Genomic DNA, 71530 nt, shown 5'->3' with positions numbered 1-71530 from the left:
GCACTGCACTAGTAATAACAATAACAGCAACAAAGATAAACGTTATGGCACTTTTGCAGAGAAGTCACAAAAATCAACAAAAGCGCCACACACACACACACACACACACTGTGAATGAATTACTCACTTTAATGTATTTTTCTTGAGCTGGTAAAAATGGCAAAATATTAATGTAGAAACAGAGCAGGAAAACAGGATGTATAACCTATATATTCAAATAATATCTTTTTAACTTTGAACACAGACTATTGAAATATGTTTTCTTTGCAACAAGGAAATTTGTGCGTTTTTCTGGTCAGCCAGTATGGATTTTATTTTTAATTGATCAAACAGATTAAGGATTTACACAGGTATGGTGTAACATTGCTGATAGGCTACCTTTAATGTTCTGTGTAGGTTTTACACAATCAGGATTTCTGTCTTTATGTTTTTGTGGCGTTTATCATTTGAGACCTGTCACTATGTGACGGACAATAAAGTTTTATGAATCTTGAAACATTAGCTAGCAACATCATCACTAGGTTAGCAAACAGACATGTCGGTGCTGTGGAACTTCTTCGGAGTAAATGAGACAGATAAAACACACCATCTGTAATCTATGCAACAGGAGCATCTGCAAACAGTTTCAACACGGCAATGACGTCATTGATCGGATCGGTGAATTAAGACATTACGGCCGATCTCACAAATTGCACAAATTGCAAAATATCGGCTGATCCGATCCGATCGGCGGACAGCCTAGTTCTGTGTGCCTTGAACACATCCAAAAACACAAACTAGAGTTCTCAACGGGCCTGAAATTACAACCCGACCCATCGCAGCCCGACATATCGGCACTGGGTCTGCTGCTGGATCCCGTTTCTTCATGTTGTGACTGTAGCCGCGCTGACCTTCACCCCTCCACCACTAAAAGCTCTGTTAATATGGAGCATTTGGCTGCATCCGGTATTAACCGTTTTTTTTTTTTTGCCCTTAATTTTTCTGACTCCACCTTTATCATCTCTCTCTCTCTCTCTCTCTCTCTCTCTCTCTCTCTCTCATTCTCTCTCTCTCAATCACCATAGCCTATACCAAACACTTAATGTATACAGTTACAGATCATCTTGGTTGTAGTTTTTGGTGAGGCAGCAACACCACACACACACACACAAATACTTCAGTTACAGTTTTATATATATTAATTTTACGATTACAGCAACACACTGATACAAAGACACACACTGAACAGTTTTACCTATGTTTATGTTGTGTGTGTGTGAGAGAGAGAAGGAGAGCCGTCTAATTGCAAAGATATATGGCTCAAGCATTTGCAACTTGGGTCTATCCGTGTGACCTAATTTTTTTTTGTAGAGTTCCCCCAGTGATAAAATCCCCACTACACCACTGGTGTTGTGACATTTCCTGTCTGGCCTTTTATTACACACCTCGGCTTACTGACAAAGCCAGATGTCTTCTGTGAAGTGTTTTGTTATCATAAAGTATTATGAAGTAACATTATATTGTGGCATGTATTGTTAGATAGTGTATGTTCAAGGACAAAACATAATTTACACATGCAAAGAATAACTCACTTTGGGGACTTCTTCTTTATGGTCTGTGAAGATGTAGTAAGTGACCCTGAAGCCAACCATAAAGTACTTTTCACCCGTCTGCAGGAAGGCCTCCAGGAAGCGTGTGTATCTGTTCAGGTAGGAAAAAGCAAGCCAGAAGGATAAGACATTAATTTAGGACAAGAAAAGACAAAACAAGAGAAAAATACAGTGCAAGAAGATAAGACGCATTTATGTGAAGTAGATTTACGGTTGTGGGATGAAGATTTTAGCTTGGAGCAGTGGATCAGGTCGAACCTCACTCCCCATAATATCATGTGAGAAAAATCCTGTGCACCTACTTGCCAACAGCAAACACCACCACAGCAATTCTTGGGTCCATTTTCTTATAGATTGCATCAATAACCACTGGATCAAAGGTTCCCTCCCAAACCAGAGGAACGTTCCAGTTTGTCACTGAGTTCACATCAGTGCGTCTGCATAGAACAAAGACATCGTGGATAAAAACATACATTTTGAAGGATTAAATCTTTTCTTTACTCTACTTTGGCTCCGTATGTGCAATATTCAGTTAGCTGTGGCACCTAGCCACAGTTCACTCAGATTTGCTTATTTGTGCTCACAAGCTACATCAGCATCGAAGATTACAGTTTCTAGGTTGCATACGGTGTAAGTGGAGCCATTTGTTTGACAAACAAAAAAAAATTGTCTTTACACGATGAATCAAAAAGTTATTGAGGCATTGTCTTCGCTATTGTAATGTGACAGTTATTACACATGATGAAACTTATCTGTTTCATCTGTCCTTTTTAATACCCACACAATATTTGCACCTGGGCTTCAGGGGCAAAAAAAATCCATGCAAAAATGCCTATAAAAGCTATAAAGGTTTCACCAAAAGTGACTTCACAGTTGTACATGGACACAAACTTATTACAGAAGATGGTTTGAACATTATTGTTTCTTTAAAACATGTGATAGGAGTGCCAAAATGACACGTTCAACGTCTGATATTCTAATTAAGGGTTGTCACAGGGATTATTCCCAACAGAATAATGCAATATATGGTTTAATAACTTACCCTTGCTGTGTGCTTGGCTGAGCATATTTCACCCTGGAAAAAAAGAGAAATCAAACTTTACTTAGTTAAACGAAAGAGGAAATACATGGGGTAAAGTACAAGACATACAGAAAATGAATGGGCTGAAGTAAAACGCTTAACATAGATGATCCATAAAATGAAACCATACGACCAGACACCAGAGGAAAGCATCGTCACCCCATGGAGCTGTGCTTGTAGTGAATTACACAGAGTGGTGCAGGGAAGACACCGGTTTTTAGGCCTACCTGGAAGCATCGCCCTCGTTCCTTGACTATCAGTGTGTTGGAATTTTTTAATTGGACTTTCGATTATTTTGATCAAAAATAATCTCTGTGACAAACACATGTGTATGATATTCACACATCACACACGTTCAGCAAGATAATCTTCACAGGTTAAGACCACTTTTGTGATTTTTAAAAATAAAAATAAAATCGCAGTACAAAAGCTGATGTAAGGCTATAAACAGATAACATCTCATGATTTAAACACCACCACCACTAAACATCTTACCACACAATTTCATACACGTTTTTTACAGACTGATCAGAATAAACTGATTGTTAGAATTAGAATAGCTTGCAACTAAAGTCCGCCTGTAAAGACCGACTAGTGAGAAGATGAGTCTCCCTGTTCGGTGTTTGATGTCTCTGACAGCTTGTGTCTTCTAATTTAGCCTCTTGTTACCAACCGCCTCTTTCTAAGACACATTTAAATTGTGGGACATCAAATTATGTATTTTATGTTGTAGAACAAAACATATTAATATCTTAAGCCTGTGGTAACCACAGACCTCATTTCAGACATTTAACCAAAGACACATTCAAAAAACCAAAACTCTTTGAGACGAAGGAACCATAAGTGTGAAAATGCTAAATGTAATAGGACTAATAATTGCACCTCTCTATTCCACCAGTGGTTACTGATTAATTATTCCATAAATATTATTTGTTTATGCCAGGTTCTCTTCTATATAGATCTGCTTGTTTTTTCATCAGATGGAACATACTGTTCTAAAGGAGGGAGGATTGTATTGGAAGCACTATGGGTGTCACTTGTGACTGTGAGGGCCCCAGGGAGATCAGGACCGGCGCTGCTGAAAAGTCATTTGCTTGTATTGTCCATTTATCCATCCCTCCACTTACTGTTCATGGGCAGGGCAGCCGCAGGCTAGAAGGTTGTGTTTTTCTTCTGTGTGACAGAAGCGCTACCTGCACTGAACATGTGCTTCCCTTGTACAACAATATCCAATATCTCCTGAGTGCACTGCAGAAAGGTTTTTAGGTAGGTAACATCCAGGGAAATTAAGCTTAAATTGTGTAGCCAGCATCTGGGGGCAGCAGCAGGGTTGCAGTAAAGTCTGTCGACTGTAACAATAGAAACAAACAAGGCTCCCAAAACAAATGCTTTCTCCTCTTCATACTGTATTTGTGATCTTCTACTTTCATGACCCTGTAGATCAGCGGTCCTCCGGCCCGCCGGCCTCCTGTTTGTGGCCCCCGTACTGTTATTCCTTCACCATGTGTTTTGTTTGGGTCAGCACGTGTACACCGGGACTTGTCTCCATGCCAACGTTACAAAGACAGCTGGGTCACTCACCGCTGCGATCGCAACTTTTAACGTTCACTTTCGTTTTCGGAGCAGTTCGCGTATTCACATTTTGCCAGTGGCAAGAGATTGAAATGGCGTGTTCCAAGTGAACTGCTATAATAAAGTGGACAGTGAGAATCGGCAACTCATAGAAGTAGGAACTTAAAATTTCTATTCATTCTCCCTCCGACCAGGACAGAACCCACGGATCTGACAGTGCAGCAGTGACACACACTTATGTTGTTTAACATGTTTTAGCAAGTCTCATCATACATTATCACCTGTAGCGTAACGGACGGGGAGTTCGTCCCGGCAAACACCCTTTCACTCACGGTGCCAAAATTTGTATCATCCTTGTTAAAACTCAACATCATTTAATCACAGAACAAATTACATGAATTAACCCACAACCATCTTACATATCATCTTATTCACAAACACATTCACGAATCATAATTACACCAACATCAACAGAATACCCAAGAGTCAGTGCGCCACAATCCACAAGGGGCGTTACAATATGCCAGGAGAAGCTGTGATGAAGATTTCCAGTTCGAAACGGCATTATGAGATGAAGCATAGGAATTTTGAAGAGACATTTCCTCAAAATTCAGAGATAAGCACAACACAAATAAATGCACTGAAATCGTCATATCAAGCTGCAAGCAGGATTCTTGTCACATCTATGTCACAATGAAATAAAATAATGCATGATGAACTGATGGACACAATGTCTGAAGGCAAACAAAAAGAGGAAATATTCAACTATGTATTTTGATTTATGTTAAAATGGAAATTACATTTTATTTTAGTTCGTATTTTGTTGTTTAGAATGAAAAGGACATTTTGTTTTGAATATTACAGTATTATTGCATGTGGCCTGGCCGACCTCAATACATGGACCTTTGAGTCATTGAAAAAAATCTTTTTGGCCCTTTAAGATTTGTATTTGAGTACCCCTGCTGTAGATGATCCATTTTCAGGGCAAAGGTGTGAACCCGAGTCATGGCAATTGTAAATTGGAGCTGTGTTTGACCCAGCTGTTCCTCTCTGTTAGCACTCTCACCCATTTTGCATTGTGAGGTCACCAATCTTCCAGCTGCCCTTCTCCTGGCACTCTGTTGGCCCCACTATGTCTTCCATAACCTTTGCCATTATAGCCTTCACATCTGGCTCAGAGCCTTCATCACTTGGCTGGCACAAGCTTAAAAAGGAAACACAACAATTATTAATAATATGACAGGATGTACATGTTAAAATGGAAAATAAAAAAAGGTGTGTGGTTTGACAAAATTTCTGCTGTATGAATTCTTCGGGAGTGACAGGCTTAATGAGTAACTTCAAAGAGTGCATTTTATTTGAAAAAGTAGCTTTACATTTACTCCAGTCAGCAGCTTTGTTATTGTGTGACAAGTGGGTGGGTATTTGTTTTGCTGGAATCTGTGCATACTCTCTTTGAGTTGTTGGTTTAAAGATTTCAACTCCTTTAGTGTGTTGGTTAGTTTGATGTTCTATTGCGTGTATTTAAATTGATATGTACTTACTTTTACAGAAGACTTACCTGAAGGTGGAGGAGTCATACCCTGAGTAAATATAGATCCCCCTGTGAAGACATACATGTATAAGTTAACCAGAGAATGGCCAGTAAAAGTGTATACAGCAGTAGTAGCCACCCCAGAAAACATAAATATGTGATAAAGATATGTAAACGTCTTTAAAAAGATTTAAGACCAATACGTAAAAATGTCACACAAATGATGAATTCAGTTACTTGTTACTACGTTAACCACCTTTACTTATATATTCATTTCATGTAACATTTTTTAGGAACAAGTATGTAGCATATTACATTTTACATGGCCTGGCTGTTATTTACTGTTCTCACAAGACTCTGTACAATTAAGCCTTGTGCCTCACCCATGGTTTACTAGTTACAATACAGGTGGATCCTGTGGACAGGAGTTAAACATTGCTATGTCAATGTGGCTTCTCTGTCTACAGTTTTAAGGTTCTACCAGACACTTTACCCCCTCTGATGATGGTATTTTATAACCAGACTGACACTATTGTGATCTGCTGAGCCCAGCAGGAGGAGTGGAATCAATTTAAAGGTGTTTTTAAGAGAGCCATCACAATGGGCGGACAAGTCTTGTTTTCCCTGGTGGGACATGACATACAATAATTAAAGCTCCTGAGGGTTCTCTCTGAGGAGGTATTTGTCCAAAATTAGATTAAGATTATCATGTTTTATCTTGAATGTAGTTCTTGTCCTACTTGTTTTTAATATACTGTATGTCATTTTTATGTCCCCTCAAAGCACTTTGAGTTGACTTGTGTCTGAATTGTGGTATACAAATAAACTTGCCTTGCCTAGCTGTAAAATAACTTTTAAAAGACTTGAAGAACTACAGACATTCACATTTTGTTGTTTAATCTTATTAAATTTATAATCTGCCACCCCCTTTAAAATAAGATGTAGTAGTGAATTACAACGAGTGAAAAGGCTTACCCCAAAAAGACAAGAAGAAAGGCAAAAAAGACAAAAATGTAGGTCCTTGAGTTGGAGCGAAGCATATTAAGGCTAACGTTGAGTCAAACCGTATCTGTAACCGAAACACTGCTGCACATCAAAGTGTTATATCGTAGGCAACTGGACTTGTTTTTCAGTTTTTTGATGATGTTTCACCTCCTATCCAAAAAGGTCCCTCACTTCTAACTGACTGGTAGGGAGTTTCAGGCTTTAAACTCCGTGTGGGAGTGTCTTTACAGCAGGTAGGTGGGTCCAAGCCCATCTCAGGTCCAGTATTCAGTATGTGTTATGGACGCATATGCTGAGAATGGTGGAAGGTGAAGTAGGAAACATCTTGTGTCCAACAGATAAACATGTGAATTTTAAAACATCTGCATGATGTACATATATTCTGGAAAAAAGGGCCATTTTAAATTGTATTTAAAATGTGGTAGTCACTGAACCAAGGCGAGTTCAATCTCAATAACACACTGAGTACAGTCAGTCACTCCAGACTAACTTTTCTTACTAGGTGCACAGTGGCTCCTAACTGAAAATTTTAGGAGCACAATCACAATATTTAGGGTTGCATATTGACTATGTATATATATATATATATATATATACATAGTCAATATGCAACCCTAAATATTGTGATTGTGCTCCTAAAATTTTCAGTGTTGTGTGTGTATGTGTATATATATATGTATATATATATATAGTATATATATATATATATATATATATATATATATATATATATATATATAGGTATATATTATTATATAATATAATAATTAAGAAATTATCATAGGTTGAATTCAGTTTCATGCCTTTCTGTCTTTGCAGGTCGATTTAGCCTTTATGGGTAGTTCTTTCTTGGCAATGAAAAAGGCAGTGTTAAACTTCAATAATATAACTTCAACTGACATTGATTGGACGTCATTGGAGTACAGGTCACAGCATATTTTATGCCTTAGACTATTCTATTTTTTTATATACTAATATACTATTATAATCCCAAATTAGGGATTAAAAATTATTTTTTTCATTCACAATCGCAGTGTAAAGGAGATGAGTGAAAGGGCTGCCAAAGCGGTAGGGGGTTGGTGCCTTGCTCAAAGGCATCCCAGCAATGCCCAGGATGTGAACTAGCATTCTCCAACTGCCACTGCACATGGTACTCGTGGTCCAAGGGGGAGTTGAACCAGCGATCTACTTGTCCCCAAGCCAAATCCCTACGGACTGAGGTATTGCCGCTCTTTAGCACTGTGTTTGACCAATGACTTATGTTTAACTATGTAGTGTCGGCATTACCTACCCTAAATTTCGTGTTCCCCCACAAAATTCGCAGTTCATGGAATTTGTCTCTCTGAGATACTCTAACCAGTCAAATTCACACAGCCATCCTTCACGAAAACATAATTTTCTGCCCTTTCTCGCCACACTTGTCTCTTCAGACTCGGACTCATCCTCTGATTTAGGAAATGACTCTGGCACAGTACTAGGTTTATCGGGGAGAGAATAAGCGTCAACAGTTCGTTTCGCCATTGTTTGCTGAAGTGGAACCTTCTTCTTCCACACTCAGAACAACTTTAGGACCCTCCCCCTCCACACATTAGCCACCTACAGTGCCATTCCCTATTCCCTCCCCCTCTCACACACATTGGCCTGCCTACTATAATTCCAGATTGCACTGTCTCAAATTTTGGTCGCATTTGGTTTCAGCCCTGAGTTGGATGAGAGAGATTTGAGGAGGGAACATCTGAGCGAAATGAACAACGGGCAAACAAGTTCAAACTGTTTTTCAACAGGTTTGACTCCAGCTCCCCCACCCCAAGCAGCCCCCCCGCTGCTCTTCTGAGCAATTACTTCAGAATTCACCTTTAAACTGTAGACAATAGTGACACTGTGGGAGTCATTAATTATTAGGAGATACCACAATACTACCGTATATACTGTAGTTGAAACTTACCACAAATGTATTCCTTTATAACATACAGACAGATTAGATGGGACAGATAAGACCTCCATGTTGGTGCTTCATATCCTCACAACAGTGAGCCTGAGGCCATGTCCACATGTACCAAAACAATCTTTTTTTCCTTGGCATCGTTTCAAGAATATTTGCGTCCAAGTGGATCCATTGTAAACGACTCAACTCGCTTTAGTTCATATTCCAGGCCTATAGGTGGCGCTTGAAATTTACCAAAAAAGGAGAAGAAGAGATAGAGCATGCACATAAAGCTTGCATGCTGAATAAAAACAGACAGTAGAAGGAGAAATCAAATCTAAAATGATGTACCCTATGCAATTGTCCATAATCCTTTTTTGCTCAGCGTAGTAACAGCGGAGCATAATATTTTGCCCTAGTAACCCTAATAGGCCCAATATCTTCTGCAGCACGAACACAAGCATGCAGTCCACCATTGTTGTTGTTGTTGTTATGAGACGTCACGGGGTTAAGAGGTCAAAGGCTAGAAGTTAAGGGGTGGGGTGATGGCTTCATTGAAATGCTAAGTATGCAGATTAGCTGCCCAAACGCGAATGCAAGGGCGCCGTTTTTAAATGTTTTCATCCTGAGACCAGGTTTCAAAAAAGTGCGTTTAAAGGATCCATTTGGACGATCGGCCAAAACGGTGCAAAATGTGCGTTTGCACAAAAAAGCATTTCCATGTGGATGGCCCCTAAGACAAAGCAGACTCCCCTGGGTCAAGTCAGGGTGTCACCCTTTGGACTCAGAAGAAAAGACTCAAACTCATAGCAATTAAATTTAAAAGGGTGTTTACTTTGTGTTACATGGTTCCTTCTGATAGTGAGGCACTAATGGCAGTCACATGTCTGTCAGCGAAGTTAATGTTTCCTAGATTGTAAATACTCAACTGAAAGTTTATTGTTGAGGAAAAACCTGCTTGGATTAGATATTGGTGGCAAATAACTGTTGAAACCAACGTTACTGAATGACCACTTGCCAGGACTTAACTTGCATTCTCTCAGAGGACCATGTTTCTGTATAACATTACCTTTTGTTTTAAGATGCAGGTTAACAGATTGAGATAAATGGCTGCATTAGTTTGTGTTTTACCTATCATCAAGTTTTCTTTACAGCAATCTGCCATTTTTTTTACATCAAACTTTTGACTTGTAGGCAAACCACAGTGTTTTCAAGCAGTCTCACAGGGCCCCTCTGATTATGGAAGGATAGCATAGCACACATCAGCTAGCTAGCCTTCCATAATTTTCCTAATCTTCATCTTTGTGTTGGCACTGACATGATTTTCAAAGTGATTATTGTTACTCTGAAAATGCAATAAACTGCTTAAATGACAAGCTTAAAAAGGTTTGTAAAAACAAGTTAAGTTGCCAACTATAACATCAAATTACATGGGGAGTTTTCTTATTTGAAGAATGCATAAAATGTGATCTATACAGCAGTTTGCAAACATGCACGCTAACCCGTGATTTAAAGATGGACTTGAAGTGTAAAGACTAACAGACTTAGCAACCCAGTGGTTCTACTGAGTGGAGTACATCATCAGAAGGCCTCCCACATGCAAACAGAAAGCATATTTCAAGTGTATAGAAAGAGTGCGCCATCTGCTGGGCAGTTACAGTCATTACTGTTTTGATGTTCACTGCATTCTTCTTGTAAAAGAGGCAGTGTGTGTTCTGCTGTGATTCTATGAGGTTATCAGCTGAAAAGATAAAACATTTTTAACCATGTTCAGCTGAGCTCTCAGTGTCTCTGACACACATTCCTTACTGCTCACCTTGAGTTTAGTTATCATGCACCACATATCTGGAGCAAACTCCCAGAAAACGGCAGGTCCGCTCCAACTCTCTCCTCTTTGAAATCAAGGATGAAGACCTTTGTGTTTGCCAGCTACCTTTCATTGAAGTACTTTTTAAGGCTTTGATCAATATCTTGAACTGTTCTGTTACCTTTTTTTTTGTCTTGTCTTCTTTGAATCTATTCTATTTTAGCTTGTTTTTCTTTTTTAACTTGTTTCATTGTTTTGCTTTTTTAAGTCTTCCTATTTGTTGTAATGTATTGTAACCCTCATGCAACTGTTTTTATGTTTTGTTTTGTTTTTTAAAAAATCATTTTTGGATCATTTTGGCTGTATTAATGCATATTGCACACAGTTTGGTGTGTGTTATTCTCTATTGAATTTCAACCTTGGTTGTTGTAATTATATAACTATAATACACTGTGTATATTATAAACTAGAAATTACTCCAGCTGAAAGGACACAAACTTGAGACACTGCACAGTATTTGTTCTAACTGGAACCTATTTGACGTTATTATTTAATAGAGGTCAACAACAAGGAGGCCAAGAAGCTGAAGAAGAAGCAGCAGCTGGAGGACCAAGAACAGCAGGAGGACCCAGACTGTGAACCACCAACACCGAAGAAGAAAAAGAAAAAAAGACAAGCTGGCAACGGACCAAGTGAACGGCCACACAGATGAGGCAGACATGAATGGCAACAGTAACGGTGTTGAAACACCAAAGAAGAAGAGTAAAAAGGAAAAGACTGAAGGAGACTCAGAGGTAAATAGCTAAGAAGATAATCTAAATTCATTGCCTGTCAAGTGGTTTTGTTGGTGTTGAAAAATCTGTCCCTGTTAAAATAATTCTGCGATAATTTAGAACTGGAGGAAGGAGATCGGAGTCAGCTCAAGATTCAAACAAGGTTTTAATCTTGTACAAGAGGAGCATTCACAGAGCAACATGCAGGTCTGTTACAAAGTGAAGACTCAATATCTCAAGAGAAAAGCATAGTATATATCCCTCTTTGTGGGTGTGTTTTCACTCAATTAGTTCCTAATTTATGACCTGCACTTAAAGGAATACTCCACAGAGAAGGAAGTGATAAGGAAGAGTTAAGCTTCAGTGGTCACTCAATACCAGACATAGGTAATAAAATGGCCTAAAACAAGATCACAGGTTACAGGTCATATTAAACAGTTACATTGAACATTCCTGTGTAAGACTTCAGTACACATCTCTCTTTGAACTACAAAATTTCTATCACAGTCCCCATAGTGGTGGAAATGTTATAGAGACAGTTGAAAACAAATGCATGATTTCAGTCCATGCCCTTGTGTAGACAGGGTCATACTGTTAGCTCAGAGGACGACTGGTCAAATTTCCAACCATAACACTGGCGCTTTACGACACAGTCGTAATCATGCAGCGCAACGTTTGATAGTCATCTGGGCTGGAAAAAAAAGGTAAGAACAAGTCATATCTTGACAGTATTTGTCGTTTTTTCCCTGATGCAAACAACAGATGCTCGTTTTGTGAATATGAAGGAGAAAGTATGTGGAGAGGGTCTCTGACTTCAGGTTCCTGGGCATCCAGAATGAGGAGGACCTGTCGTAGAGTGCGAACAACTCAGTGACCAACAAGAAGGCACAGCAGAGACTTTACTTTCTGAGACTCCTCAGAAAGAACCATCTGTCACCAAAACTGCTTGTATCATTCTACCAGCGCTCAATAGAGAGTGTGTTGACATACTGCATGTGTGTGCAGTATGTCAGAAAAAGAAAGCACTCCAGAGGGTCATCAACATTGCCAAAATACCACTGGCTGCTCTCTCCCCTCATGGATGAACTGTACAGTGCAAGGTGCCTTAAAAAAGCTCAAAACATCATCAGGGACCCATCACACCCCAGACATAAACTCTTTGAACTGCTGCCCTCTGGCAGAAGATACAGGACAATAAAGTGCCGGACAAGCAGGTTCAAGAACAGTGTTGCAATAAGCTGGTGACTGTGCAATAATGGGTATAACATGGTGTATGTGAGATGTATGCTTTGTATTTATGTTTTTTATTTATCTATTTTTATCCTAGTATTAATGCTTTTATGTTTTTATCTATAATTTGCACTAAGAAGGAGTTGCATCTCAATTTTGTTGTACAATGTACAATGACAATAAAAATCTATCTAACTATCTATTGAACATGTTTTTACAGATTGTTTCCGTTCTACTGCCTTTTAGTTCTATTTATAGAAATATCATTAAAAAATACTTGAAAAAAGATGTCACTCTAACACAGATTGATATTTTACTCATCTCTACCACATCCAACTTCTCCCCAGATGGAAAGTATATTGTTAATTTAATTATTATTTTAGTATATTATTATTTTTAATTAATATTACATTCACAAAATGAAATGGCTTGAAAGATTGCCCTCTTGTCACACTTTTCAAGTTACAGATTTGAGATCATACATTTTAAATCCAAAAAGACAGGAATTTGCAAAAAAAAAAAAAGACTATTTATATATTTCAAGTATACTCTTTTAATTAGCAGACATCTACTTCTAAATTGTGTTTTGTTTTGTTTGTTGATGTTTAGTTGTGCTGAGGGTGGACTGGAATGGGTTCACATGTTGGTCAATGCTTTGATCACCTTGGCTAAATTCTTTACTCCTTAGGATAAATTTGAGAATATGTAAAAACGAACACACACCCATCTTCACATAATATTATAGTGATATTCTTAAATTGATAAAATCATATATAAAATTTAAATATACTGGACTGGAATTTTGAACTTGCATAACATGTTCAAACGTATTTCAATTTCTTGAATAAAAAGTTTATGTGTTGACATGTTGGTCAATGTTTTAATCACTTTGGCTAAATTCTTTACTCCTGAAGGCTAAATTATATGTATATTAAAAAACTAACAAACCCATCTTCACATGATATTATAGTGATATTCTTAAATTGATAAAATCCAAATGTGCCAAAGCCAGAAAATGATATCAATGTAGGCCTATTTTTTTCTGTTATTTTATCTTAATCTTTTCTTTCTGATGCCAAATTATATTGTCTCTGTGTTGTATTGTTTCCTATCTGTTATATAGTCCCTTTCCATCATGGAAATGTTTTATAAATGTTTATTATTGCCTTACAGTAAGTAAATTGGAATTTTTAACAACATTTGTTTTTAAGTTAGACATATCAATACTGTTGATAACGTTGATCTTCAAGAATCATCTATTTAAAAGTTCCCATAAAACTAAAGGCACACACAGATAAATGCATATTTGCAGTAAAGTAATTATTCATGATTATGGTCAAAGTAAACTTTATTATTCAACAACTTTTTTGTAAACAATTTCTTTATAAAAACAAGAATTTAAATTCAGTTCAGTTAAACTCAATGGGATTACAATGGGATTACGTTTTTGGTCATTAACAGATAACACACCAGTGGTGTCATTAGGCCTATTTTAGGGGCCTAATGACACTCTAGTTATTTTAGTGTTTTTATAATTATTTTTAATTTATTTTTTTATTTAAAAAAGTGCCAACAAAATCAATATAAAGTGGTCAGAATATTAGTTTAAATAAACTAGTGCAGTGCCCGTAAGAAAAGTGTATTCCTATAAAAAAGTGGGAGGTTAAGTAGCTTTTTCATGGATGGCCAAATGAGGCTGTGTTTGAAGGTGGGGCGTCAGGGATATTTGGGTTTGTTGTGAAATCTGATATTCCAGGGTATAATTGGCTGTTTTTGACTATTTTTGATTTTGCCATTATATTTCATCTTAAAAGCTATTTACTTGGTGTCGTTATTTTCAGCACAACCTCACATGCGTGACTGTACAGTTATTTTTTTAATTTTTACATACTGTATTAACACAATGGACCTAAAATCCCCCAAAAAACATGAAATCCGAGTAGAAAAAGCTAGATTTTTTTAACCACAAATATGTTTAACAATCCTTTTTTTTTTTTTTTTTTTTTTTTACTTATAATGCAAATATAAATTGTTGTTTATCTGAATGTGTGCATACATTTAAAAAATGTACAAAGTTATATGTAACTATTTACATTTAAATGCAGGCAATGCTCAGGTCTGCCTGAGCTCCTTCCAGCTGAATGAAGAGCTGCACTGCCTGCTCCACATTCAGCTTCTCCTCATTAAACAAAAAAACGACTCCACTACTCACTAAACACACTACACCAAACACTACATAACACACTAACTACACACTCCAAACACGCTAAATGTCACAAATCTCTCAACTCTCACACACACCGACCGTCGTTGCATGTCAATCATCCGCCTAGGTCCCTCCCACAACTTCCTGTTCCTCAACAACCAAACTTGCTGCTTGGACACTTTCGTGACAAAAGCCCGTTTTTACCGTTTCTTCCTGCACCAGAAACAAAGCAAACGTGACGGCGCTGTTCGCGAAAAAGCGTGGCGGACATTATTTACCCTAGGTCCGGTTTTGGACGTGCTGATGCTTCCGGTCCGTCGCCTCAGGAGGTGGGCCGTGTAGCTAGCGGCTAGCGGCTAGCTGCTAGCTAGCGGCTAGCTACACACTAACATCCACAGATTCCGATTCCACTTTGTTGTCCGCGCGTCTCCGGATCTTCTCAGACCAGAACAGACTCGGTCGGACTCGTTTAATCTCATTAATCCACAACAGTCAGTTTAGATGCACAGAACAGAACAGAACGGGACCGAACCGCCGGCAAAATCCCGGTCCAGCTCACGCCGCTGCAGGTATAAATCTGCTTGTTTCTTAAGGTGGGGGGGTCGCGGTGGTCTCTGCAGTGATTGGCCCTGGTGCGCGCATGGCCACGGTGTGCAGTGATTGGCTCTGGTGCGCACGTGACTGTAGTGGCTCCGGTGGACAATGCTCGTGGAATTTGTAAAGCATTTATGAAATAATTTATTAACGGTATCATTGCAGTCCAAACAAATGCGAAATATCACACCATTGAACCACGCAGCAGCCATGTTGAAACTCTCAGGTCAGTCTGATCCTGATCCGCAGAGATATTTGAGGAACACACACACACACACACACACACACACACACACACACACAGAGGTTCCGTGTATTTATAGATAGATAATAATATAACATTATCAGTGTTGGGCACGTTACTTTAAAAAAATAATTAGTTATAGTTACTAGTTACTTCTCCCCAAAAGGAACTGAGTTAGTAACGGAATTACTCCACTATAAAAGTGATTAGTTACCAGGAAAAGTAACTATTGTGTTACTTTTATTTCTTCCCCCTTTTGAGCTCGGCAGTCATTTTAGCTACTTGGCATCTACATATTTAGAAAATGCATTTCTGCATGGCGAACCGACACCTGCTCTCCCCGATATTTTGCCAATAAGTGCTCTGAGGGAGTCTGAGTCAACTGTTGATAACGGGAGCAAGTTCTCAACAGCATACCTGTCTATCATTGCATTTAGTTCAGTCTGTGTCACAAGTTTTTGTGAAGCTGTTAGCGGAGCTCACGTTAGCCACAGCTGGCCTGCCATCATCATCAACAGCGTCAGCAACGGTGTTTTTGGCCAGTGTTAGTTTTGTAGAAGCGTGTGCCACTGAGAGATGATTCATTACATAAGAGTTGCTTAAAACGGACATAGACAAAAAAGATTAAAGTAGTGTCTGTACTTCCACTTTGAAAACGTTAACTCGCCATTGCTGCAGCTCACCTCTGCTAATTTGTGTGTGCGAGGCTGCTGTGTGCGTGTGTGGCTTGTGTGTAAACCGAACATTGCCAGTGGTTGGATTAAGAACTCTCACTTAACGTTAGAGAACCAATCATCACCACTTATGCGGTTGTCTCGCCCCTCCCTCCTCCCTCACCGGAGGAAAAAAAAAACAGCTTTGTAGCTCCGGTGGCTGAGAACCGAGTAGGATGACTACAGCTTCAATGATCAGCTTCAGTTTGTAACGCGCCACATTTAATAGTCGGTAAGGTAACAGTGTTGTAACAATGGAAATAGTAATTAGTTAGATTACCAGTTACTGAAAAAAAGTAACACCGTTAGTAAGTAAGGGATAATACTTACTTAATACTTAATCGCCTCCGCGAAGTCCATTAACTTCTGTTTATGGACACCTCGAAGGGCATTATCCCGCTTATACCATGGTCACTTGCCAAAGAAAAGAAATTCGGACCATTAATTTACATTTTCATGCATTTTACAATCAAAATATAAAGTTTTTCACAAGCCATAACTTAGTTTCCCTGGTAACGCCTGACTAATACCTGGAACAATCATTACTCTCCCGTAAGATTCTTATGCAACGGAAGCGTTGTTCACTTCTCCAGTAAATAGGACGGACCATAGATACGACTTGGCAACGGGAGATATTCTAGTCCGCTCAGCGATGAGCCAGAAATCTAACGCTATGCTAGAAAGATTGAAAGTCAATAACATTGCATACGGTTGACAAACAGTAAATATAATTTGACAGTATGCTAGTTAACACAATTAGCTAACTAACCAGTCATGTCATTGTCCCCAAATCAATAGCAAAATTTTCACGAACAAATGACCGGCTGTGTGTAACGTTACTGTGGCCGCAGCCTGAAGTAGAGAGTTGAACAGCGTATTCCCGTAGCAGTACGTTTAGAGGGGAAGTGAACTTTCTGCAGCTTGTGTGTTAAAGTCGCCACCCTGTGGTGTTCAGAGGATAAGACACTGAAGGACTGACAGACAGCACTCAGTGCTGGAAATAAAATATTAAGATTTGATACGCCAGCTAGCGCATTAATTTACAGCAGTGAAAAGTCAATTTGACTGGAACTACTTAGTAGGTGTCCATATATCAGGGGTTAATGGACACCCTGCAGCCAATCAGAATCGAGTATTCCCCCAGACCATGGTATAACGCCGTTATTCCCAACACTGGTCATTATTCACTTAAATATGATCATAAATCTGTCAGTTTCCCTTCACTTCATAGTGTAAGGTAGAGAGAGACCCTTCAGTGCGTTGTTATCCAGTCCATTCCACTTGTTCATATAGAGAACTTCCACATCACTGAAAATCCAGTCCACGTTTTCCCTGCGACCTTGCTTGCACCTTGCAGCGTGTGTACCTTGAAGCACACAGAGCGACTAGAACAGCATGAGGAGAAGAACGTGAAGGAAGAAAAATGGATATATAAGAAAGTAAGTATTCCTCACAGCTGGTAGTAACAATTAGTTAGCTCCAGCCCCCAGCTAACATAGCTAGCAGAAAGTCCCATGTAATTAATGAACAAAGTGCTCCCTGTTTGACAAATAAAAACCTAGCTTGCACTAGGGCTGGGCGATATGGACCAATAGTCATATCCCGATATATTTTGGCTGAATATCGATAAACGATATATATCCCAATATTTTTATTGCAAATTGAGAGCAAATGTTCAGTCAAAGTCAAAGCCAAATATGACATGGGGGTGGGAATTTCGTCATTTTAGGGGCAAGTCCATTTGGCCTTCACTTTTTTTTTTTCAGGGGCACCAAGGCCACATGACAGGGCACAAAGACCACCAAGTAAAATTTGTTGATTTACCTTTCAGACTGATACCATAACATCCTAATTTATAATAACACATGGATTATGTATCAAAACATTTTTTAAATACCAATATCAAGTTAAAGTTACATTAGAAAACAGTTTTTTAAGTAGGATTAGGGTGAGGTGAGTTTTGTGACACTATACTGAATATTAATGTTATTGAATATTTCTCCCAATAGAAATTCCCCAAAATTATGGCAAAGCACATTTTTACCCACACAAAAAAAATGTAGAATAACCAGCAGGAGACCACTGATGTTTGGAATGATTTTGGTGACAATACACTCTGAATAATAGTGAAGTTATTGAATATTTTTTGTAGTTTCTCTTTTCGGTGTCGCACTTTGTAGACGGTCCCTGCGCCCTCGGCTCACAGACGGCTGACCATACAGACCAGAGTTAATGTCCAGCCGCTCGTTTTGATGAAAATACAGTTGTAGCTCGTTGTCTTCCTTACTACCGTAGGAAAGAGCCGTCAGTTGTGTTTTAACAAGGTTTCACTTATGAGTTATTGATCCGGGAAGTTCGAATCTGTGAATATATTTCCAACTTTACCGGACTAAATCCTACACATAAGTCAGTCACGTATCATATCAAACCGGCTGCGCTCGCTCGCTGTGCTGTAAGTGTCGTTCTTCTGTTTTGAGACGCTGCTGCTGTTTGAGAGGCTTTCACGTGAGATCATCGTGATAAGACTCCACCTGCGCGAACCGCGGACTCACTGAAGTTACTGTGAGTGACTACTGTGCACTCAGGTGGCTGTCATTAAAGGCAAGCTTGCTACGCTGATTTCCTTCTGGAGCATCAGCTGTTTCCCACTTTAAGCATGGATGCACACCGTCAAACAGGAGCTGGGCTCATACACTATGATTATCATCAGTGGATAATAATGATAATAATAAAATTATAATAATACACTAATAATAATCAGTACACCACCCCTATTGACCTGTAGGAGTCAGGGCAGAGGAGCACAGGGAGTGAGAGGGGAGAGACCTCTACTGGAAAGGTGAGTCTAAAGGATTTCACAGGATAGAGTAATTTGTGATTCAAGTCAAAGTGCACCATATAAGACTTATTTAACTTGAGCTTTTATTAAGGAGAGTAATGATTAGAAAGTGGAGAAAGCCATGAGATAGACATCTATCCATAAAAATAAAAGCCAAATTAGCCTGACCCAAATATTTTCAAGAGTATCTTAATATTGCTTTAATTCAAGTAATTAAGTTATATTTTTCAGGGCTTGAAATTACAACCATTTTAGTCACATATGTGCCCAAAATGTAATCTGTGCGGCTTCAAAAATATTTGGGAGCAAAAAAATTGTGTTGTGAGCATGACCGATTTGCCACCCTTAAAAACAGACGACATTCTTTGATGCTTCCACCCACCAAGTAACTTGCAATGGTAGACATTATTTAAAACTTGTGTACTTGGCTTACTTTTGTTGTTAATGCTGTAAACATACCGTTACTGTGCAAACCCCTGTTTTCTCTTGTACTGTATTAAAAAAAAAAAAAAAAACAGACTGAAATAATAATGATAAATAATTTCTCAGTCTTTGTTAGCCATTCGTGAAATATTGTGCTCGCGCGCTACGTTTGCTCACATGTCCTTAAAACCTAGTGACGCCCCTGTAATACACTACAATGTAACTAGGGGGCAACATGAGAATATATAAATTTTTGAAAAGCAGGAAAATAAGTCTACATAGTTCACAATACAAATCCCTATTCTGTGTTCTGAAGAAAAAAAAAAAAAACATGATACAAAAGTGCAAATAACCTTTTATGGACACCAGCTATCCCAGTTTTTTTTTCCTTTTTCAAATGTAGTTAAGAATATAGTCTTGACATCACTGTCCACCATTGGGCCGCACTTCTGCATAGTTCTTGACCAACTGGGAGATCCTGACGACCTTAATGTCCTCTGGTACCTCGTTATAGTCCGACCACAAGTACTCTGGAGACAGCACCTTGGTTGGCTTGTTGTACAAAAGGTACCTTTATGAGAGAGAGAGAAAAACTCTATAAACACATCTGGAACATGCTTTAGATAAGATGTAAACTGTCCTCTTACAGTCTTTAAGAATCCTAAAACAACAACAACAACAACAACAACAAGGGAATGAAATGTCAAACTGTACTTGTTGAGGTGACTCTCTTCCTGCCACACAGCTTCAATGTTGTTCTTGGCGTCCTCCTCCGACTGCATGTAACAGTATCTTGTAAAATAAAAGAGGGAGAAACTCTGAGACGAGACAGTTGTTGTGCGTGACGTAGACAAAGTCAGAGCATTTTCATGAGAGAACATACTAGTGGGGCTGTGAAGCTCTTAAAATATGGACAATCTTGCTTTTTGTGAAAGAAGCATGAAACTTTCATGGTTTGTTCTTGATGACCTAAGCTTTAATTGAAGATGTGGAGGCATTCTCAAATTGACCCCTGAGGTCAGCTAGAGGTCATTGACCTCTAATTTGTCATTTTCATGCACAAAATTGTAAATGTGTGTATCTTAGGGTCTAAATGTGATAGAAACGCAAACCAAATATGTAATTCCAAGCTTCTGGAACTCATGTATGCCATTGAAAGCACTCTAAGAGGTCAACATCATTAAGTGCAGTTAAGGTTACTAGGAATGTGAGTGGCTTAAGGCGAGACACTATAGGTGAATAGGTTAAAAAAACAAACAACTAAATAATAGATATCACCATGAAACTTTCTCAGTTGATTACTCATGTTAAGCTTAGAAAAAAAATGTATTGCAAGTTTTTTGTATTTTAATGTTTAAATATGCAAATGAGGCCTTATCTTGCTAAAAATGCGCCAATTCGCATACATTTTAAAAAACCGAAATCAGATCGTGTGATAAAGCTAGGCAAAACATTTTTCTCATTTCATTGTCATTAGATGGGAAAATAATTACAGAGGGGTTTATGGACATCTTCTGTTATCTGGCAAATACTGTCAATAGCCATAATTTTTTAGAAAAATTTGTTTTCCGTGATAAAATCTGGGTTTTCATGTAAATGAGAGGCCAAACCACGTAGAAATATCTGCATTTTCCCTTTGTGTAAACAGGATCTTATTTTCCCACAGTATGTATGTTACGTATGTGTTAGGGCTAGAGTGTGAGGTGTGTGTTGTAGCCTGTAAACAGCAGACTCAGTAGTATAATTGTGCCATTGAATCTTTTCTTCATCATCAATCATCTGCTAACCTTTCATTCTTGGAGCGTTAGCTATGTGTGAGTAGTGTGTCAGCTGTGTTATGTGTGTGATAGGTTGTGTGTTAGGGTTAGCTAGAGCCTGTAGTGTTGAGGTACTAATCATGGCTAAACGCCATGTGCTAGTAGATTTAGAGAAACCCAAATCACAAAGGAATTGGGATCTTTGTGCTTTGGACACCAGTGAACTACTAGTCTGCTCTTTATTGTTGGACAGTCAAAGGAGACAGACAGAGACAGAGAGAGAGAGAGCTTAGCTTAACATGAGTAATCAACTGAGAAAGTTTCATGGTGATATCTATCATTTAACTTTTTTAACCTATTCACCTATAGTGTCTCGCCCTAAGCCACTCACATTCCTAGTAACCATCACTGCACTTAATGATGTTGACCTCTTAGAGTGCCATCAATGGCATAAATGAGTTCCTCATGCCCAGAAGCTTGGAAATACATATTTGGTTTACATTTCTATCACATTTAGATCCTAAGATACACACATTTACAATTTTGTGCATGAAAATGACATATTACAGGGGTAAGTGACCTCTAGCTGACCTCAGAGGTCATATTGAGAATGCCTCCACATCTTAAATTAAAGCTTAGGTCATCAAGAACAAACACTGAAACCTTCATACTTCTTTCACAAAAAAGATTGAGCTTAACAGCTCCACTATACAGTATAGAATACTGACTTAAGTTTTCAAACATGCACAGGGTCCAGAGGGCAAAGGCTTTTATGCATTCATTATATAAAAGCACACTGTACCGTCACCTGAGCTCTGTCCAATCATTACTATCTTTTTCAACTGAATATTGGTCCTCTTAATACTTGAAATAGCACAGAAACAACTGAAAAGGTCACTTGGTTTTGATTACTTGACCAGCTTGTACATGTCCTCCAGGTATCCGCCCCACACAGCAGCAGTGTAGTAATAGTCTCCTTCATCAAGAGGGATGTAGGCCCTGGACAGGTTTCGGCGCTCATACGTAAACTGATCCCTATTGAAATTCTGAGGAAAAAATAAAAATACAGTTGTGACTGATCAGATTGAGGCCAAACCCCCCCCTCCCCCCCAAAAAAAAAACCACACATAACACATGGCTTAATGGATGAATCAGTCGACAATCGATCATCAAGCAGCATAAAATACAGTGAATTAGTTAAAAACACGTCATTACATCATGTTTTTATTAACTTGAAATGAATATACTGTATGGAAAAGAGTCAGACCTTGTAGTAAAGACGGTGGAGAACACCAGTCAGCTGACTGAGAGACTCGGCTCCGAATCGGTTGTGGAAGACACTGTCGATGTCCATCATAAACAGATAGTCTGATTCATTACGGATCTGCAAATATTACAGATGACGTTTTTGATTACACAATATTAAGAAATATGATGACAGAGCTGTTGAATCTTTTCTGTTTTTTTCTTTGTAAGAGCTGTTGACGAGCTAGTAAAGAACAAGCAGTGATGATCCTAAAGCTTCTCCACCTTTCACTTCTTACCTGCTTGTCAATGGCGATGGTTGCCCATTTCATCCTGCCCAGTACTACGTCCTGCCAGCGGGTGGCACTGGGGACATCGAGCACTGAGATCTTCCGCCCCTCACCAAGATTAATCTGACAGGTCATATAAAAACTTGAATGGATTAATTACAAATGAAATCTTCAAGCACTGTTAATTTGATGCGTTTGTAGACGAAAGATGTTGAGGCAACAACAACAAAAAAATTCTGTTTAAAAGTTCGAAATGTTGTCAGAATATATTTTTCAAAAATGTGGATTAAACTACATTCAAAAACGTAAACATGATAAAGTCTTGAATCTACTACCATTATATACAAAAACACTTCTGTCCTTCCTTCCTCCCACCCTTTCCTTCTCTCCTTCCTCTTGCCAGTGGTAGTTTGAACAACATCCTCAACTTCACTGTGATAATATACTTAACCTGTGTACTTTACTCTGCAAATGAAACTGCATTTTAAACTCTGAAGAGTAGTTATGTGTTTATGCACAACATCAGCCTCTTTCTATAAAGGTGGCTTCATCTGTCTGGCGAAGTGTTTTGTTATCATGAAGTATTATGAAGTAACATTATATTGTGGCATGTATTGTTGGTGTATGTTCAAGGACAACATAATTTACACATGCAAAGAATAACTCACATTGGGGACTTCTTCTTTATGGTCTGTGAAGATGTAGTAAGTGACTCTGAAGCCAACCATAAAGTACTTCTCACCTGTCTGCAGGAAGGCCTCCAGGAAGCGTGTGTATCTGTTCGGGTAGGACAAAGCAAGCCAGAAGGATAAAACATTAATTTAGGACAAGAAAAGACAAAATAAGAAAAAAAATACAATGCAAGAAGATAAGACGCATTATAGATAAGGCGGCTGTGGCTCAGTGTGTAAAGCAGGTCGTCTAGTGATTGGAAGGTCACTGGTTCAAATCCTGGCTCCCCCAGCTGCATGTCGAAGTGTCCTTGAGCAAGATACTGAACTGATGAGCAGTTGGCGCCTTGCATGGCAGCCTCCGTCATCAGTGTATGAATGTGTGTGCGAATGTGGCATGTATTGTAAAGCGCTTTGAGCTGTCAGTAGACTGGAAAAGCGCTATAAAAATGCAAGATCATTTACCATGTGAAGTAGATTTACGGTTGTAGCTTGGAGCAGTGGATCAGGTCGAACCTCACTCCCTATAATATCATGTGAGAAAAATCCTGTGCACCTACTTGCCAACAGCAAACACCACCACAGCAATTCTTGGATCCATTTTCTTATAGATTACATCGATAACCACTGGATCAAAGGTTCCCTCCCAAACCAGAGGAACGTTCCAGTTTGTCACCGAGTTCACATCAGTGCGTCTGCAGAGAACAAAAGAAATTGTGGATTCAAATATTTTTTAGGATTAAATCTTTTATTTCCTCTACTTTGGCTCCGTATGTGCAATATTCAGTTAGCTGTGGCACTTAGCCACAGTTTACTCAAACAGAGGGCCAGATTTGCTTATTTGTGCTCACAAGCTACATGTAATTATTGTCATATATGGTAAGGCAGGTCGCCATTATGCAGTCAGCATCAAAGATGCAGTCTCTAGGTTGCAGATGGTCGAAGTGGAGTGATTTGTTTGCCAAACAAAAAAAACAAACAAAACAAAAGTCTTTACCCGATCAGAAAGTTATCTTGGCCTTATCGTAGCTATTATAATGTGAAAGATATTACATGAACACTTATATTCCCATAGAATCCAGAGGTAAGTTTAAATATTCCTCAGAATGTGTTATCTGTTTTAGCTGTCCTTTTTGATAGACACACAATATTTGCACCTGGGCTTCAGGGGCACAAAAAAAATCCATGCAAAAATGCCTATAAAAGTTATAAAGGTTCCACCAAAAGTGACTTCACAGTATTAAAGAAACAATGTTCAAACCATCCCTTGAAATAAGTTTGTGTCCATGTACATGTGATAGGAGTGCCACAGTGACACGTTCAACGTCTGATATTTTAATCAAAAGGTTGTCACAGGGATTTTTCCCAGCAGAATAATGCAATATATGGTTTTAATAACTCACCCTTGCTGTGTGCTTGGCTGAGCATATTTCACCCTGGAAAAAAGAGAAATCAAACTTAACTTAGTTAAACGAAAGAGGAAATACATGGGGTAAAGTACAAGAGACACAGAAAATGAATGGGCTGAAGTAAAACACTTAACATAGACGATCCATAAAATAAAACCAGAAGACCAGACACCAGAGGAAAGCATCGTCATCCCATGGAGCCGTGTCATGTCAGACCTGCTGTGTGCTGTTTTCCTGAAGTACCAGCCGCTCGGCCCCGTACGGTACGCACACAAGTTGGATAGGGTCCCGAGTTAAGGGCCTCCCTCCCCCTCGTGTCAATGTGTACAACTCAAAGATAAGAGTATGGAGGATAACTTGAGAATAAATTGCATGAACAGCAGTCAGGTAAACTTAACTCTTTAGAAACCATTACATTAACGTATGCTAGCTTCCATTGCTAATGAATCCCTCTGTAGTCTGTCTTGCTTACGTTAGCTGGGCCGGGCAGTGCATCTGTTCTCTGTTCTGTGACATGCTCTCTGTGTTCTGCGACTTTGTGCTTAACAGAAGTGAGAGTGAAATAAAATGATTTATTACCTTTGATAGGCGCCACCGAGCAGCGGTGTTGGTAAACAGACAATATATGGGCTTAATGACATGCCTCTTTGGTGCACATAATATAAAAAAATATTTTTTGTCTCTCAGTCAAGGTTCAATCGGGTGTGGAAAAAAATATTCATATCCAATGTCAGTAAAAGTACCAAAACCACACTGTGAAAATTAAGGGTCGACCAATATGGCTTTTAAAGGTCTGATGCCGATTATTAGAAATCAAGGAGACTGAATAAACTATATTAATTTGCAGTAAAATTAAACTGTGTCAAAATTTTAACAACCAGTGATGGAACAAACCACAATACAGTTTACTCAATTAATGTACTTTAGTAAAATTTTTAGATGGCTAACTTGAATATTTCCATTTTCTGCTACTTTTTAACTTTGTCTCCACTACATTCATTTGTTACATTTAGTTACTTGTTACTTTGCAGATCCACATTAAGCACAGTGCTTGTAGTGAGTTATGCAGAGTGGTGCAGGGAAGACATAGGTTTTTAGGCCTGCCTGGAAGCATCACCCTTGTTCCGTCAACCATCAGTGTACTGGAATTTATTTTAATTGGACATTCGATTATTTTGGTCAATAATAATCTCTGTGACAAACATAAGTGTATGATACTCACACATTACACACGTTCAGCAAGATATTCTTAACAAATGAACACCACTTTTGTGATTTTTAAAGATTTGAATTAATTTGCTAGCCATTTAAAGGCTGATGTAAACAGGTAACATCTAAGCAATCCATATTTAAATTGTGGGACATCAAATTATGCATTTTATGTTGTAGAACAAAACATAATATCTTAAGCCTGTGGTAGCCACAGACCTCATTTCAGACATTTAACCAAAGACACATTCAAAAAAACTAATTCTTTGAGATTAGAGAACCATTAAGTGTGAAAATGCTCAATGTTTTTCACTAATGTTGTACAACTCTATTCCACAACTGGTTACCGATTAATTATTCAATAGAATTGTTTGTTTATGCCCTGTTCTCTTCTATATAGATCCACTTGTTTTTTTCGTCAGATGGAACATACTGTTCTAAAGGAGGGAGGATTGTATTGGAAGCACTATGGGTGTGACTTGTGACTGTGAGGGCCCTAGGGAGATCAGGACCAGCGCTGCTGAAAAGTCATTTGCTTGTATTGTCCATTTATCCATCCCTCCACTTACTGTTCATGGGCAGGGCAGCAGCAGGCTAGAAGGTTGTGCTTTTTTGTGTGTGACAGAAGTGCTACCTGCACTGAACATGTGCTTCCCTTGTACAATAATATCCAATATCTCCTGAGTGCACTGCAGAAATGTTTTTAGTTTTGAGGTAATATTCGGGAAAGTGAAGCTTAAATTGTGTAGCCAGCATCTGGGGGCAGCACCAGAGTTGCAGTAAAGTCTGTCGACTCTAACAATAGAAACAAACAAGGCTCCCAAAACAAATGCTTTCTCCTCTTCATACTGTATTTGTGATCTTCTACTTTTATGACCCTGTAGATGATCCATTTACAGGGCAAAGGTGTGAACCCGAGTCATGGCAAGTGTAAATTGGAGCTGTATTTGACCCAGCTGATCCTCTCTGTTAATACTCTCACCCATTTTGCATTGTGAGGTTTTCGATCTTCCAGCTGCCCTTCTCCTGGCACTCTGTTGGCCCCACTATGTCTTCCATAACCTTTGCCATTATAGACTTCACATCTGGCTCGGAGCCTTCATTACATGGCTGGCAGAAGCTTAAAAAGAAAACACAATATTCATTGATTATATGACAGGATGTTAAAATGGAAAATTAAAAAAAAAAAAAAAGTGTGTAGTTTGACAAAATTCCTGCCGTATGAGTCTTTAGCGAGTGACAGGATTAATTAGTAATTAATTAATCAAAGAGTGCACTTAATTTGAAAAAGTAGCTTTACTCTAGTCAGCAGCTGTGTTAACTTGTGACAAGTGGATGGTTGTTTGTTTTGCTGGAATCTGTGCATACTCTCTTTGAGTTGTTGGTTTAAAGGCTTCAACTCCTTTAGTGTGTTGGTTAGTTTGATGCTCTGTTATGTGTATTTGAATTGATATGTACCTTCAATCTTACAGAAGACTTACCTGAAGGTGGAGGAGTCATACCCCAAGTCAATATAGATCCCCCTGTGAAGACATACAGGTACAAGTTAACCAGAGAACAGCCAGTAAAAGTGTATACAGCGGTAGTTACCACCCCAAAAAACATAAATACACAATAAAAATAAGTAAATGTGTTTAAAAAGATTAAAGACCAATATGTAAAAATATTATGCAAATGATAAATTAATTTACTTGTTACCGGATTGTAGCCAACTACAAACAAAACTCATGTCGTAAGAATTTTTATGTGTTGAAAACTTGAAGTAAACATGTTTGTAACCCTGTGAGCCTACCCTCTCACTGAAGTGACATAGTGCAGAAACAAGTGATGGGGGTGGAGTGGCTGAGACCATTCGATCTATTACAAGACACTGTACCATCAAAATGATTTTGAGGCTGTTATGTTAGGGTACAAAAGTTACTTAATGTTGCTTTAAAACACTGTGTGTGCGTGTGATAGATATGTAGTTGTTCTTTTACCAATAATTTGAATTTTGTTTGCATAAATCCTCAGTGAGTCAGGATTACGAGGCGTAAACCTCTGTCCTGTCTCTGACTGCATTGTGGAGTCATACGGTCTACTGCTAATAAGTTTGTTCTCACAGCAGCCAGTTTGGTGTCAAAAAGTCGGGTGAACACACAGGTGATACCAATAATACTAATTAGGATTCTGTTCCATGTCCGAGTCAAGGTGCTGCTATTTTGCATGGTGGCTCATTAATTAAACCTGTGTTTACCTTTATATTTCATGATGTAATGGCTGCTGTGAAAAAGGTCTATAGCAGGGGATCAGCAACATTTATTTTTAAAAGAGCCTTTTTTGCCCCCGTCTCTCCCCCAAAAAATCTGTCTGGAGCTAATGAAGGTAACACAGTCTAGAAAGTCTCAATTAGCCTATCGAGATTATTAATACACCTAAATGAGCATTAGTTATATATAAAAAAAAACAAAAAACTTTATCATCTTGAATGTAGTTCTTGTCTTACCAGTTTCTAATGTATTGTCATTTTTTATGTTTTAATGTAATTTGTATGCCCCTGTAAAGCAGTTTGAGTTGCCTTGTGTCTGAATTGTGCTACGCAAATAAACTTGCCTTGCCTAGTTGTAAAACAATTTTAAAAAGACTTTTAGAACTACAGAAATACATATTTTGTTTGTTTAATAAAAATAAGATGTAGAAGTGAAGTACGAGTGAAAAGGCTTACCCAAAAAGGACAAGAAGAAATACCAAAAAGACAAAAATGTGGACCCTTGAGTTGGAGCGCAGCATATTGACTCTTTGGATCATTCAAAGCAGTGGTCACCAACCTTTTTGAGCCCAAGATCCCTGACCTCGGTACTTGTTACATGCTCCCTCTCTGCTAGCCAGGATGTATCACCGTGGCTGGTGATTGGCTTGCCTGCCAGGTGATAGCGGTCTGGCTGATGAGGGAATATCCAAAGGGGGTAGGGCACGAGGCTTTTGTCTCTCTTTCTGGCTTTGCTTTGAGAGGTGAACGTCACACCATCACTTTTAAGTTGCATTTAATTTATAACACAAAGAATAAAGGCATGTGGCCTATATTTACATTGCAGAATTAGTTCATAGAAAAATGTGGGGAAAAATAAACACTTTTTTTTAACAGGGGTCCGTTTCACAAAGCAGGTTCAACAAACTCTGAGTCTAACCCTGAACTCTGAGTTGATCTACACTGAGATAGGAAACTCTGAGTTTTCGGTTCCAGAACAGCAGATTTGAGTTAGTTTGATCAACTCGGAGTAGTTTAACCTGGAGTTAAGCACGTGCACCACAAGTATAAAAAGACAGCATCAATGGAGCCCTGATTCGACGAGTCACCATGGCAACGGGGAAGAGGAGGGCTACGTTTTTCACCCCACTGGAATTGGAAATATTAATGCGCTCATACGGTGAGTTTGAGCACGTTTTTAGAAGGAAGTGTAAAACCGCTGCAGCAGCAAAAGAGAGGGAGACGGCGTGGGAGAACATTGGCGCTCGGGTCAATGCGTAATTTTAAATGTAGTCCTTTGCAATCACAATAATATTACAGGGGGAAACTGCTTGAGTGGTAGCCTATTAATTTATTTAATTTAGGTGCAACCCCGGCTGAGAAGCGCACTTGGCTGCAGCTTAAGTTGAAACATAAAAACATTGTTCAAACAGGTAAGACCTCGGCATAATCTCATGGGGGTAACTCATTTTGATCATGTTTTACATTGTAAATATTAAGTGACTGTTTGACTGTACAGTTGTTTTATCCCCAACATAATGCTGTTTTCACACACATAAATGTCTTCTCATCTATATCATGTTCTGTTAAATAATTAAGCCTATTTAAACTAACACAGACTTCTACTCAGCCAACAGAAAGAAAGCAGATGCCCGTACAACGGGTGGTGGCCCAGCACCGTCACCTCTAACGGAGGCAGAGGAGCTGAAAATGATAAAAATGGGTAGTAGCCGTTTCAGGGCAAGGCACACTTTTCTGACCGCTCTGCATACAGTTGCCTTGCTCAAGTGCTCTGCATCTCCGACGTTGTATAAAAAACTCCCATTTGCAAAAAAAAAAACGCAGCGCAACACACAATATCTGCTGGGATGTGAGAGCATGACTTCGGTTGGTAATGTTGGAAATGTAAGGACGGATTAGGTTGTGTATGTAAATGATGGACTGTGACGTGAAACGGTACCGCTCAAAAAGATAACTGTCTGGAAATGCAAGAACATCTATGTACGGTCTGATAATCATCCCCCGACGAATATTTAATCCTCTGCGCAGTAATGCTGCACCTTCATCCACGGGATCATTATCAAAAGGACATGCCATGGTAGTGAAAATAGTCGCCACCTAATATAACTTCTAATGTAGCCCTACTGACTGATTTTTGCAATGATTTTCTCAAAAAACAGACGGCAGAACTATACTACGCCAAAACTCGCCAGCTGACTGAATGAATGAGGAAATCAAATAGCGTGTGTGGCTGAAAGAGGGCGGAGACAGAGAGAAACTCAAGGTGTGTTGAGAAAAACCTGGTCCCGACCAGGTTAGTTTCACAGAGTATGTTACCGTGGTAACTGACCGAGAGCTTAAGTTACCTCTCTCTGTGAAACAGGCTGGAGTTACCCCTCTTTCTCTGGTTTGAGTTACCTCCCTTTGTGAAACGGAAAACTTAGAGTTTCCCTCATTTCAGGGTTACCAGACTCAGAGTTTTCACTAAACCTGCTTTGTGAAACGGACCCCAGGAGTTGACTATGAAGCTTATGAACTTGCCTCATAAGTTGCTACGCTTTTTTAAAAAACATTTTAACAGCAGAATAAGTGGCAACAACTTACCCAGTTAATGAAATGAAATGCAGTTAAGACCCATCTTATGCAATACCACACTTCTACAGTGCCAACAGGCAAAGCTTTTATTTTGACTAAAGTCAGTGTGAGGGTTGAGATTGTATACTGTCTGAGTTCTTTGTAGTTTGGCTCATAGCTGCAGACAACCAATCCGAGGCAGTCTGTGAGGTGTCAGTGAGGCAGCTCCTAGATTTGGATTTGATTATTTTCATCTGTGAAAATGCCTTTTCACAGAGGTAAGTGGATCCAAAGTAGCCATTCACTTTTAGTGCGCATGTAGTGAGGAGTGGAAACTTCTTTCTGCTTACAAGCAAGAGCCTACAGTGCTTTGCAAAAGTATTCACCCCCCCTTGAACTTTTCCACATTTTGTCACGTTTTAACCACAAATGTAAATGTATTTTATTGGGATTTTATGTGATAGATCAACACAAAGTTTTGCATAATTGCAAAGTGGAAGGAAATTGATACATGGTTTTACATTTTTTTTTACAAATAAAAAACAGTGTAAAGTTTGGTGTGCAAAAGTATTCACCCCCCTGAGTCAATACTTTGTAGAACCACATTTTGCTGAAATGACAGCTGCAAGTCTTTACAGGTCTCTACCAGCGATGCACATATAGTTACTGAAATATTTGCAGATTCTTCCTTGCAAAATAGCTTAAGCTTAGTCTGATTGGATGGAGAGTGTCTGTGAACAGCAATTTTCAAGTCTTGCCAGAGATTCTCACCTGGATTTGGGTCTGGACTTTGACTGGGCCATTTTAACACGTGCATATTCTTTGATCTAAAACCATTCCTTTGTAGCTCTGGTTGTATGTTTACGCTCGTGGTCATGCTTGAAGGTGAACCTCCGCTCCAATCTCAAGTCTTTTGCAGACTCTAACAGGTTTTCTTCCAAGATTGTCCTGTATTTGGCTCCATCCATCTTCCCATCAACTCAGACCAGCTTCCCTGTCCCTACTGAAGAAAAGCATACCCAGAGCATGATGGTGGGGATGGTGTGTTCAGGGTGATAGTTTTTTGCCACACATAGCTCATCTGACCAGAGCACCTTCCTCCACATGTTTGTTGTGCCCCCCACATGGCTTGTGGCAAACTGCATGGCTTTGTTTCAACAATGGATCTCTTCTTGCCGCTCTTCCATAAAGGCCCAATTTGTGGAGTGCATGACAAATAGTTGTCCTGTGGTCAGATTCTCCCACCTGAGCTGTGGATCTCTGCAGCTCCTCCAGAGTTATCATGGGCCTCTTGGCTGCTTCTCTGATCAATGCTCTCATTGCCCGCCCTGTCAGTTTAGGTGTACTGACAGGCCGGGCAAGGTAGGTTTGCAGTTGTGCCATACTCTTTCCATTTTCAGTTGATGGATTGAACAGTGCTCTGTGAGATGTTCAAAGCTTGGGATGTTTTTTCATATCCTAAAAATGATTTGAACTTCTCCACAACTTTATCCCTGACCTGCCCGGTGTGTTCCTTGGGCTTCATGATGCTATCTGTTCACTAATGTTCTCTAGCAAACCTCTGAGGCTTTCACAGAACAGCCGTATTTACACTAAGATTAGATTACACACAGGCGGGCTCCATTTAGGGGGGTAAATACCTACACTTTTTTTTTTCTAACATATATATATAAAAAAGACCTATATTATATACGTTTTATTTAATTTTTCTTTGAAAAAAGGCATGAAACATGTCATGACATGCTAAGCCAACGTTGCCTCTGATTGGCTTGCGTGCCAGCCCAACCATGGCCATATTTGAGCATGTACATGTTGGATATAGATGCATCGACAGACAGTATCGACAGGAGTTTGTTAAAGTACTAGGCATGGAAATGGATCAGAATAGGGTGAAATGGGAACTTTAAATCAAAATGGCCAACTTCCTGTTAGAGTGACAGTTTGGTACCCCGATGTTTTTTGTGTGTCTGGTCATGATACATATGCATACCGAATGTCATTCATGTATGTGCATATAGGGGGCGGGGCTTGGATTTTTAATATTCCAGGGAGCGCTATAGAGTAAGACCCCTGGAAGACCTTTACAATTCAAGACCTTTCATCAGGTATCCTCAGGAGGGCATTAGCAATAATTGTACCAAGTTTCGTGTTAATCCGACCTACTGATGTGGAGATATGAAATAGTTACCAATGTGGAGATATAAAATAGATAGAATATTTCAATTTAAAGAGCACTACCTTGTGGTAATTGCACAAAATTTTCAGGGGCTCATGGGGAAGTAGTAACCTGAATTTGATGTCATTCGGACACACCGATATGGAGATATGCAACACTTCCTCTTTGGAACGAAATCTGCAGGATGTTGTTAACTTGAGGATTGTTTGAAATATCAAAATTCTTTGAATAACTTTTTTTGTCTGGAGGGTTCACAGATGCGGTGTGCAAAGTTTTGTGCAAATTGGTGTAAATGCCTGGGAGGAGTTTGCAAAAGTAGTTTTGCAACATTTAGCAAATTTGCGTAAAAAAAATTGAGGCAGAAATGAGCATGGCCTATATCACGAGATTTGGCACAATTCACTAAATGCGTGGATATAAGGTTTTTGAATGTGCGATAAAATATATGGGAGTTATAAGGCACTTTCCTTGATTATAGCGCCACCTAGTAATGGAAATTCACAACGAGAAAATGTTATGAAATTTTTTGGCAGGTGTGACTTATATTCCAAATTTAGTGAGTTTTGGGGTATGTTCAGGCAGTGAAAAATGCGTTGATTTGGGACAAAAAAGTGGTCACTACAAAAACAATAGGGACCTCGCAGGTGGAGATCTGCTCGGGTCCTAATTGCCAACTAACTTCAGTTTACATCATGAGTTTTTTAATTTGAAGAATGCATAAAATGTGATCTACAGAGCAGTTTACAACCATGCACCCTAAACATGAATAAAGGTTGGACTTGAAGTGTAAGGACTAACAGATTTAGCAACCCAGTGGTTCTCCTGAGTGGAATACATCATCATCAGGTGTAACACATGCCCACATGCAAACGGAAAGCATATTTCAAGTGTAAAGAAAGAGTCCGCCATCTGCTGGGCAGTTACAGTCATTACTGCAGTGTGTGTTCTGCTGTGATTCTATGAGGTTATCAGCTGAGAAGCTTAAACATTTTAACCATGTTCAGTTGAGCTCTCAGCATCTCTGACACATATTCCTTGTGTGGTCCTGGATGAGAATTTGTCATTAATTTTCACTAGATAGCATTGGCCCTTATATGCTATTTCCCTTGTGTCCTATAGGGGGTGTTGCCTCATAATAAAACTCAACCCCCATGCAACTGATAAAAGATCACATTTAGTACAATAAAAAAAAGCTGCCATAGAATTACTATATATTGAAAAACATTGGCATCATGTCAGCTATTAGGAATAATGTTGGTTGAAAAATGTAGCCACTGAAAAGTATTTTGATGACAGATTTGACATGGACCATCGTTTGTAGTAAATGTGGTCTGGTCTAGATGCAATGTCTTTTAATGTAATTCTATGTTCCTGTAAAGCACTTTGTAGTACCTTGTGCCTGAATTGTGTTATACAAATAAACCTTCCTTGAGTTGTGAAATAAGAAATATTGGTTTTAGTGTATAACGAATAGTCTCCATCTATTTTGATCGGCGGGTCTGCGTGTAGTTCATGTCCTCGCCTGTGGCGTCTCTCTATCACTTCCATTTCTAGGTCTGACTCGTGAACGTGCTTCCACGCGCAGCCCTGCGTGTTCCTTTCCGTCCGCGTGCCCGTGGCCCAGCCTGTGTGTCTGCGTTGAGGGGTTCCAACAAGGGAGAGAAATGCCGACAAAAATCATATTTGACACCGAAGATCAGGCCATGGAGGACATCGTGGACACTGCCGCAGAGGCTAAAATCCTGAAGGTGAGCAGAGCGGGCCGTGACGTCTCGAGTAGAGTGAATATAATCCGTGTTTGACAACATGTGGCTGGACGTGCTAACCGAGTCTCCGGCTAACCGGCTAGCTAACGTTATCTGTTAGGAAACCAACGTAGGATAGGTTTGTTTAACAACACGGGTACTAGTAATAATTAGTAACATCGTTTAAACACCAGAAGTATGTATACAGGATGTACATGTGAGCCGTTACTTATGAAATGTTAGCATTCGTAGTTAGCCTAGCCAGAAGATCTCATGGCATCCATTCCCCATGTGTTGGTGAGCTGATGTGTAGATCACGTGGACCCACGGCGTGAAAACGTGCAGGCTTTCTGGAAACTACTTACATCTGTGCCCGTGCTGCGGACGAGGCTTGATGACGTGGTATACAGCTGGGCTCGTCAGCTGATAAAGTATACAAAACAACCCGCTCATTATAGAAACATAAAGTTAAATTCTGCTACACAATTGTTAGATTTTATTTGATTATTGATGTTTTTGATACTTATTTTTTTTCTAAACTTCCAAACTCATGCAGTAAGAGCGAACATTTAAGTAGGGATTGTTTTGGCAAACTACCATCTCCCAGGTCCAGACTGAATTATCATACTCAACTGTTTTTATATGTTTTGATTAATTGTTTACTGTATATAATGTCTAAAGATATAAATAGTAAGTATTAAAAAGTTAAGAAACCAGAATGTGTTGGCACAATAGTGTAAAAGGACTAAAGGGGTTTCATTAAGCGATTGTCAGATTGGTGGTTGTTTGTTTTTGGTTGATCAAGAGCAGAACACTTCAAGCAGACACATAGATATGAAAAAAAGAAACCTGATTTGAGTGAATTGTTGGTCTAGGCAGAAAAATACAGTTCAGTATTAGATATGTGCAACAGATCTATTTAATAGACAATAACACCCTCTCTAATTAAGTAGGTACTTGTTTAATTAAAAATAAAATATGATAAACTAAACTTTCGGTTAGTTTTGTTCAGTCATATTATTGTACAAAAATAATAATTGAAATTTTCTAAATTGATTTCCAGTTAGGTCAGTGCTTCAACTTTGAACTCATCCTGGAATTATTCAGTGGTAATTAAAGTAATTACATGAAATCTGAACAAAGTCACCACGTGGTGTTGAATTGACAGTTTTTTTTTATATTTATAAACAATGAGTCATTTTTACTTTCATATCATTCAAATAATGTAACAAATCTGATATGTTCTTAACAGCTGGTAAATTCTAGCTTGCCACTTCTAACCATCTAAATTTTAAAGATGTTTTAAAACTATGTGATAACAGCAAACTAGAAATTACTCCAGCTGAAAGGACACAAACCTGAGTCACTGCACAGTATTTGTTCTAACTGGAACCTGTTTGATGGTGTTATTTCTGTTAAAAAACTAAATATTAAAGGCCAAGAACAAGGAGGCCAAGAAGCTGAAGAAGAAGCAGCAGCTGGAGGACCAAGAACAGCAGGAGGACCCAGACTGTGAACCACCAGCACCGAAGAAGAAAAAGAAAAAAGACAAGCTGGCAGCGGACCAAGTGAACGGCCACACAGATGAAGCAGACATGAATGGCAACAGTAACGGTGTTGAAACACCAAAGAAGAAAAGTAAAAAGGAAAAGACTGAAGGAGACTCAGAGGTAAATGGCTAAGAAGATAACAATCTATATTCATTGCCTTTCAAGTGGGTTTGTTGGTGTTGAAAAATCTGTCCTCATAATGGTGGAAATGTTATAGAGACAATTGAAAACAAACATAATTTCAGTCCATGCCCTTGTGTAGACAGGGTCATACTCTGTCCTTTTGTTTTTAATACGGACTCCACTTTTGTCTTGTGGGTGTAGAAAAAAAAGAAGAAGCAAAAGAAAGCTATCGCAGAGGAAGCAACCAACGGACATTCCACCCCAAACACCCCAGTCCAGACGCCCATCCAGACACCAGCGCAGTCGAGTGAAGAATCAGCTAGCGACAGCGAAAAAGAACCGGTATGATTGCTAGAGTAATTTTGGCAGGTCTTGAAAGCATTTAAGAGTTTCATAAATTATATCGCCTTATATTTTCCTCTTCATTTGATTTGAGTGTTTAACTCATATTACATTATCCCTGAGTTTGCTGCGTTTTCCTCAACTGTTTGTTTTTTATTGATAGCCACTCCTCAAAGTCAGCTGTAGGGTGACAGCCACATAAACTCACTCTGCTTATTTCTGTAGGAGGAGACACCAGAGCAGAAGGAAGGGGCCTTCTCCAACTTCAGGATCTCCGAAGTCACCATCAATAAACTTAAAGGTAGATGTCATATTTAGATTTTTATACTCAAGATATAGAACAGTTCTATATGTACATTTATACCTTAGTTGTAACCGCTGTGGCTGAAGAGCAGAGAAGCCCTGGTACAGGTCCAATATCCTGTATGCTGCTCTGCCCCCCCAAAAAATCCTTTTTCTGTCACTTTCTCAGCTCGGGGAGTCTCTTACCTGTTTGACATTCAGGCGAAGACATTTAATCCTGTATATGATGGAGAGGACTTAATTGCCCAAGCCCGAACAGGAACAGGGAAGACTTTCTCATTTGCCATCCCCTTGGTGGAGAAGCTCCAAAAAAATATGACGGAGTACACCAGAGGCCGGTCTCCCAAGGTACACACACACACACAAACTTTCACTCAAATAACTGAAGAGAAATATCAGTCCCACTATCAGTTGCTCTCTGTGTATGTTTGTATATGACTGAGTCTCTTATCTGTCTGTCTGTAGGTCCTGGTGTTGACTCCAACCAGAGAGTTAGCCATCCAGGTCGCTAAGGACTTTAAAGACGTTAGCAAGAGAGTCTCCATTGCTTGTTTCTATGGAGGCAGCTCATATATGCCACAGAGTAAGTGTTGTGCAAAAATGCAAATACAATACAAATGTACTTAATAGCAGTAAGTCTGAAAGCATTCAAATAATTGAATATGTCCGTATTATTTTCCTTGTGTTTTTGATATTTAATGTATTTTATTTTATTTTTTTTTGGTTAACTATTTAAATGCGAGTTCAGCTCATTGTCTTTTTTTCTGTTTGGCTGTTTGAACAACGTACATCTTGCATTAGTATTGACACTTCCCACTCCTCTCCTCCTATTTAGTTGAAGCTATCCGTAATGGTATCGATGTTTTGGTTGGTACCCCTGGTCGCATTAAAGACCACCTCCAGAACAATAAACTTGACCTCTCTAAAGTGAAGCACGTCGTTCTGGATGAAGTAGACCAGATGTTGGACATGGGATTTGCAGAACAGGTTGAAGAGATTCTGGGCTCATCATATCATAAAGGTAAAGTAAATCTGTGAAAATTGTATGTGTTCCAGTTGTCTGTGTTTGTTTTCATATACGTGTAGCCTATAGGGTTTAGTGTTAGAATTTAGCTTTGTGTGTTGATTTCTTTTAACTTTTGTTTTTAGCGTCTTGAGCCAGGTGCAACATAATTTTGTTCCACTATGTACCTGTCTGGTCTAGAGTTTGAATAACGATAAAAGGATTCTTGACTATCAAATATGTTTTCTGTGTCTTTGTGCTCGTATCCAGACTCCGACTCCAACCCGCAGACTCTTCTGTTTTCGGCCACCTGTCCCCCCTGGGTCTACGAGGTTGCCAAGAAATACATGAGGCCAGGTTGCAAACATGTTGACCTGATTGGCAAGAAAACACAGAAAGCTGCAACAACTGTGGAAGTAAGTTTGTGTGTAAGGGAGAGAAAATCAGTTGGCTAAGGTGGAAAAGGTAACCTGTGTGTGTTGGGTGCAGTTTAACAAGTGTCACAGCAGTCTTTTTATTATTGATTTAGGCTTAGGCCTCTCGGTTGCCTGTAAGCAGGGACATTTACAGACTATAAATACACTTGTATGTATCTCCATCAGGAAAGCCAAGCAAGTTAATTTGCAGTAAAAGTTGCTGTATTTATCACTGTCAACACCAGTTGAATGGTAATGAAGTAAAAGTTAAAGTCTGCAAGCTGGAATAATGAAAATGCTTCTGTTCTCACTCCCTGGCTTCCCTCTCACTGTCTCTGTCTCTCTGCTGTTTATCTCTTTCTGTTTCCTGTGTAGCATCTGGCCATAACTTGTCACTGGTCACAGCGTATAGCTGTGCTCGCAGATGTGATCCAGGTTTACAGTGGCAGCCACGGAAAAACCATAGTGTTCTGTGAGACAAAGAAAGATGTCAACGAGCTTTCCTTGAATTCATCCCTCAAACAGGTAGACGCGCACTTAAACATGCGTAAACACGTACATGCGTAAAATGATCAGTGGACATTTTGTTACATTACGTCATTGAATGAGAATCAGTTTGAGAATGTTGTCAGATTGGGGAGTTGTGTTACATTTCTTGAGCAGGACTGTCCCTCAAGGGTACATGTCTCATTTTATTTTGTTTGTATGTTTTCAGAGTGCCCAGTCCCTCCATGGTGATATTCCACAGAAACAGAGAGAGACGACGCTGAAGGGCTTCAGGAATGGGACTTTCGAAGTTCTGGTTGCCACCAATGTTGCAGCCCGTGGATTGGACATCCCTGAAGTCGATCTAGTGATCCAGTGTTCTCCGCCCAAGGTGGGATGTGATGCCAGTAACTAGAGATGCACCGATCGATCGGCAACCGATCGCAATCGGCCGATAATGCCCCTATCGGTTTTGATCGGAGTTCTCAAAATAGATCACATCAGGCCGATCAGATGACGTTTAAGTATAAAGACAGTGCATTAACTGCATGCAGGGAGGGCATTTCATGGCCGCCGTTGCCCCGCACTTTGGCCTTGATGCAGCGTGAAAAAAAACTCATCGTACGGCCACAGTGGCCTCTGTGCCCCTGGCCCGGTCAGCGTAGCGAGCTTGCCTTTAATTACAGCCACCCGAGTGCACAGTAGTCACTCACAGTAATTTCAGTGAGTCCGCTGTTCGCGCAGGTGGAGTCTCATCATCACGATGATCTCACGTGAAAGCCTCTCACACAGCAGCAGCATCTCAAAACAGAAGAACGAAACTTACAGCATAGCGAGCAAGCGCAGCCGGTTTTGACATGATACGTAACTGACGTATGTGGTAGGATTTAGTCCGGTAAAGTTGGAAATATATTCACAGATTCGAACTTCCCGGATCAATAACTCATAAGTGAAACCTTGTTAAAACACAAACGACGGCTCTTTCCTACCGTAGTGAGGAAGACAACGAGCTACAACCGTATTTTCATCCAAACGAGCGTCTGGACATTAACTCTGGTCTGTATGGTCAGCCAGCTGTGAGACGAGGGCGCAGGGACCGTCACTGAAAACACTGAAAAGAGAAACTACAAAAAATTCAATAACTTCAGTATTATTCAGAGTGTAGTGTCACCAAAATCACTCCACACATCTCCTGCTGGTTATTCTACAATTTTTTGTTTGGAAAAAATGTGCTTTGCCATAATTTTGGGGAATTTCTATTGGGAGAAATATTCAGTGAGGTGTCACAAAACCCACCTCACCCTAACCCTACTTAACAAAAACTACCCTCTGTAATGTAACTTGATTTTGGTATTAAAAAATGTTTTAATACACAATCCATGTCTTATTATAAATTAGGATGTTATGGTATCAGTCTGAAAAGTAAATCAACACATTTTACTCAGTGGCCTTTGTGCCCTGTCATGTGGCCTTGGTGCCCCTGAAAAAAAAACTGAAGGCCAAATGGACTTGCCCCTAAAATGACAAAATTCCCACCCTGACTGCATGCATGCCCACTAGTAAGCTACAGTTACTCTATGTAAGCTGAGTCCAAGTTGTCTCTAAGAGTCTCTAGAGTGTGAAATATTGCACATTGCCTCAGCCTGCAATAAAACGGTGGTCAATTCATGATACTTTCTCATCTCCTAATTTGTATACTTAATAATACAATGTCAATGTTGTGTAAGAAGAATCATTAATTAAATATATGAAAGTTACACAAGACAAAAATATAGAAGAATTTATGGATTTGACGCTGTGATCGGTGATCGGCAATATCGGGATCGGCAGATACTGCTTTTGGTGATCGGTGATCGGCCCCAAAAATCCTGATCGGTGCATCTCTACCAGTAACCGGCAATGATTTTCTAACCTGAGCATATCTTTGCATTTTTTTGGGATGTGCTAGTATTTTAATTAAATTTTAGCTTCTAAAGTATGTTTTTAAAGATTGCTATAATTAAAAATGGAAACCACTGCAGTGCACTTAACTCTTTGCAGATGAATGTTGGTGCGTGCTTTCTTATTGTCAGTGTTGCATAAATTATGATTTATAACACCCTGTCACCATTACTCTTTGAAAATGTTTCCATCTCTGTGGTTTATTTTAGGATGTGGAGTCATACATCCACCGCTCAGGGCGTACTGGTCGAGCAGGCAGAACAGGAGTCTGCATCTGTTTCTACCAGAGGAAAGAAGAGGACCAGCTGCGCTATGTAGAAAACAAAGCGGTATGTGACGTTTTAAGTTGTTGTTAAAGCAGCTATTTAAAAATATAAAACAATACTTTCAGTCACGTCTGTGCTGCATGAGAGGAAAATGGTCAAGTAGGTACAGAAAGAAGAAAGGAAAAATGTATTAAGTGTTGGAGAGGCCAGAGACGAAGAAGGTGCTGCTGCGCTAAAATGGAAAAATGGACTGAAATTTGCCTTTTCACTAGTTTGAAATGACGTGTGAAGTTGCATGTTATCGACAAAGAAGCAGCTTTCAGATACTGTTTGTGATCCGTGTGACTCTGCTTCAGAAGTTTCTGTATTGAATAAAAAACAAAATACATTTTAATAGTTTTTTATTTTTATTTTCAGGGCATCACGTTCAGACGAGTTGGAGTTCCCACCGCCAATGATATCATCAAGTCATCAAGCAAGGATGCTGTCAGGTAGGCGATTCTAGACAGAAAAGCCAAGTGGAGCCAATTTAATTTGCTTTTGATGAATAATACGACTGTAGTTACGACAGTTTGAGACCTTGGACTTTGTCAGACACATCATTTGGTTTATAATGAGTGTTATCACTACTTGGGCAACTTGGTGGCTTGGCTGTTGCATAAGCTTTTAACAGTGGCCCCAAGAAGCCTCTGCCCTCCTGAAATCCCCTTAGTCATATTACCGGTCAATGTGAAACACATTTCCTGAAAGACGGCAAAATAAGTGTCAGATTGTAATAAATCTATTTCTTCATTGTGTCCAGGTTTCTGGACTCTGTTCCAGCTGCTGCTATCGACTACTTCAGAGTGTCGGCTGAGAAGCTGATTGCAGAGAGAGGAGCAGTCGACGCATTAGCTGCTGCTCTGGCCCATATATCTGGAGCCACAAGTCTAGAGCAGAGGTCACTTCTCAACTCTGATGCTGTGAGTTTGGTTTGGCTTTATTGTCTTCTTAAACAACCACCACACAGCACACTTGGCAAACGCAAAACTACAAAATAAACAAAAGATTAACCTAACTTATTGTTTCTGTTTTTGCAGGGTTACACAACTGTGCAGTTGGTATGTTCCCAGGAGTGTCACAATCTGGGTTACGTCTGGAGAACCATCAAAGAACAGCTTGGAGAGCAGTTTGAGAACCACATTCACAGAATGACCTTCCTTAAAGGCAAAATGGTATTGAAACACACAAATGTGTGCATATGTGAAGTGCTGCTTTAGTTGATACACACTGTATTGACTTTTGTTACAGTAGTATGGGAGCCGCTGTGGAACTTCTTTGATTCATCTTGTCAAATCCTACATTTATTAGTTGAAGGTTATCAGAAGGGTTATGAGTTATAACTGTAATAGGACCAGTACATCTGATTTGGTTTATGAAGTCATGAAATTATATAAGTTATAAAGCATGAATGTAGGATAAAAATAATTGGGTCCAGATGATAGCAAATGAATGCTGTTGTTGGATGCCACTTGGATAAGTCCCCACAATGGCATAAATGAAAGCAATAGACATGGCAAATGAAAATATAAATGGGGAACTTGTTGATATATCAGAATGCAAATGGAGAGAAAAACCTGTGTAATTCTTTAAAAATATTTTTTGTCTAGTTTATATGTAAATTCAGCTGCTACAGCCACACCAGACATGGTATAAAACTAATTATCCACAGCAAGTCAACAGCAAAACATCTGTTTGTCAAAAATAAATGTGGGAAGCCTTTCTGTAGGTGTGACCATGCCTGTTGTTGGCTCTTAGTCTGATAGCAAAGCAGGTACATAGACTGACTCCTCTCAAAAACTGAGACAGAAACACTCATCATCTCTTTTTCTTTTTGTTTCAGGGAGTTTGTTTTGATGTCCCAGCTGACAAAGTCAAGGAGATGCAGGTGAGAACAACAAGGAAAACCCCATCTGTTCCGTACCGTATTTCCTCAAATAAGCCTTGTAATCCAGAACAGTAAGATGCTGGAAATCGTATATGATTAGATTAATTAATTTTAAAGCGATGGAAAGATGGTTTTGGTTAGTTGGCATGCAAGTTATATGACTGCCACCGTAAATTTCACCCAACCTTGTTTTTTTCTGGGCTGTATCTGGGACTGATATGTAATTGTTCATGTTGACCCTCCCGCCGTTATTCCAGACCTGGTTTTTTTTTTAATACAGCTTCATATTTGAGGAAATATGGTAATTGAAAGCCTAAACATATGTTTTTTGACAATGTTCCTTGCTGAAGTTGACAGACTGTGGTTGTCCTACTAACATCCTTTTCTCCCCACTTGATCCTTCTATAGGACAACTGGAAGGATGGTCGCCGTTGGCAGCTGACTGTAGCCACAGAGCTCCCAGAGCTGGAGGAGAAGCAGTTCAATAACCGAGGCGACCGAGGCTTTGGCGGCGGTAACAGAGGAGGAGGGTTTAGAGGTGGAAGGGGGAGGAGTTTCGGTGGCTTCCGTAACGGTGGTGGTGGCGGCGGAGGCGGCTATGGCAACAACAGAGGAGGGCACAAACGCAACTTCAGCCAAGCTTTTGATTATTGAAGTGCCAACACGTGGACTGATAAGACTGACTGTCACTCATCTGGGCTGGCAGTGATTTTTATTGGCTGTCAGTGAGCGCAATTGATGTATGGCTGATTAAAATGTCCAACAAGCTAATTTGAAAGTTGTTAAATATTTAGAAGGTTTATCTACAGTACATTCAACTGCCAATTCCTGCTCTCCAAAAAAAAAACCTTGAACATCATGTTATCTGAAAAATAAGATCTATTTCCAAGTAGCCATCATTTAAGATCACATTTTCTGTGCGCTGCGTATCCATGCAGCACCACTGGCAGCCTGAGTTATATCTCTTGAAATGACACGTTCCTACCAGCAAAGTTACACTATTTAGATGCCATGTGTTAACTGGCAAAGGGTCAAAACAATTGCCTAATCCACTTTCAAAGTTTGAACGTGTCATTCACTGAGGTAAAGCGTTACTCTTTTTATATTGGACGTTTGGGGAACTGTGACAGCAGCAAACATGTCTTGTAAACATGCAACTTGTAACAGGACTACACCTGATAGCTGATAAGAACCATTAAGGTGCACTGTGCCACAGACACTGTCAAGTTTGAGGCACGGAGTGTGTCTGCTCCTCATGCACAGAGAACAGTGATGAAATGGTTGTTAACCTTTACAGTTGTGCTTACTGTTGGACTGCTGCCTTAACCTCAGCTGCATACTGCTCTCCCCAAATATGTATTGGATGATTGCTTTGCAATTGCCTCTATTTAATAACTGTGTCTACTTCTTCCATTCATTTGAATGAAATGACTTTTCATTAAAAAAAAAGGTCAACTGAGGTTGTTTTTTTTGTCTATTTTTATAAGGGGTGTGAAATAAGCATATATCGAGTACAAAAGGTTTAGAGTATAATTTTCAGTGCCACTTCCTGCCAGTTCACTGCCTTGTAAGGATAGTAGAAATGTGAAATGATTTTGTTTAACATTCAGGGCTGCCAGGAGAGAACACCTAGGAGAAATGAAATTATAAGTAACAATGGGTCGCACTACCTGCTCTGTCTTTAATTACGTCACTAAATCCCTTTCAGTGAAGTCAACAGTCAGACTTGGCTCACTCCCTGTAACCTCACATTAACTAACCAGTGGCTGGAGCAAGATAAATTAGAGATGAATACAACTTATACATGAAATGCTGTTTTAATTAAATATTTATTTTAATTAAATCAGTTTTACATACAATCTGTATACCTAATTGGTAAACATAATCACACTGATACCATCTTTATACAAAGTTAAAAATGTCAACACACATGCAAATGACAAACTAGAATATAACGTGTAAGGTCAAAGTAAAATGTAAAAATATTTATGACAATATTTCATGTGCAAATATCGCATTTATAAAGTCTTCGAGGGGCGAGCAGAGACACCAACACATTAAAACATTAGTTTTTTTAACCTGACTTGACAAGGAGCTCAATTACATGATTTGCCTCCATAAATCCAGATTCATTGAAACAAAAACATGATTCTGATGCAGACACACAAGCAGAAAACAGAACAGAACAAACACCAGTTGGAACACGATCTTTTTAAATTTGGTTATCCGCCCTCCTAAATCATTGTACGATGAGACGTGCACCCTCTGTCTTCAGTCAATTACACTTGAAATAAAATAAATACAAGCCTTCAGAGCAAATACATTCAAATAAAACCATCATTAAAACTCTCCTACTCGATATCCCATTGTGCAGAAACCTGAGCTCACATCTTAATAATTCCTCATTTTATATTGTCAAACAAAGATTATTGGATCTGCTATGGTTAATTTCCCTTGTGCCATTTTGCCTCCCCAGCTGGATCGTACTCAAATCTATTTAGCCGAGAGGCAAAGCATCTGCTGGAGAAGTGCTGAAGATGCTATGATTTTCTGTCACTGAGGCTGATTAAAACATGGCCCGTTCACAGGCTACCTTCTGCTTTTTGATCATTAGAATGTACAGTAGTCATGTGTTGTTAAAGAAGTATTTGAATGCCAGCCCTCCACGCTGCTAAGAGGGCTCCTGATTGGTGTGCGCTGGTTGTTGGGTTTCATTGTTACAGTTGGTCATTTTTCCTGACTACATCACCACATCATCGTCGGTATCTATTTTATTGGACATGATATTCTCCAAAATCATGCCAGGTTCTTCATCATCCTAGGAGAAAGGGAAGGCACAGGAAAAGGTTGTGTGACAATAAAGAAATATACTTAATCAAATCGAGAAGATATCATGTATTTTTTATGCCCAATGAATACTTTTACCTTTGATACTTTGTTTCTTTTTGTGCTCCAAATATCTCTTAACTTGATTGAGATTTTGAATGCAGCACTTGTATTTTTACATCGTGGTATTAACTGCTACTTAAGTAAAACTGAGTGCTTCCCCAACCACTGCGTTGTAAAGACGCAGCACCCCGTGTTAGTCAGAGGAGAACTGATGATCTGGCAAAGTCCAGAATGGATATGAAACAGCCAACAGCTGACAAACAAATTCATGTCATCCAGAGTGAGACACCACTATAACTACAGCTCAGCTTTGTTGTTATTTCCAAAAAGCAAAGCCAGGTGTATCTTAATACTCAAGCTTCTATTGTCATTCAGTTAAAAGATTACACCTTAACATGGTCAAACCTCCCTAAGTTCTCGACCACACAAGTTAATTCCCTGCAGTTGCATGTGCACATGTGCTGTTAGCGTTGTTGCTTACGTCTATGGCTTTGTAGTCTTTCTCTGTGCTGCGATAGGACACCACGTGGATGAGAGTGTAGACCCTGCGAACAGAGAAACACCAAGATGAAAACAAGTCAGATTAATTACAGGAGATGTCACTTTAATTCTGTGGAAAATATTCAGTACGTGAAAAAAAATAACTTTGGCAGGTTTTTTTATGTCACGGGATTGAAGTCGCTGAAAGTTATCACGTTTCCCTGCTTATTTCTCATGGTCAGTCTGCGGCTGTGGTTGTGACGCAGCCAAATACAAGTAAAACTGAATCTGAAGCGACGAGTATTCAGTGGGTGTGTGGCACCGTCCACGCATTTTGTTTGAGTGTGCATGTACCTGTGATATAACATGGCCAGAAACTGGACAAGGAGGAGAACAGCAAAAGACAACAGGAACATCAAACTGAGAGGCTCCACCTGTCAACACAAAGTGGCGATAACGGTTAGCAGATAGCAGGAGTCACAGCACTTCTGACAGACATTTAACAATATGCCGCAGTCCAGTTTGTCCGTCTCACCTTGAGGAATTCTCCTGTAGTGTTTTTGCCTGGTACATATTTGGGGATCTTGATGCTGATGATGTCATTTCCGATGGCCTGCAGGAAGAAAGTGGCTACCACCCACAGGATGTTGACGATGAAATACAGGAAGACGGCCTGTGGGGAGGAAATATACTTTTTCAAAGCCTTCATACTAAATATTGAAACAACATGTCTACTTTAGTACTTGCATTGTTAGTGTGACAAGAGATGAGATGGTAAAATATCCCATGAGGCTTTGCTCAGTGATATTCCCATTCCCACCTGAGCTAGACAGATAAAAAAAAAAAATACTTAAGTTGGTCTACCAAACAGCTCTTCTAACTCTTACAGTTTTTCCAATGAGCTCCAAATGGCTTTTCAGCACAGTTGGAGGAACTTTTTTGCTTTCACTTGCTCTGTTGTCATCAGTTTGTGAGTGGCCTGACGGCGGTCCAAAGTCAACCACACCAATCAGAAGAGCAATAAACTTAAGTAACAGGACACAGCACTTTTCTGATTGAGTTTGCCTCTCCCTCTCTGCAGGTGTTCCTTTAGTAGACCTTTTCACACTACAGACTTGTTTTTAACGGTTAAACAAATATTAAACTAATAATAATGATACATTGTATTTCAAGGTCCAAACAACAAAGATGCACACTTCATGTGAGACAGAACCAATGCCACCAAAACACAAAAAAAACGACACATTAGCACAGTAAAGGCAGATAGCCAACCTTGTTGCGCAGTGACTTCAGTTCTCTGGTGACCTCCTCCTGATGTGCTTTTGTTTCAACAATGGGCTTCAAGTAGCGCTCGATTAACTTGTCCCAGAAGTCATGCTCGCCCTAAACACACACACGCACACAAACTTGTTTAACTTAAGTACCTTTTTACAAATGTTAATAATCTGACATCACAAAGACAATCATGAAATACTATATCAGGATGGTAACTTATTTTTTTTTTTATGTATCTTTACTGTTGGATTCACTGACAGTTAAGCCAAGAATGCCAAAACATTTTCATCAATCCTGTGCAACACCTGGCTTTGTCACCTTACTGTCTTGGACCCACCAGGTGTGAAGTACTGACGGTATAGACAGACTGATCCCTGCTAGGTGTTGTACTGTATTTTGCCTCTCACAGATCCGGTAACCCAAAAAAAAAGCATCTTACCTCATCCAGTTTTTGCACTTGTGGGGCGGTCAGTGTTTTATCGATGGCTCTCTTCACTCTCTTCAGTAATCTGTCCATTTTAGCGCTCCTGAGGTAATGGCGAGCCTGAGAGACAAAGTGAGTTACCTGTTAATTCGATCTAATCTCTTTTGTCTCTCATAAAATCGAGAGCCTCACAAATAAAAGCATTCCAATTTGATATAACACAATTATACTTTTTTATTTAAAGTGTATGTTATAGAACAGTAACGTTAAAAGAAAGGAAACTGAAATAGCTGCTGCTGCTGCTGATGATGATTATTATTACTACCTGGGATTCCAGTGCATGTCGTAACTCCTCCAGCCGGCTTTCTGACTGAACATCCTCAGGTCCGTCTCCACTTAGTTCCCTGTTAAGGACGTCCGTTAACAAAGCGACCAGCTCCTCACAGGTTTCATCCTCATTTTTGTTACGAAGTGCATATCTGAGGGCAAGAAGGGCACACAAAAACAACAACAGTAATTTTACAAATACACACACGTGCATAGAAACAGATGCAAGACAGACTATTCATTGCTTTCAGTAATGTTCACCACAGTATTTGTGGATATCGTAACAAAAGCCAGGTGCTTAAGAAAATATCCAACATAAAATACTCTGTTAATTTGAATTTTTTTTACCGTATTTGCTCTTGTAGATTTCTTTTCATGTTGGCGTAGGTCAGCTTCTTCAAAAACTCTTCTTTCACAGGCTCCACCCAATCTATGCACAAGTGATTATAAGTTATTATAGCATGCTACACTGGTTTCTACATAATTAATTGTTTGAAGTATTCTGGGCAAAATAAATTGTCAAGTGCTTCTCACCACTGATTGGAAACTCCTCTGCATCCTCGAGTTCATTGAAGTCATCGACATCATCATCGTCACTGTACATGCTCCGTGATATGCTCGATTGTTTGTCATCGTTTTCGTCACTGCACACAGGCGCACACAATTCTGTCAGTGTGGGGCTTTGTGGATTTCACATTTTGTAGTGTGTATGTGTTTTTTCCTTCTACGAGGACAGGAGGAACAGCAGAGTGTCCTCAGTTTGGGACTTGAACTGCACTACACTATGTTTGACAGTCTGTAGACGTCAGTATGTGTCACGGCTGATTGATTAATCAAAGTACAGATTTCCAAAAGGATAAACTAAGATACAAAGTGGCCAAATAGATTAATGATTAATGGAAGAGAAGAAAGAGAAGGATAAAACAAACACCTAGAATCACTAGACGGATCCTGGAAGCGTATCACTGGCTTCCTGTCCGGTTCGTCACTTGATGAGCTGTCAGGTGTCTTGGCTCCTGACACGTCCAAATCTGCTTCCATCCTCTTGTCGACTTTGTCTTGAGGCTCAGTTTTTGCTGCCGCTTGTTGAGTAGTCTCCTGGTTGGTGATTGCAAGGGGAGGGGCTTGCTGTGCGATCTGGCCTGTGATCTGTTGAATCATCAGATTTTCTGTTTCCTGCGTTACCTGTAAAACAACAAGATAAGATCATTAATTTGCCCGTCTATTTGTCTGTGGGAAGGCTCGTCATGTATGGCTAAGTTTGGCAACAGTACCTGTAGCCTCATGTCCCAGCAGCAGAGTTTACAGTTTTTGTCACACAGAAGATTAGTGTTCTTCTTCACCGCTCCTTCTCCCCTGACAGACAGACAGACAGACAGAAGGAAGGAAGGATGGTCAGAAAAATAAAACACTATGCTGCCTGTTTTGTTGTTTTTGACCAAACTCCCTCAATGTTTCTCTCATTGGGTATTTCAGCCTTGCTCCAACAGTACTGTTGTTATCATCCAGATTCTACCTCCTAAATATCAAACATGTTAAATATGTGAAATAATCTGGGCAGCCCTAATTGCTCTTCGACCGGATCTCAAAATCCCCTCACATTTCTAGATAATCTGTTCCCAGAGCAGATTTGTCCTTCGGTTATCGGAAGTTAGGGGAAAATCAGCCCAAAACTCCTGCATTCAGAGCCCGGCTTTATTAAGTAAGAGATTGCCCTTCGATCAATGGATAATTAGATTTGGAAACTGCAGTGTTTGTCTGCTGCCAAAGGTACGACTACTCCTTCTAATAATGATCAGTGCCCTACTTGTTGGTTTCTCTTGTGCCCCAGGACACAATGTGCATGTTAACCAGTGAGTAGATGGTCAGGAGGAGGTATCCACTGGGGATGCAGATGAAATACATCAGACCGTAGATAATCATCCCTGGAGGAGAAAATAACATAAAACAGCATTACTTAAACTATTAACACAATATAACATGACATTAAAAAAGATTGTTCACAATAATATAACATAACCATACCAAACTCCTCAGGGTGCAGTAAAGCTGTCACCAGGTACATGATTGTCATAGAAACCAAGAACACGCCAGTGGGGGTCAAGAAGGTGCCCTGCATCACCATGTCACCTGAAAGGGAAATGTGATGCGTGTATGGGACATTTAGAGGTTTAAAATACATTTACCAACATCACACAAAGTCACAAAGACTCTTATACCCACCGATGATAGAGAAGAAGGACGCGGTCATGAGGAACGCGTACAGAACACTCATGATGGCCGCGATGGTTATCTGGGTGTTACTCTTGGTTACAAAGCAGACGATGATGTAGAAGACGGGAGGAACGCTCGCGATGATGATGGAAATTGTGCCTTCGATTTTAAAGACGAACTGGAAAGCACCTGGCAGGAAAAAAGACAGAAAGAGAGGGGAGGTTTTAATAAAGAACAGATGCAAGTCCTCTGTCAAGTTATTAATACAGATGTCTTGGGGCAAGGTGCTTGTCCTGGTAGACAATATTACTTGACTTAACAGTTCAACGAAAACTTGATACCATATTCCAGTGAATAAAACGCATGACACAAATGTCTATAATGTCCAAAGGCCGTACTTAGAAACCTAATTAGGATATGACATGAAAAAACGTATGTAGGTAACATAAAAAAACATAGGTAAGCGTTTTTTCTTCTATATACTGCACAGCGCTAGCCATCCATCTCAGTATTGTTCAGATTGCACAGTGCATAGAAGGCAAAAGAGTGAGGGAGGCATGTCAGGTGTGTCCCCACGTGTTCAAGATAAGGTGAACTTATTTTACGACCGCAGTTTAATTATTAAAACAGCTCACAATAAATATCTTCGAAGGAAACAAGATGACAGGTAGAATCATTCCAGAGGAAATCCAAAGGTTAAACATTGAACAGTTTTATGATCAGCAAATCATAGCAAACATCAGCAAATGTTTGTTTACAATATATTTATTATCTATTATACACTTTGAGAGTAAAAACACAATAAATGATTGTTTTCAAAAACAGTTTGATATGAGGGATGCTTTGAACCTTCACAGACTCATAAAAAGTAATAATAAGGGCAAACAGATAGGACAAGGCCCAAGAAGTATGGACTTGTAGATTATTGAACTAGACCTGAACCTACCTGCTATCATGAGAGTCACAGAGGCTGGACCAAGGATGGATGAGCCAACGGTGAACATCTGGTAGAAGATGTAGAGCCTGGAGATGGACGAGTTTCTCTTCACAGTCTCTAAACCGCTGTGATTGAAAGTCACAAGCACAGAAGCGTTAACATTAATACAATGTAAATGTATGTTTGTCATGATAAACAGCTGATTTAGGATGTACAGCCTGTAGATATGACTCTGAAACACCAGAAAATAATAGAATAAGATCAGAACATGTCATTTTTTTAATTAGTCAGTACTTGGCCACGGCTGTAAACTCCACTACTACTAATAATAAACAACAGTAACCTGTGCAGAAGGTCCAGGGTATTAGCCAGTGTGGATGGTCCCCATCGTCTCCTCTGGTTGTAAAACTCTTTGAACTCCTGTGGTGAGTTGGTGTATGCATCTGAGGCAGCGTTGTATTCCACGCGCCACCCCTGCTGCAGTAACAGAGTACACAGCCAACGATCCTCCCCTGGAAACACGTACACACAATACGCAAAAGAAGAGGGCAGAGATGGTCAAGGAGGAGAAACAAAGAGACAAACCTAGGCAAAGCAAAAACAGTCGTGAACACGCAGATCTGTGCCAACCTTGGTCATACTGCACATATTCCGAAGCTCTGGATGCAGTCGTTGTGTATCTCTTCAGTACATTGTCGTCCATTAAGGCTGTCCCTCTGAACAGACTGAAACATCCTGGGCTGCACAGCACGGAACCAAACACGTGCTCTGCCGTCTTCTGCAGCCAGTGACCCACAGCATACTCAAACTTCTGGTACCACACCATGGGACCTGGGATTTTTCAGAAAGGCAAGAGTGGTGAGCGCAGAGAGTCACACGGACAAAGTGATAAAAGAAAGGACACAGAACACAAATGCTTTTGTCTTCAGTTCTTTCTTTGCTCATTAATGTTGAGAGTTACGGGAGCTTGTGTCTGCCCTTGGGATACAGTAATTATGTACACGCTGTACAGGGTCTGTCCATCACACACATACAGACACCTGACCCTCCACTTCTGTGAGACTCTGTACCAAATGGACAGACAAACATGCAGTGTAGAGAGTTTACTAAAAGGTCTACTTACCCATGCCAGTGGGATGGATTCTTCCACACGCCGCTCCTACACTGTAATACATCCTCAACCTGTCAATCACAATGCATATGTTAAACACAACTTTCAAAAACGTTTCTTATACAATTGTAACAAGTGTCCTCGCTGGCTGAATCGTACACTAATGGACAAAACTAGATGAGGCATTTCCTGTCGAGCAGCAGTGTCAGTGATTGATGTTGGAATATACACGATCTAAATCCTGAGCTGCGGGGATATAAATCAGGTGGTTAATTTATCCGTTAGTAACCTGTCAACAAGCAGAATCACAGCTTTGGGCTGGAAGTCGGTGTCTCCGTCCAGAGCCAGGATGTACGTGTGGTCGTCTGAGATGAATCGTCTCTTGTTGTCGTTGTCTTCCTGAGGCAGCAGGTAAGCCTCACCATCCAAGGAGACCAAACTGGCTCTTAATGGGTTATTCTGGCGCTGGACAGAACAGGATAGATATTTGACATGTTTAAATGCCATACCGCTATTAACTCTTATGTGCACATTTTACACAGAACACATAAAAGTCTTACACTGATCTTCTTAGGGTTCTTGACGATGTATCCCTTCCAGCCGAGTAAGTAGTACAGATACATGATCTGAAAGTCACAATTAGGCAATGTTCAGTTTTAAAAATACATGACTGGCGATTAGACGCAGAGCTTCAGTATGAGTAGTATATTTGTTTGAAAATGGAATCGAATTGTGACCTTGAATTTGAAAGTCAAAACAAGTCGTTGATCTGGAGAATCTTGACACCCCGAGGATTTACACACATAAATCCAGGAATATATAAACACATAAAACACCCCTAATACTCCATACCTGGGACCATCTCTTCTTGTTCCTGATGAGGGCTTTGTCTTTGAGGTGAACATAGAGCATGTTGCCTTCTGGCATGACAAACATCAGCCTGCCACCATAGGGAGCCTCGATGATCGACACATCATCTGGTTCTTTGTTGGTGAACACCCTGAATGCATCGATAAATAGATGGTTGAATGGAAGGACGGATAGATATATAGATAGATAGATAGATAGATAGATAGATAGATAGATAGATAGATAATCTCACCTGTAAACCTCAATGACGACCTGGATCAAGTCATCAACGTAGGAATTAACCAACCTCCTTCCTGTCTCCTTTTCTGTCATGAAGGCGTCGTCTACATAAATGTGGCATTCAAAGTCAAAACAATCTTTGTGTTCCTGTTTCGGATCACCTCGATAGCGGTCCAACCTGAAATGACAACAGACAACTGTAACGAGACTGAAGAAAGCCTTTTTCACCTTTATGCCGGTACTTTCTTGGCGTCTGCAGTGACGGTGTCTCTAACCTGAACATGGAGGTGAGAATCTTCAGCATCTCATCGTACGTCTCATGCCACATTGTGGCACAAAGATAGATCACACAGTTCTGTATGTCATCTTGGCTGGAGAGTAGAAGACAGGAGAGAGATTTTGAGCATATGTATTCATGATCACAGCAAACTTGATGTTTCTACTTTTTTTGGGGGGGGGGGGGTAAATTGAATCCAGAGCACATCTTTCTACACATGAAGAGGTATTTTAATGATGAATTACGCCAAAGAATCTTCTAACACCCGTCTCACCTCTCTTCATTTTGGGCTCGCGCCACCTTCATCTTCGTGTTGAGTAGTAGAGACAGGTCAATGAAAGCAGACTCATAGAGACGGCGAACAAAGAGCTGAGAGGTTCTCTCGATACGCTGGACCTAAGAAATGGTGAACCATAGAGACATTTAGGTGATGAATTTAGTGGTAGACCTGAAATTGAATAGAATGCGTCACTTGACAAGTTGGGATTTTCAATCTTTTGCAGACGGCTGTGGTATTTAGATTAAATGGGTTCTTAAAAATATCTCAGAACTCCTCTTTTAAAGGGGGATCGCTTGGTCCAAATTGCAAAGTGACGGACACTTTAAGAAGCTTATCCTAAATGATGGACACGGAGGTGTACGTGTGTGTATGTTTATGTTCATACCTTGATCTTCCATACGTAGTAGGTACATGAGACGAAGCCCAACCACATACACGCTCCTTCCAGAACCAGCATTGAAAAAGGCCATTGGAAGTAGTAGCTGTCAATCAAATAGCACACACACATTATAGGCAAAATATACATAGATTTAATGTGTTGTGCAGATACTGTAGATGCCTGTATACAAATGGCCAAATATATTGTTCTAGGACATTGCATAATATGGAGTTGTAGGACATTTCAATCACAGGAATAAACCACAAAAGCTGCATGCATTGTGACGCACTGCTCGAATACAAACAATAGTATAAACCCGATACAGGTAAAAGCTCAATACTGTTACAACTAGGAATTCATTCACTCACACACTCACTTGCTGACTCACTCATACACATATTCATAGACAAACAAGTACCTGGCAAGTGAAGTTCGACAAATGCTCCTTGTAAGTTCCAGTATAATGGCGGTTTCGTTCTCAGCAACCACACTACTCAAGCTTCCACAAAACTCTGCAATGTACACACAGCGACATGTTTAAGGATCTTGGTAAGAAGTGACCAAACAAAAGTACTTTTGAATGACATTAAGCAGAGCACAAACGATATCAGTGCCAGTGGGGGAAAAAAATCAACTCACCTGTCATGTTAGCGTGCGCTGTTCCATCTAATTTTTGTGCCTGAGTAAGGAAAAGGACCAGTCCCAGCAGCAGGATTGCAGGTCCTGTGCAACAAACGGGCAGCGCAAAACTCATCCTGACTGCATGAATCTTACAGGCCACCACACCAAACCAATGGCTGGCAGCTGAGAAGAAGGCCTGAAGGAGGAAGGACACTTATTAAAGCGACTGCAAATTACTGTCAGGGGTGGAAACATTTTATTCTGCACTTCAGCCTGTTACTTACTGTAGACTACAGATTTAAGATAGTATCAGCAATTTCTGATTCTGGTCTGTGATCGAGTTAAACCTGCTGGAATTATAGAGAATTGTATGTTGATAAAGTGTTTCACTGACTGATTCGATCTAGGCTCGAGTGGCTCTGTGCAGTGAGTAGTGAAGATAAAATGTTTAAATTTGGAGACCATCGAGAGAAAAACATGTAAGAAATCATGTTAGAAATAACAGGCTATTCTTTCTCAGTGTGTGTCCGGTAAAACAGTGATGGAACCGGCGGACCCTCCAAACTGCCACAGAGGTCCGTCGGGATAAATCAGGTGCTGTGGCTATTTTGTTTTTTTAGATTTTCCAGTCCCTCAGTTACTTTGCCGCTATTCTTCAGTCAGTCAGTTTTACAAATGGTCAAATGCAGTTTATAAAGGAAAAAAAAACCTTACTCATATGTGCCTGCCTTCCATGCATAACCACTGCTCACCTCTACCTGTCTCAAACTTTTTGTTTGTCAGTTTTTTCCTTTTACCTACCTGCATGAAAAGCAGCACCAGCCCTATTTTCAGGACTACACCGTCATCGAGGTTGAAATCCGACCATATGATACCCCCATCATCTTCATTTTTAATAACCGCATAGTAGAGCAGGTATACCCCTCCTACAACAGAATGCAATGTTTAAACGAGTTTGAAGAGACAATCTTATTATGTAAAATATACAGTTGACCTTATAAAAAAGTGTATGTGTGTGTGAGTGTGACATGCTTTTCTAAAAGGAGTTAAATGTGTTAGCATTGGTTAACATGAAATCGAGTGTGCTGATTTGAAATAGTAAAAAAAAACACAGTTTCAATGTCATATAGAGTAGAAAAACTGATAGTCTGCAGATTATGAAGTTGAGCTTTACAAAATTGAAAACACTAATTGAGGACTTTATCAAAGCGTCTTTGAACACAGCAAAGGTGATTACACTAGACAACGAACAGGTGATGATAATACATTTCAAGTGTTGTTGACGGCTGACGCTTACCTATCACGATTATCCTCAGAATACTGCTGATCACAAACACAAAGTCCCTGAAACCGTCCAACTCTGCCAACTTTTTCTGCAGGCGAAAGAAAAGAGATTAGAAAAGAGTCTCACCGACTCCATCACCATGTTTCTTTACACCACAAACGAACCAAAACAGTTCACAATCCAGCTGAAGTTCCAACGGAGGATATGGAAAAACACCTGTGACAGCTGGCCATGTGGGCAACACAATCGCAAAATCTAAACAATTTGCAACAATCAAAAGAAAAGATATTTTATGGTCATAGATGCGTTCTCGTTTGGTGGCTGACTTGAAAAAAGTAGTGTTCTAGTGTGCTGATCGGTGCAGTGAGGGCAGAACAACAGAACACACTACAGTAAAACACACCTGCATACTGTTGGTAGCCTGCAGTGGATTCTCCCACCAGCAAATGGAGACGAGGATTGAAGCGAAAATTCCGAGTCCAATGTAGATGTAGCAGTCATCGCTCTGATTGTCCACATGTGATGACACACGAACCATGTAGTCGACCCCCAGGAGGCAGTAACCTGTTTGTCAGTGAGTTGGTTAGTTTAGTGTATAAACAGTTAGTGTTAATAGCTCTTATTCTCTTTCTATTACTGACCTAAAACAAGTATGCTGCTTAGGGCTGCACAATATGGTAAAGAAATTAAAATAGATACAATAAAATCTACACTACATTACTGCATATTAGTCCTGTTTTGGCACGCATTTGAGCTTTTATCGAAAAGTTTCACCCTCTGTGATTTTAATTTTGCACTTGGCCACATCGTAATTTTGACATTACTAAATTGTGCAGCCCTAACACTGCTCAGACATTAACTCTGTGTCCTAGATATTACTTTTAAAGCTGATTGGCAACAGCAAATATGTGTTAAAGAAAATGCAATGGTGATTGTATTACGTTTTGGACCGACGTAATGATGTTAATGTATCTGTCCAATAATGTTGATCCTCAGTGAGTCAGTATGATACATGGCTGACAGTGTATGTTATGGGAAGTATTCGGCTTCCACTTGAAATCAGCGATATACTCAGACTGCTTTCACCTTGCAGCTGACAGTTTGTCAGTATTCAAACATGCTTTCTAAACTTTCTGAACTGTTGAGGTGTTTATCTCATTGATTTAATTTACAATGAAACCTGGAGCTTGCATCCTTACTCACAACTTGTATTTGAATACTGGAATCAGAACTTAGCAGTGCTGTCATGCCGGTTAGCAAATCTTACATCATTCGTCTGAGACAGCCGTCATAATTAGGGTGACAGACTTACAGGATCAGACACTCCATGGAAAAAAAAAACACACACCTCAACGGTGAAAAGAGAGTGAGAGAGCTGACATGACGGATAATTAGAGAGACGCCTCAGTCTAGTCAAAACTTGACGTCATGAACCGAATTGTGTTCAACCCAAGTGGGAGAAACGCAGACAAACAATTGCTGTGACATCTGTCATCACTGCACATGTTATTTTGGAAGAAGTTGTCGGCTTCCTCTTTCTGCTTCACCCCTAGCCAAGTTCTAATTTGAAAAGACTTTGTCAGCATGGATATTAAACATATGACCTCCTATGAGCTAGCAGACTGTAAAAGGTCTTTTTATTTTGTTTATTTTAGTTAAGCACAGCTAAAGTCCAAGGAGTAAAGAACTGTGAGACTCTGCAGATCCATCTTGAGTCTGTGAAGGTAGAATTCATGATGGATACCCACTTTTTAAATCGTATTCTTTTGTAGATTGTTATTACCAGTAATGACATAGACAGACAGGCTGACAGAGATTGTACGGATGAAGAGTAAATATAAAGAGGGTTACCGGTAAGGGTGAGAGTGAGGGAGCAGATTGGGAAAATGATTTTCCATGTTTCTCTCTGTAGTCGGTACACTATCTGCAGGATGGCAGACACAATACAGACTCCTCCGCTGATGAAGAGATTGGTCAACACATCAAACTGAGGCATGACGATGAGCACCAGGATCGAGGTGCCGAGAGACACCAAACACTCCACGGCACAAATCTGGATGGGACACACACCGTTAGGTTTGCTAGGTGAAAGGGTCAAATTTAAGTATCACAGTTAAGACTTAGGTTGATACTTATCATTTATTAAAACCATACTGACCCCTCATTCTGAAAAAACAATATTCCAACTGAGCTGTTTACACAACTAATGATAATGAATATTCCCATTAACAGGCAGCAGTGCATTCTAACATTATGATGTATTTCCCTCTCTTTCAAACGGCAGTCATGTTGTATGCCATGGTGTACCCTCACTGCCACCCTTCTGCACTTTTCAGAAAAACTGAGTTTCTCAAGCTCTGCTGTTTACAGAAATGCGTGAGATCGGACTTGGACTCATACAGCTTGTGCAACAGGCAGCCTACTCAGTTATGGTAATCAGTGAGTTACTGATGATAATGCCAGATAATATCCAAGGTAGTCATGAGTTTCTGTGATTCCAATAGATGTAAACTTCGGTAAAAAAACACCCAAGTGAGATGTATATTTCAACTGTGCTGTCCTGAATATTGTCATACTCAACAACTACTGTAAACGGCTGATTTGTAAATGCAACATCAAATCAAATGCAAAATCAAACACCTTGCCTGTAATTACATGCAATGCAGGACACGTCGATAGATGAGGGAGTATCCATTAGAACAACTTACAAATGACATGGTCTTCATGTTGGGCTGGACGAAGCTCTTGAAGGCGACCCTCCACAGGGATTTCAAAAACACCAGGAAGTTGGGGAAGACCAGGCAGAAAACCAACATCAGCATGTAGAACTGTTTTTCATTTGCGGGGCGCCTTGAGTGTGGACTGGACATTGTTGACAGCACCAACAGAGAGCCCTGATTGGACAGAGACCCAAAGTATGTTTAAGAAAACCGGTTCGGCCGGATGAGACAGAAAACCAAAGAAGTTTATTGTTAATGTCACATTTAAAGTTACAGATAGATAAGATATTTAATACATGTTGCGCTCTCTATTATAGAGAGACTCTTAAGAAAACATTTGACTAACACTCATCTGTTTTAAGTGCATTTGCAGTAAATACCTGCTTGTAGCAGCACCAGCAACAATTTAACCTGAATGTCAAAAAGACTGGGGTTTACTTGCATCCCTTCCTGCTTCCAGCTCCTCGGGTCTTACTGTAACTCCTATCTAGGACACCCTATTGCTTTATTGTCTTAGTTTATCCTCAAACCGTGAGAGAAGTTCATCAGGTTAAAAATTAATCCGTTTTCTCTTGTAGTAAAACGGAAACAATGACATTTAGGGAATGCGTTTTTTATTGAGTCCGAGCATAATCCTGTGATTCTAGAAAGACAGAGAAAAGATGAGGCTAAAGGTGGAAGATTTAAGGGAATTTAACTCTATTTGCGTCTGTTCCCTTGAGAACTGAAGGGAATAGAGGCAAAAGCAGAGAGGCAGACTATGAAAATGCATGCACATTCTAGAGAGAGGAGGATTGAAAGAGAGAAAATGAGTTTGGTACATGGGGATCAAGCGTTCTAAGTACAGCTCTTTGTTTGTGGACAGGCAGGAAGGCAGAGACAGATAAGACACACGGTTTTGTAAACTATTCAATTTCTGATGAAAAAAAGAAAAAGTTTTATCTATAATCACTTTACCAAAAACTAATTTTAAACAACTACTCAATACTACAGAGGGCGGACAACGCCAATACTCGGAGTGCTGTGGTCGGGATACGCTCTGACATCTCAACAATCCGCGACTTCGTGATACAGATGCGAGTTGATGTAGCCACCAATCGGGAGGACATGGCGAAGCTAGCAGCCATAAAAGCTGCAGAGGAGACTGATGAATAACATGAAAATGCATTAAAGGGCTCTTACACCATCCCAACACCATCTCAACAAATAATAAATACACTGGACTTTTGCTCTCTCTCAATTGGATATTCTGACTTTGTGGCAAGCCTGGCTATAAGATGAGGCCATAAGATGAGACTGTTGTTCACTCATGATGGACTAATATGGACACATGTGCAGACACACATGTAATCTGTATGTACTGTCTAGAGCTTGAATTCAGCTCTATATGCTACTGCTGTAATATGTTTTGTCAAAGGTCATAACAATAGAAAAAAAGAGAAGAAAAGAAAAAAGTAATTTGCAAAAGACAAGAAAAGATCAGAATGAAGATTTTATACTGTGGGTAATGGGGGCGGGACTTGATAAGCTTTGGCTTCTCCCGCTTTTCCCTTTCGGCCATGTGTGTTGTATTATTTGAACAATGATGAAATCAACACTCATTTTCTGCTCACACACGTCTGCCTCCTTCTTTCAATTCTATTCATAAGTAAATTAACTTAGGAGCCTTTGTGCTTAACACACAGTGCACAAGCCATGTTATATTCATATTTTGATAAAAACCTAAAATATATGCCCTTAATGCTGTCTCACAAAGTCAGAAATTACAGATACTGTGGAACTAACACATTTACAACTGTATTCGGGTTTTCGTATAACCAAGGGTTGGTTGAATATTTACTAGGAACTGTTCAAGGAAATGTTAAACAGAGGAACAACTTCAAACACTGCTGCCAGTCAGACACACACAACACACAGCACACAGCAGGTTCCAAGTTCCTGTTACACTCCTAATTATACTTCCTTGGTATGGGCCACTATATACTGTATATATAGCTACTATATTTTCCTCTCAAAAATAAATTAATAGATATCATCAATATGTTTAAAAGTGTAAGGAATTACTCGGAGGTTTGCATGTACGAAAAGAGAAATTCTGAAAAACCCCAAGGAAAGTTGTCACAGAACCAATGATGACTATTTGAAGGACAAGTAATCAAGACAAAACAGATCAAAGCGCTGTCATGAAAAAGTGCAATTCATGCAAAAATAAATGTTTCATGTAATTTATCAAATTACAGACATCAAAAAGACAGAGAAAGGAAAAAAAGACCCTCCTGTAATTGAATCTAATTACTGTGATGAAGAGATTCTATATATATACTGTATGTTTTTAAGAGTCTACTTCGGAGAGAAGTGGCTGTGGGCACTCTGACTTTTATCGAAGACGACTGAAGGCAATTTTGGTGGTGTTTCAAAAGTTCAATCTGAATCAAAACAACCCCAAAATTTTTATCCTAAAGCTCCACATTTAGTGCCTGCGACACTGTGGTGATACTTCTTTCTTTGTGGCTCGACAGCAATGATAGATGAATAACTTCATGAATCGATAGACTGACAGGCAGATAGATACAAAAAATCCTACCTTAGCGATAACAGCACTGGTTATGACAGCCATCCCCACTAAAACAGCCACCAGGTACTGGGCCAACTGGAAACATCGTCTCTTAGTTTCCTTCTCAGCACCTACTGGGTTCAACTGGAACGGATCCCATGTATCTCTGAGAAACAAACATGAAAACACATTGAAGTACTTCAGCTATCATCACAACACGAGTTGCATCGATTAGTCGATTGAAAGACATTTTTGACAATTAATTGAGCAAAAATGTTGTTTCCTGGCTTTCTTCTTTCTCATATGATGGGTCATGAACAGTATTTTGGTTCTGGTGTGTTGGTAGACTAATGAAGCAATCTGAAGATTGTTATTTTGGACTCTGGAAAATTGTGATAAGCTTCATATCATTTTTTTTTTTTTTTTTTGTCATTTTGTAGACAAAGAAAATAATCGGCAGATGATTGAAATACTAGTTAGTTGGAGCCCTACATCACAGTTATCCCACTTTATGTGTTGAGGTGAGAGTCACTCCAAAACTCAAGATGGCACCATGGCAGTGAGAACCACTGAACTATTCACTGATGCTGGACTCTTGACATCATAAGGAAGCAAATGCTCCCAAATGAAGATGTTTATTATAGCGTGATAATGATAGTGCACATGACTGGCTGGTGCCTGTCACGATCAGGGTGTGGTGTTGGACTATGTCTTCAGAAGGTTTCAAAGATAATAATGATTCACTCATCTTAGTCACAGAAAGAAAACGACCTCTTATCATTGTGCATTTGCTCAGACGGATCAGGGTACAGAATAGTTCCTTGTTTTCTTTTTTTTGTTGGTATATTATTCTAATAATAATGTCAGTTTGAAATGCTGTGAGATGAGAGGTGTCCTCATGAAAGTTACGATTAATAATGGCTGGTTTCCTAACCGGGGAACCTAATGATACACAGCAGGCGTTTAAGCCGATTGAGCCCACAGAATGCACTCGTACTTATACTGGACTTAGGAACCAAACTAATGACCCAAGAGCGTGTATCAGCCTTGCTGTCGTCATCCACTGGCTGGCTGATTAATGTCAAATAAAGCATAATTTATCAGGGTGTGGGTTATCTGCCTCGAGTTGATAGCACTTTATGATCATTGACTTCGCCACAGCAACCCCTCAAAAATACAAGCAAGTCCAGGTATATCTGCTCGCTGGCAGGATATTTGTTGAGATATCGAACAGAGTGTCCGTGTGTGCGTGGTGACACACTCTTTTCTTTAATGACTCAAAAAAATAAGCAGCCGTTACATAAATAGCATTGAAAAGCTGCTTAATTTAGAAGAGCAAAGATACTTAAAATCAAGGAATCTAATTTTAACATTAACTTTCTCATGCTGCTACACGCATACCACTGTAGACCTCCTGCCATCATAATGTTATTGGTAAATATTTGTCTTCTCAGCCGTTATTTTATTTATTCAATTTTTTTTCTGTCCTGCTTAACAATACGACTCGTTATACTGGCTGAAATTTACAAAAACTGCATCCACCATCATGCACAGATTTTTGGTCTTTGACATTCAGGAGGAGCATAACCTTAATCTGCAGACTGTCAACACCAGCTGACTCAGACAGGAAGAGACAAGATCCAACTTCAACTCTGACTTCGTCCGATCATTCCCAACACCCAAACCGTATACATTATTGCAGTACTGTGTTTTATCACACTAATCTAACTCAACACGCCTAGAATTTAATTGTTGACCGTCACTCTTCTGTGCTCCTCATTCATCACCGTTGCATAACTCTTAATGTACTCCAATCATGAATGGTAAATATCAAGTAATTTGCTAGTATACTCAGACTTCACTGATACTGATTTGACACAGTATCTGTTATATCAGAGTTTTCAAAGTTGTTTCCCAAGAGAACGTTCTCTAAATCACATCGAGGACAGCAGAACATAGATAGCGTGTATTATTCAATTTCGATTTAAACCAGTAAAAACAACCAACTCCTTTTGACCTCAGAGGAACCAGTATGGAGAATGTGATTAAAACTGTAGCACGTATTTAACATTTTAAACGGAGCAGAACTCCCCCAACAGCAGTCAGTATCTGCAGGGATGATATTAGCCACAGCAATAAAGAGAAAGCACAGCAGTGCACTGGGGAAATTAACCGTTTCCTCAAACTGTAAATTATACCAAATAGAAACATGGTGATACAATACTTCATGATATATCACTGATAGTACTCATTACCAATACCTATCTACCTTACAATGAACCTCCTAACAATGATAAAGAGGTCAATAAACGTTGTGCGCCTACGGACAGGAAGTGGAATTGCCAAAACTTCACGGTGTGTTTGACGTACATCCTTTTCATCTGTCTCTCTAAAGCAGCCAATGAGCCACAACTTTAAACTTGATAGCATGATAAATCCTCGCCTCTGTAGCTTTATTGGTTAAAGGATAGCCAACGTAATCACCTGGAATAAGGAAATAAACTTATCATGTAATTTTATGACTTACAGTAAGTTGAAGCCAAATTATGAATTATAACCCAGACCTCTTCATTGGAGCAACTATACACAAATTCTGGCGGTACAACAAAAAGCTATTTACTTATTGGACCAATCACACTGTCCAGTGGTCCGTTCTGACTAAAAGAAACTACGGATTAAACAAAACATTCCCTGAACAGAAACCAACAGCATCCAAATGTGGCTGAATTTGTGCAGCAATATTCGAAATAATGTTTTTTCTCTAAGATATTCTAACAATAAATTGGATTTATCCCCAATAGTTTTCAATGACATTTTTCTACTATATTGGTCAAGAAATCAAAGCAATTTCTGGATCCACCGTCTGAAATGTGGAGATTAGAGCCTTGAACTTTCTCTTCAGTGACGTTTCATTCACTCTGAATGTCTTTTAAATCTGATCGTTTTTTGGAGCTTGAGCTTTAAAACATTGTACCCGCATTTTCTTTATCTAAATTCTTTTCATATTCACTTAAAACTACTTGATTTTCACAACTGCTTGAGACCTCTTTCTCCATATATAGTCCCAAGATGGCGGCGTCTTTCTTTCTGTTTCGTTGCTTTTGAAACAATGACAATAAATATCTATTCTTCTCCCTGCAAACCCTGTTCCAATAGTCCAGCACAAAACTTCCAATTCTCTGTCATTTACTATTTATTTTCACCTGAATTATAAATAGATATACAGCTTACACACCTTCACTTTTTGAAGGTGGGATTCAAATACAAATTATGTTTCATGTAGTATGTGTGTATGTATGTAATTGAGGTACATTGATCATTTTGGTCACAGTTATGGTCAAAAAAACATTCATGAAGTTTGGTTACATATTGAATTTATGTCTTCTGAATAGACATATAGTGTCACAATTTTAAATATAAATACAGATAGTAGGTTTTGGTTACACCCCTAATGAAAATACATCTATATATTTTGTTTAGAAACAATTTTGCTTAACAAATTTACCAAACAGTCTTTTGCTAACTAAAGAAATCTATCGGCCATCTAATATATGTTTGATCTGGCTGGACAATGAAGATCAAACTGTGGTAACTGGCTTTAGCAGGCTGCCTTCCACATAATCTCTTGTCACATATTACCCTCTTTCTCTCATGTATAACATCAGTCACCCACTTAAATACAACAGAAATGAAACGTGATGACTTTCAGAAGGCAACAAGCACTGTAAATTAGTTTTACCCATGTCGTCCTTCTCTTTTCTTTCCTCTGGCTTTCAGTTCCTCCATCTTGCTCTCCTACGCCACGTCTCCTGGTGGCCTGTGAAGAGTCACAGAGGGGAAATATTTAAACAGCGAGCAGATGTCATATTTATTTTAACAGATTACCTACAGTATAATATGTATTCTAAGGATAAATGTGAACACATGACAAAGAATATAATTACTTTTAGTCATCGTCAGCATGGACCTCAAGTCATTCTGCAATAAAAGAAAGCAGCAAGGTCTTACCTTTATTTCTTTAACTCTGCTGTTAATTAGATCTTTTTATCTCCAAGTGCTCTTCAGTGATCCAACCCCAGGCAACTTTGTTTCTCTTCTCTGAAGAACCTTCAGTTCTTAGTTAAATGATGTGAAATTCCAAGCTCAAGGTTGTATGTAAGTTAGTTTCATTTTGAAAAGTAAAGGTTTTAAGGTAAGTGAAGTCGACTGGAATCCAACTATACTGACGTCTCCGCCAATCTGTCAGCCTTTTTTGTCCTTTGTCCAGCTGTTTGTCTGTGTTATCACTACCTTATGAAAGTTACACCCTTGCAGACAGTCAAGTTCAGCCCCCTTAGGTGTGTGTGATCGTGTGTGTGTTTTATGGAAGCTATGCATATCACAAAGTGTGTATGTGAGGTTGATGGATACTAAAAGATAACCATCAGCCTAAGATCCCGTAACCACCTAAGATGAGTAAATTATGTGATTTCTCTCTCTCTCTCTCTCTCTCTCTCTCTCTCTCTCCCCGTGTGTGTGTGTGTGTGTGTGTGTGTGTGTGTGTGTGTGTGTGTGTGTGTGTGTGAAGTTTGTCAGTAACCAAAAAAATGATATCTATCAAGTTTTTATAGGGGCAGTAAAAAGGTACAAGGATCATTTACACAGAGACACACACACAAATCTCGACTCAGTTTCCAGTAAGTAGGCTTTGACCTCGCTGTGTGCGCACGTGCACACACGTACACGTACACATATGATCTCGCTCTCTCTGTCTCTCTGTCTCTCTCTCTCTCTCTCTCGTTCTCTCTCTGTCTCTCTTTAATTAACTCAGAGCAACACTTAGTTTAGCGCTCTCTGCCAACAATAACCTTGGGCAATGAAAAATGCTCTCCTGAATGTGCCCTGGCATTGTTTTTTGCGGTTTCACATTAATGCTGCCTCATTTTTTTATTGTGCAAGTAAATCCGAGGGTCGAAGGATAGCTGGTGTTATAGGCTTTACAGACTGTAAAGCCTTTTGAGGCAACTTGGACTATATAAATAAAGCTTTTCTAGAATCATATACTTGTGTAAATATATTTGGGATTTGTTTATGTAAAGGGTTATTAAGCAAATGCTCAACAGGAGCATGAAATGCCAATTTATAACACTTCTTTATCTCCCTCTCAGGTTGTAAAGCGTACGCCCTATCTTAAAGCTCATCCAGCACCGTGGCAACCAGTCCTCTGTTGTCATACCTATTACAACCTAACCTGAATCAGGTTTTATGGTTTTGTGAAAGTGTTGTTGTTTGCCCTCAAGTTGTGGTCAGGTTTTTATCATTTCATGTGAGCTGTGTCAAAAACATTAACAACTTTTCCAACATAAAACCGACAACTTCAATCAGTGCTGACCTTGTTGGCCGGAACAGAATTAGTGCGTGTCTGTTACCACTAGGTGTCAGTGCGGGGCTGTGATTTTAGCCTGTGCCTACGCTTGAATGATTTTTCACAGTTTTCAGAATTGTGTGTGTGTGTGTGTGTGAAGGAAATACACAAGAGTTCTCTGTCTGTGTGTAGGAAGTAGTTGCACAGTTGTGTGTGGGTGTCGGTGTTCGTGCATATGTGTGTATGTGTGTGTGTGTGTGTGTGTGTGTGCATTTGGGATGATGTGTATGTGTGGAGGGGGCTCAAAAGAATGTCTCTGTCAGGTTGTGGACTCTCATTAAGATGCTCTGCCAGTGCATAATAAGCTGGCCATATGGTCAACATGGCGGTGGTATCTTCCCCCACCTTCAGGTGGTTGAGTTTGAGAACAGCCCAGCAATAATAACACACACTGCAACCGGAGAGCGAGCCAGGAGAGAGAGAGAGAGAGAGAGAGCAGATTTTATGGGTGTAAATTGCAGAGGGAAGATAATCTGCAAGCTAAAACATTCGAAAAAATATCTCTCCTTGTTCATAAAAGGAGGAGGGCCTGGCTAACACTCCACAAGCCGTGTGAGACAGGAGCTTGGCGCCAGTCATTTCTCAGTCGCAGTGATCCCAGCTCGACAGTCCTGCTCCATGATCTGTAAAATGTTGTTCACATCACAATGGTAATGTCACAGAGGGCATTGTTACCGCTATTCACAGCTGATGCCTCTCAGATCTGCGGAAAGGTCAGCGGAGAGGTTCCCATCACTGGCTCAGATTTTAATTCAATGCCAAACTATAATTAGTAGCCATATGGACTGTGTGTTGAGAATAGCTACCTGCTGTAGATACACGTGGAGAGGCTCTGGTGACTCTCAATATTTATTGGCTGGTCAGAGATTGTAAAACGGCAAGGGAGGAGTAGAGTAGTTAATCAAATGTTGAAATGAAACTCCCAAGGTTGGCTGGGAATGTATGGAGGTTATTATTTTGATGATGAAGATGATATGTTTGATTAACTTTGAATTGTAACTGTGAATCAAGTGGCTCTGAGTAATCTTTGCTGCCATTCTGCTGCTGTATATAGCTGCAAGCTACTTTCAGCTCATTGTTTCTGCTGTGTATAGTTGAGCTTCCTATATACGGTATATGACTGTGGGCAGCTCACATGAACGGGCAAACAAGGCTATAATGCTACTTTACATAAGTATATCTACGGTATTGAATTCTACATTGAATGCAAAGAGTCTACATCTGTTTTTTATGTCTGTCAGGTCATATTATTTTGTGATGTTACAGTAGATTATAGATTATAAAGGATCTTATCAACGAAAAAACCCTCTGTTTTTTTTTTCCTCTATGGGTTATTATAACTAATATTAATAATCACGTAACGGCACATACCGTGCTGCCATGAAGCCAATATTTTCTGAGATGTATCCAACTGTTGCAGCCCTAGTTTGAAATTTAAAGAATATCTCTTGTACATTGTCCGTAAGAACTTGATAGATGGACACGCCAGGGCTTGTTGCTGTGAGCTTGTTTTGAACTCTACTTTCTGCCTCCGAGCAGTCGGAAATGAAAGCTGCGGAACTATTGTTGATGTGTACTGGAGAAAAGCTTTTGGCAGTTTCAGCAGTTGCATTCGGAGGCCAGAGAAGATTGTAATGCCACTGAGCAGGATGAATGTGAAGGGAAATATTGCTGATCACGGACATTAAGGAAAAATAAAGAAACAAATTGAGTTTATGGAAATAATTCACAGCAAGAGCTCCATGCAGGCCCGAGGGCAGTGATCTGCTCTGATTGTGCTGAAAGAATATATTTAGGTCAGAATCAATTGAGGTAAGGCTCCGTCCAGTCTAACACACACACACACACACACACACACACACACACACACGTATGCATGCACTCACTTATGCTGTTCGTTCAACCATTGGCCACCCTTTTTACTAATTTAAAGGGAAATTTCACAGAACGATTCTTAGAAGCTTGTGCTACTAATTGCAATGTCACATTCGTGTCCCTCCACATGTGGGTTGAACAAAAATAGCTGAAAATGTTTAAATCCAATTTCCTCTGACCTTTCAGTTGATGTACACAGGTGTCACATTTAATGACAGTCTGCCACTGAAAACAGAACAATGTGCAGTTTGATGTCTGGCCAAACAATTGCAGAGCGCCTATATATAGACTTCTATAGGACCAAAGCAGCTTTTGTCAATGGGAGCTGAAAAGGGATGAGTGCTGTTAGGGTGAAACATCAAATTCATCAAAGTGTTTCAGAGCTGCCCTCTGCAGATGTGGCTGTATGTTGTGTGAACTAAAAATGTGGATCAGGACGGTCTGCTTTAAAAAAAACAGGAATGCCTTTCATCTGGCATTGGCTTTAGTTGACTTAACGTGACACTTGTTACTTGACACGCATACAGATCCCAAAATATAGGAGAGAAATTGGTTGACGGAGTGACATAATATAATTGGCAGAATCCTAATACTAGATTAGCAATGTAAAATGCGCTGTGAAATCTTCATTACAGAATGCTATTTTCTGTGCAATTTATTTGATATAGGTTGCAGGCTCGGGAGTAAAGAATTACACGCAACGAGATTACAGCAAATGAGAAATGATATTTTTACAAGGATCAGCACAAGACCTCCCAACCTGGTCCACGAGACGGGTCTTTGGGTACGCACGTGATGCGCTGAAAATATCATCTATCACAACACAGCAACATTGCTGCAGTGAAAAATCTTACAATTCTATCATGTTGAGTTCTGTAGTGACTCAGACCAGCTCAGTTGTGTTTGGTATTGATCCAACTTTGTTCATTTTTTGTGGCTGTTGTTTGTGACTGTTTCGTAAAAGAGAGGCTATTCTCACATTTGGTGTACCCCTGTGTGTAACTTGTTATTGGACAAAATATTGGAAACACATTTGAAAAAAACAATGCAACCCAATGAAACACTGGTGCCGAATGCGAACTCAACATTGATTCTGGCCTGAAACAGGTCAAACAAAAAAACAGATATGATCAAGTTGATAAATGTAGGATGTAATTAAAGGGTCTGATGCATTGTTCAGATGTAAATTGCATTTGGAGTTCTGTTTTTCTGGTCTATATATGCATAGCGGGTACCTGTGGTGGTGGGGTCATATTGGACCCAAGCCACAGACCCACAGTGTGTTTGACGACCTGAGAATTAGACTCAAAATCAACTTTCTTCTTTCATCTTTCGGTTTCTTTCTCCCTGTAAAACTTGTGTCACTGCATTAAACATCACAATCCATGTGTCTATAGGACGGACACAGTGAAGAACAGCTCTCACTCTCACTCTCTGCAAATGCCAGTAAACCGGGCGGGTAGATTGAGGGGAGATTGTTGACTAGTTGACTAATAAAATAGTCACAAATACTGAAATGGGGTGCTTAATATACCTTGGCCGGCCTGCCCAAGTATGGTCAATGTATGGGAAATGGATTTCCGTGTTCTTAGATTGCCAGACAGTATGCTGAAAGTAAATGTACAAATGTTGTCTACTGAAGAATCTTTCATTGGTCTGAAAAAGTCTGCGCTATGATTCTATAATTCACCTTGACCAAAGCCCAAAGTACACATGATTGAATTTCTCCACTCAATGGCACACTAGACAGTATTTCCCCTCCTTCTATGATATGATTTCACAGGCAGGAGAGAAAAGAGGTGTCGGATTCTCTGAGGGACCATAAATCATGCGTTAATCACAAAATAGGCTCTTAACCAGAGCAGGACGCTGACCTTTTTATTCCCCGGTCACGGTGGCTAATGGTTCACAAATTAAAACGCTGTTATCTTTCTCAGTCAGACTGAATTTTTTTAGAAAAGATTATCTGACTGTTTAACAGAGACAAACAGAGACAATTTAAGCAACTGTTTTGATAACTCATGTTCATGGATTTAAAGGATTCCACAATGGTACAATTTATTTTATGGATTAAATCCATCTGTGTGTTGTAATGAGGGGAAACAGTGGAAACTCCTTCTGGCATGCCTCGCTTCAGAAGGCCCCCAACCCTGCAGTTTTTATCTATCATTATCAGTCAAAGGGGGAAGCAACTA

General features: G+C 39.7%; 4 protein-coding genes across 5 annotated transcripts in view; 1 reads left to right on the top strand and 3 right to left on the bottom strand.

Annotated features, from left to right (window-relative positions):
• Positions 1 to 6961, bottom strand: part of LOC115579869 (globoside alpha-1,3-N-acetylgalactosaminyltransferase 1-like) — an 11804-nt gene extending 4843 nt beyond the window's left edge. The window contains exons 1-6 of the mRNA XM_030413571.1: positions 6752 to 6961; positions 5804 to 5845; positions 5309 to 5446; positions 2632 to 2664; positions 1892 to 2026; positions 1572 to 1680 (exon numbers count right to left, since the gene is read on the bottom strand). Coding sequence (XP_030269431.1) covers positions 1572 to 1680; positions 1892 to 2026; positions 2632 to 2664; positions 5309 to 5446; positions 5804 to 5845; positions 6752 to 6816 — 522 coding nt within the window. The 5' untranslated portion in view covers positions 6817 to 6961. The remainder of the gene's footprint in view (positions 1 to 1571; positions 1681 to 1891; positions 2027 to 2631; positions 2665 to 5308; positions 5447 to 5803; positions 5846 to 6751) is intronic.
• Positions 6962 to 19877: 12916 nt separating this feature from the next.
• On the bottom strand, positions 19878 to 29030 carry LOC115580158 (globoside alpha-1,3-N-acetylgalactosaminyltransferase 1-like). 2 transcript variants are annotated; one of them, XM_030414141.1, is made up of 11 exons: positions 28923 to 29030; positions 27597 to 27638; positions 27098 to 27235; positions 24901 to 24933; positions 24058 to 24192; positions 23495 to 23603; positions 22836 to 22949; positions 22559 to 22675; positions 22204 to 22337; positions 20249 to 20326; positions 19878 to 20105 (listed from the first exon to the last, which is right to left on the bottom strand). In XM_030414141.1, the coding sequence occupies exons 3-11, from the start codon at positions 27184 to 27186 to the stop codon at positions 19958 to 19960; spliced, it is 957 nt and encodes a 318-aa protein (XP_030270001.1). In that variant the 5' UTR covers positions 27187 to 27235; positions 27597 to 27638; positions 28923 to 29030; the 3' UTR covers positions 19878 to 19957. The 2 variants fall into 2 exon arrangements, with proteins under 2 accessions (XP_030270001.1, XP_030269999.1); XM_030414139.1 differs by having other exon boundaries at positions 28820 to 29014.
• Positions 29031 to 29494: 464 nt separating this feature from the next.
• On the top strand, positions 29495 to 44654 carry ddx21 (DEAD (Asp-Glu-Ala-Asp) box helicase 21). The gene is made up of 17 exons (XM_030414138.1): positions 29495 to 29522; positions 34647 to 34840; positions 36274 to 36507; positions 36712 to 36852; positions 37078 to 37153; positions 37325 to 37503; positions 37621 to 37738; positions 37991 to 38176; positions 38429 to 38574; positions 38950 to 39099; positions 39290 to 39451; positions 41211 to 41330; positions 41685 to 41758; positions 42070 to 42229; positions 42347 to 42481; positions 43150 to 43194; positions 43603 to 44654. Exons 1-17 carry the CDS (start codon positions 29510 to 29512, stop codon positions 43846 to 43848), a joined length of 2379 nt encoding a protein of 792 aa, XP_030269998.1. The 5' UTR covers positions 29495 to 29509; the 3' UTR covers positions 43849 to 44654.
• A 341-nt stretch (positions 44655 to 44995) lies between these two features.
• Positions 44996 to 66347, bottom strand: chs1 (chitin synthase 1). The gene is made up of 35 exons (XM_030414137.1): positions 66065 to 66347; positions 65796 to 65873; positions 62087 to 62222; positions 59491 to 59676; positions 58634 to 58835; positions 57186 to 57346; positions 56795 to 56870; positions 56299 to 56423; positions 55516 to 55693; positions 55295 to 55388; positions 54883 to 54979; positions 54492 to 54613; positions 54216 to 54311; positions 53954 to 54118; positions 53704 to 53851; positions 53412 to 53477; positions 53141 to 53316; positions 52864 to 52922; positions 52371 to 52571; positions 52084 to 52252; positions 51750 to 51865; positions 50813 to 50992; positions 50615 to 50719; positions 50397 to 50514; positions 49864 to 49945; positions 49521 to 49774; positions 49124 to 49233; positions 48938 to 49019; positions 48588 to 48741; positions 48278 to 48382; positions 47836 to 47946; positions 47099 to 47236; positions 46918 to 46997; positions 46565 to 46628; positions 44996 to 46012 (listed from the first exon to the last, which is right to left on the bottom strand). The coding sequence occupies exons 2-35, from the start codon at positions 65840 to 65842 to the stop codon at positions 45935 to 45937; spliced, it is 4281 nt and encodes a 1426-aa protein (XP_030269997.1). The 5' UTR covers positions 65843 to 65873; positions 66065 to 66347; the 3' UTR covers positions 44996 to 45934.
• Positions 66348 to 71530: the final 5183 nt, after the last annotated feature.

The sequence above is a fragment of the Sparus aurata genome, chromosome 4 (assembly GCF_900880675.1).
Source record: "Sparus aurata chromosome 4, fSpaAur1.1, whole genome shotgun sequence".
NCBI classification, from domain to species: Eukaryota; Metazoa; Chordata; class Actinopteri; order Spariformes; family Sparidae; genus Sparus; species Sparus aurata.
Note: the sequence above shows the minus strand (reverse complement) of the source record. Positions and strands in the feature narration are given on the sequence as shown.

Coding starts and splice junctions, on each gene's coding strand:
- LOC115580158 (XM_030414139.1), bottom strand. CDS start 28,902: ATGATCCAAAGAGTCAATATGCTGCGCTCCAACTCAAGGGTCCACATT. Junction 24,934..27,097: donor AACCTCACAATGCAAAATGG/GTGAGAGTATTA, acceptor TCTTTTTTCCAG/GGTGAAATATGCTCAGCCAA. Junction 22,338..22,558: donor TCCACCGTCTTTACTACAAG/GTCTGACTCTTT, acceptor TTTTTTCCTCAG/AATTTCAATAGGGATCAGTT.
- ddx21 (XM_030414138.1), top strand. Junction 39,100..39,289: donor TGAATTCATCCCTCAAACAG/GTAGACGCGCAC, acceptor GTATGTTTTCAG/AGTGCCCAGTCCCTCCATGG. Junction 43,195..43,602: donor ACAAAGTCAAGGAGATGCAG/GTGAGAACAACA, acceptor ATCCTTCTATAG/GACAACTGGAAGGATGGTCG.
- chs1 (XM_030414137.1), bottom strand. CDS start 65,842: ATGGAGGAACTGAAAGCCAGAGGAAAGAAAAGAGAAGGACGACATGG. Junction 56,424..56,794: donor TCTGAGGATAATCGTGATAG/GTAAGCGTCAGC, acceptor ATTCTGTTGTAG/GAGGGGTATACCTGCTCTAC. Junction 50,720..50,812: donor GTCCTTCTTCTCTATCATCG/GTGGGTATAAGA, acceptor TTTCCCTTTCAG/GTGACATGGTGATGCAGGGC.